This window comes from Zingiber officinale, chromosome 7B, assembly GCF_018446385.1.
Source record: "Zingiber officinale cultivar Zhangliang chromosome 7B, Zo_v1.1, whole genome shotgun sequence".
Lineage (NCBI taxonomy): Eukaryota > Viridiplantae > Streptophyta > Magnoliopsida > Zingiberales > Zingiberaceae > Zingiber > Zingiber officinale.
This window is the reverse complement of record NC_055999.1, coordinates 84,240,340-84,311,561: the sequence shown is the minus strand read 5'-3', so window position 1 is coordinate 84,311,561 and position 71,222 is coordinate 84,240,340. Positions and strand designations below refer to the sequence as shown.

Here is a 71,222-nt window from a genome sequence, read left to right as displayed (position 1 = left end):
CCGACCGGCTATAAATATCCGCGCCGTCGAGCTCCGACGTTAAAGATCGAGAGACGAGCCGACGTATGTAAACGTCCGAGCGGAAAACCGACGAGCCCCGTCGTTAAAGATCGGGAGTCGTGCCGATCGGCTATAAATACCCGCGCCGACGAGCTCCGTCGTTAAAGATCGAGTGTCGAACCCGCGACAGTGAACTTCTTGGACGGAACTAAGGACTCCAAATAACGAGCGTTCGCAAGTACTAAATTGATTAAGGCCGATCGGCCGTCAGTTTGTCAATACTTCGCATTCGCTGAACGCAAACAGTATAACCAAGCACTAAACGATTTTGAGGAAAACGAGCCAATCGATTAACCTGATCGGTCGTCTAGTGAGAAACACGTGGGGCCTAACTGATTCTACGAATGAGCATCAAACAGAATAAAAAGGGGCAATGAAGGGCAAACAAAAATACAAGTAAAGGAACACAATTATGCCGAACGGCACGTACAAAAGTTTTACATTTGCAAAGCGGATGAAATACAGAAAGTACTTAGAAGAACTCTCCTCACTCCGGGTCCTCAAAATTAAAAAAGGCGTCCGGGATATCATCTATCATGGTCGCCAGGTCGGAGGCGGGAATGTGCATTCCCGCAGGAAGGTGGCCACCCTTCTTCAGGTACGCCATGGTGACCTTGACCGCCTCGGCGAAAGTTGAGGAGACTTTGCCGTCGAATTTTGCGCCGAACCGCTCCGAGCGGAGGTATTCTTGGCGTGCTGCTGCTAGGCGACTCGACTCTCCCTCCTTATATTGTCTGAGCGCCGCCCGGGAGGCAATCAGTGAATCTTGAAGAACTTTCTGGTCCACCTCCGCTTTAGTGCTTTCAGCAGAGCGCCCATCCCGTTCGGCAGCCAGTTGGGCCTCCAGCTTTTTAGATTGCTGATCTAGGGCTCGGACTTCAACTTTCATCTTATCCAGATCAGCAATCGCCCGCCTCTTCCAGCCACTGGCACGCTTCACGTCCCCGTCTTTGTAGCCAGGTCGGCGGCCTTCTTCTGTTCGGCCTCGAGGGTTTGTTTCTCCCGCTCGGCCGATGGACCTCCCGACACTTGGAGTTTTTCCAGGAGATCCTCCAGTTCGGCTAGCCGATGGCTAGTGGTGATTTGCTCAGCCCAACGCTATAAAGGAAATAATAAAATCAGGAACCAAATGGTAGCATGGCACAGGAAGAAAAATGAACGTACCTGAGTGGCCTGCTGCATGTTGTTTTGGGCGTCATGAGGGCCACCTGAATCTGGGCGTCCTCGAAGAGCTTGGCAAGCGGACCCGTCAGGGTTATTTCGTGAACGAGGCTCGATGGCCGATCGGCGGATAATAAATATTCCTCCGAAGGAAATCGGAGGGTTGTCTTAATGGTCGGGTGGCCGGCCAGCCATTTCTCGGCCGCAGTCGCCTGGCCCGAGGACTCCCCTATGGTTGAAGTCTCGCCCAACCGTCGTAAGCGACGACGAGTCCGCGGAGGAGAGCCAGAGTGCTGTGCGATGGGCGAGGCCACGGGGGTCCCGATCTGCGACTTCGTGCGATCGGGCGAGGCAATCTCGATCGGCGCCCGGGGTTCGCCTTCTTTGGTCGGCGGAAGGCTGGAGTCTCTTCGACGTTTCCGCCGAACTCCCGGTGGAGGATCTGCCTCGACCTCCGTTGAAGCGGCTTGGGCAACTTCTGTTTCAGGGGCAGACTGCGCCCCCCCCTCTCCTGCATCTGCCGGGCGGCTGGGGATGAGACCCCGCTCGGCGAGCTCTTTTTTGGTGGCCGCCTCAATTTCCATGGCCTTCAATTTCAGATGATCGGTAGCCTTGGAGCGCCACATGACTTCAGCTACAGCAGAAGAAATTAAAATCAGTTAGACAAAAAAGGTGAAAGAAGTAAAGAGTCCTTACCCATGCGGTAGGGGAGGTTGGCCCGAACGGGAGATAATCCAAAAATGTACAACACCCCCTTGAGAAGCAACTGGTCGATTTTGTATCGTTGATCGGACAACCAGTTTGCCGCATGAAGGTAGGTTGGACTGCTTCTGAATTTGTCGAGCTCTGGCTGGGTCGGCACAGCAGTCTGCCATTTGGTTCTAAATGCTGGCCGCTCGGGAAGTCGTATATAGAGGAAGAACTCCTTCCAGTGCTTGTTGGAGGTCGGCATATTATCAAAAAATCTGAAGCCTATTCTACTTTGGAAAATAAAAGTGCCCAACTCGGATTGTTTGGGGTAGAAGAAATAGTGGAATATCTTGGGGTCGAGTGGGATACTGTGCAGCTTAAAGAGGACGACTACCCCGCTCAGCAGCCTAAAGGAATTCGGCACAAGTTGGCCGAGCGGGATGCGGAAATAATTACAAACCTCTAAAATAAAGGGATGGGTAGGAAATCTAAGGCCGCCCTGGAATTGGTCTAGAAAAAAACAAACGGTGTCGATCGGAGGGTCATGGGGCCGGTCGGTCGGGTCGGCTATAACTATTTCATGGTCATCAGGAATCCCGTACGTCCGAACAAGGCGCCGAGCGCCCTCTTCATCAAATCGACTCTCCATGGTCAGATACCAAGGGTCGTGAACACCAACAGCGGGTTCGGAGGAGCTTGCCATCTCGGAGAAGCAAAAAGATAGCAAGAAACAGAAGGAATGGGAACGAAAGAGGCAAAACGAGTTGGGAAGACCTTGTAAACGAAGGGAGAAGACTCACTGAGAAGGGAACGGGTGGAAAGGATCACCGGTGGGATGGTAGCCGCCGAAAAACAGGAACTGGATCGTCGGAGGCCGCAGCAGAAGAAGAGGCAGAAGGACAACGCGCAAGCAAACATGCGGCGAAGGAAGGAGACGGAGGCTTTATACGGCCGAGGCCGGTCTGCCTCCGTCGTCGGATGCAGGTCACGAGAGACGAGGTCATCATCTAACCGTCCATTTCAAAGTAATCGGCGTCCCATCGTACGGATCATCACCGCCACGCAAGAAGAGCCACGTGGCGCTCTGTCACCAGGCGCAATTAATGCGCCCATACCACGCATGCTTCGGTTTAATGAAGAGGATTTGCCTGATTTTCGAGAAGATTTAGACAAGTAAACATCCACGTTGAGCGACAAGACAACCAAAACGAAGAGCCGAGCGGCTGAATTTGGCATAAGAGCCGAACGGATCAAGGGATATTATAAGCGACGGTAAGGCGACGACCGCCCGCGCGACGGTAAGGCGACGACCGCCCGCTCGGACACATAGTCCAGTCAGTCGGACTCACTGCCTCCTTCGACTAGACTTGAAGGGAAGGCAAGTGATCCGGCGGTAAGAATGGGGGATCCACTTCCTGAAGGATCTCAGCTTGAGGACAGATGGAGGGTTGACTAAGCGGTTAATGGCCGCGCCGAGCAGCTGAGTAGGTCCGAGCGGAACCAAAGATAACCCAGCCATGGGCTTGGGTTTCCGACGCCAAGGCGGGAAGACTGAAGGGCCGAGCGGGTGTCCGCCCGGCTGGGACCGAGGGCCGAGCGGGTGGTCCGCTCGTCCAGGATAAGGGCGAGGATATGGGATGTCAGCAGAGGCGTGTCTGATGATTAGGCCGTACACAAGTTTGCACGAGGGAGGATCTCGCCGTCACATCATGGAGAGGTTGACATAGTAGCGGTATGGCCTTATGGACGTCCTTCTGACAGACCCATACCTGGGTATGGTCGAAAGCAGGTGATTGCTTTGATTGGCGCGCCCAGGCTCCTTCGAGAGGTCTATATAAGGTCTCCATTTCTTCACCGGAGGTACGAAAGTCTTCATTCGACAGCCATCTTCTTCCTCTATTCCCTCGCCTAACTTGAGCGTCGGAGGGCCGTCGCCGGGACCCCCCCCCCCCCCCCGGCTCGGTTTTGTTGCAGGTTCACCGGAGCACTCGAGGATCCAGCAAGAAGCGCCACACCCCCAGCTTCCGTTGACTCCTGGTTCGGACAGGATCAAGGTACTTGCTCATCAATATGAGACAATACTTCAATTTTAGTGATAGGTTCCTCTAATTGCATTAGAGATGTCATGGAAATATCTTGGTTCACTACGTTTACTGGATGTGTGATACCCATAATGTGCGGTATGGTAACCATACCGCTACTGATCGCACCAGTAGTAACCACAGGAGAATTGCCAACGCATTCCTCAAAAGATATTTCCCTGATTTTATCACTCCCACTGTCCTCAATGAACTTGACATTTCTCATTTCGAAAAAGGATCTATTAGAGGGATCATAAAATTTATACCCTCTTGACTTCTCAGAGTATCCTACAAAATTACAACTAACCGTTCTTGAGTCCAATTTTTTTTCATTAGGCTTATAAGGCTAGCTTCAACTGGGCAACCTTAGACGTGTAAGTGCATAATGCTAGGCTTCTTACCCGCCCACATCTCGAATGGGGTTTTAGTTACTGTCTTACTAGGTACTCTATTGAGTAGGTAAACTGCAGTCTTGAGTGCTTCACCCCACAAGGACTCTGGTAGATAAGTGAAAGTCATCATATTTCTTACCATGTCTTTTAGGGTTCGATTGCGATGCTCAGCTACACCATTCTGACTAGGTGTATCAAGCATAGTATATTGAGGTATAATTCCACACTCAGCATGGTAATTTGTAAAAGGTCCTGGACATTGTTCACCTGATCCATCATATCAATCGTAGTATTCACCTCCACGGTTAGATCGGACAGCTTTAATTTTCTTACCTAGTTGAAGTTCAACTTCGGCTTTGAAAATTTTGAACATGTCCAAATATTGCGATTTCTCATGAATAAGGTACAGATAGCCAAATCTGGAATAGTCGTCTATAAAGCTAATAAAATATGTGTGTCCATTCCAAGATGCCTTAGGGAATGGTCCACAAATATCCATATGTATTAACTCCAAAACATCACTACAATAGCTAGCCCCCTTATTCCTTTTGTTAGTGGTCTTCCCCTTGAGACACTCTATGCAGACATCAAAGTCTGACATGTCAAGGGAATCGAGAATTCCATGTGACATTAACCTTTCTAGGAGTTATTTTGATATATGTCCTAAACGCCTATGCCACAACATGGAAGAATTCTCGTTAGTCAATTTATGTTTCGTACCTATACTATGCATTATCACGTTGTCAACTGTAGGAGTAAAAGTGTTCAATTTATAAAGCTTATCATCCAAGGAACCATTGCCGACCAACACTGAATTAAAAAAAATACTAAAAATTCCATTTCTAAATGAACAAGAATAACCTGATTTGTCCAAACAAGAAATTGAAATTAAATTCCGTCGATAAGACGATACAATAAATGTATTTTCTAAATCCAGAAAAGCATTGGTTCCTAAACAAAGCCTAAAAACACCAATCGACTCGACTTTAGCTTTCTTTCCATTTCCTGTATAGATGTATCTTTCACCATCAAGCGGAAGCCGGCTCCTGAGACAACCCTGTATCGTGACACTTATGTGAATAGTAGCACTGGTATCTATCCACCAAGTGTCAGTGGGTACAATAGCTAGATTGACTTCTGAGTTGAGAAGTTTACCTTTCTTTACACGCCAGTTGGCGTACTTGAGGCAGTCTTTCTTCATATGACCTTTCTTCTTGCAAAAGAAACAAATGAATTCCTTATTCTGCTTCTTGTGCTCCTTATGGTCATTGCCTCCAGAATCTGCAGTTTGTTTTTTTTTCCTTTGTTATTGATCCTTTTTCATTTCTTGCTCTACTTTGAGAACCAGATACTAAGTGAGCACTCTCAGATGTCTCAATCTTTAGTCTCCCCTCCTCTTGCACGCATTGGGCAATAAGCTCATTCAATGTCCACTTTTCCTTTTGAGTATTATATGATATCTTAAAAGGAGTGAACCGTGCAGGCAGAGACATTAAGATGAAATGCACTAACATACCCTCAAACATATCGAGTTTTAGTGCTTTCAGACTTGTCGCTATATTGTGCATCTCCATAATGGACTCCCTTATGTTTCCTTTACCATTGTACCATATAATTACCAACTTCGTAAGAAGTGTGGTGGTCTCGACCTTTTCATTTGAGGTGAATTGGTCTGCTAATTGGTCCAGGAAACTCCTAGTATCTTCTCCCTCAGTTATTGAGCCCTTTATTGGTGCTGATATGGAAAGATTCATGATACTCAGACACATGCAATTTGATTTCTCCCACAACTGAAATTCAGCTCTCTGTTCTATAGTCAGAGGTGCGGGGCGATCATTCCTTAATGCATAGTCTAAGTCCATGCAGCCTAAGACTACGGTTACGTATTCTTTCTATTCAGCAAAATTTGAACCAGTTAGTGTTGGGATGTTGTTAATGCTGGCAGTTACAAATTGCACTGAAATTAAAGAGAAAATTTATTTAAGCTCACGATTTAACTAAAGCCAAGAACATATAAGTAATTTAAAATTATGCAAATAAAATAAAATTTTAAATGCATATGAATGAGCTCTTTATGAGATACCAAGTACAACATAAAGTGTCTTCCTTTGGGCCGACACATTATTTGTTAGCGATACTCTCTAATATAACTCAAACTTTAATTGGCCACACAATGTGCCTTCCTTTGGGCCGACCCATTGTACGCATAATATGATACTTTATATAAGCTATATTTTGGTCCATAGCTTACAACAATCTTAATCGGCCACATAATATGTCTTCCTTTGGGCCTGCATATTTTGTGCATGATTTGAACAAAATAATATTTTGTTCTATAATTGTAAACTACCTTATGCATATATCTGGCATAAAAGTAATATTCCTTTGGGCTAATTACTTTTAGTATAGATATACGTCTACCAACGCAAAATGCACTAAACTTACCTAAGGTGTATTCCTTTGGGCTGACACATTAGTTCAACTTAATAGCACATTGTGTAGATAGACCCAAGAAAATACTAGGAACTTAATTCGAATAGAAATTACTTAATTAGCCTTAACAACTCTAAATTAAACTTATCAATCGATTGATACCATATAATAGTTGATTGGTTTTATCCAATTAATTATCATCATCGATTTAAAAGTTTACTATATGCGACTATGTGACTATAATTTTATAATTAAATAGTATTATTTAATACTATTTAAACTAATTATTCATGAAATAAAAAATCTATACACCATTTTTTCCCCCCATGAAACAGTACATATGTTTACGTTTTTTTTTCTTAAAACACTCTTTCTAATGAAACACTGTTTCACAAAGGTGTATTTCAATTTCACGAAAATAGTTTTTTTTTAATTCGATAATGTTTCTCGTTGAAACAGCAACCTTAATCGAGAAAAAAAAAATTAATCGAAAAAGAAAAAAATAATAATCTCAATCGATTAAAAATAATTATAATTGATTGATAATTAATGTAGTCATAAGTTTATGACAAGAAATCAATTAAGAAAAATTCTTAATCAATTTCTATAGATTTAGTTCGATGTTTTAGGCTTAGGAATTGATTGGTTGACCAAATCAATCGATTAAATCATCAATAATAGAAGATCAAGCCTCCCCTAGATTTTCTATACAAAAGATTTCGACGATAAAAAATTTGTATTAACTAGAAAAAATTGATCTAACATACAAATAACAAATAGACGAAAAATCTAAACTTTATTGCTAATGAAAATGACGAAACATAAACTTGACTTTGATACAAATTGAAAGGTTCTCGTAAAAACCTAAGCCGCATGAATTCTAGATAATCAAAATAAGAATTCGTATGGGAAAAATAAGAACATATGAGCATGAATCTTCGTTTCATCGAGAATATGACATAAGAAAATAAATAATACATAAACATAACGACAAAGAACCTGATTGAAGAGTCATATCTTTGTCCTTTAGCGTCGTTAAGAAGATCCTGTGGAAGAAGAAACAGCGGAAGGAAAAGATAAGTCTTCCGGAGGAGTTAGGGTTGACGGCGCCAAATTCTCTTCGTTGATGAGGAACGAAGAGACGTCTCAAGATTACCCTAATCTTCTGGGGACCAACCCATTATAGTGCACATTTATTATCAGCCCATCGATAATAATAGATACAAAACTATAGGTTCTACACATATGAGATCCACATGCAATTACCCGAAACCCACTAGACATAAGTTAGATCACTTTAAAGGGTTCAGATCGTATTCACGTTTACAACTTACAAATAAACTCATATAATAGGGATAATTATATCCAACATCTTCCTATTCTCACACATATATTCTTTCCGGATTACTTCCTCTCTCTCACATTCTATTTTTTTTTTCTCCCGCCGTAAATTCTAAATACAACTTCTCTCAATGTTGTCGGCCCCGAAGTATAATCCGAGTAGATTAACACTTGCCTTCGTCTGGGAAGAAGAATGTAACTTTCTTTTAAAATCCTAAATCTCTTTTAAAAAAAAAAAACAAATCCAGTGAAGTCTCTTCAATACTTGTTTATAACTTAAACCAATTATGTTTGAAATATGAAAATAGTTATTTTAAGAAAAAAAATTCTTGCTTTTTGTTCTTCGTATATGCAGAACCAAAAAAACCTAATATATATATTTCAAAAAATAAAGCTGATTCAAAGGGATATTGAGGTATTGTTAATATCCGATCAATAAATTTATATTTTAGGCGTTTCCAGGATTTAAAACAAAAAAAAAAAAGACGAAAAATTAAAATGATCTGGAAATTTTGGGGATAAATCAGCCCTAAAGGCAACTGTCAGTTGGGCCCAAACCGTAGGGTTTGTCCGATTCGGAATCTTTTCAACTGAATTAAATGGACCTTTCACGGGCACTGCCCTTTCTTTCACGTGCGCTGCGCGTGATCTGAGTCCTTAATAGAATCCTCTAGCCATGGTTTGCATCTCGGTGCGCCGCCGGTGCCCTCGATCTCGTCGAATTCATTTCGGGCCTTTCTTTTTCTCTATTTCTCGATTCGGGGTCCCGGAGTCTGGATACTGGAAGAGGTAGGGATTCTTGATATTGCTTCCCTTTTTTATTTACTGTTGTTTCTTGATTTGATCTGTAAGTTTTTTCCTTCCTCCGATCTATCGAGCGATCGATTTTTTTCTGATGGGTTTTCACTGATACCGATCGAATGATGCACGCAGAGTAGGACTAGTGCTTTTGGTCTCGCACCATGGACGAATCGTTCTCGGATGCTGCAGTAAGGCCTCGAGTTCCTTCATTGTTTCTGAAGCATCTTAAGATAAATATGATCGGATCTGTTTTGGTCTAGTTTGATTGCTGTAGATCCTATTGTCTTTATAGAAAGTAGCCATGATCTATTGATTGTGCACATGTTTGATCGCTCTCAGTACTCCTGTATCGATTGCCCATGACTATATGCATAATTATTCACAAAATTAACTTTGCCGAGAAGTATGTCCATGACATTATTTCGGAAGGTTTTTAAATTAGTGTAGTCTGGGACTGCTTGAATAAGTAAAATCCTCTTGAAATAAGTAATTTCAGAATCTAACCATATAGTATTTGTATGGCATTTCCAAATCTACCGACTTATTTTGTATCATCAATTGCCAAACTAGTTATTCACACAAGCAGGTTAGTTGTTTTTTTTATTATACTTATGTTTTGTAACCTTTTTCAAGTTTAGTTACTTAATTGTGATAGCTAAAATATTCTATTCCATAGTTTATAGTAATATAATAGTAAATTGTAGTCTACAAGTTCAAATTTGATAATCTATTTATACATTTTTTTCTTAAATGGTAGAATGCCTCGAGACCTTTACTTGCTGCAAATCCTTTTGTAGCCTAGTCCAGCATGCACTCAAGCTATGTGCCAAGCACACATCCCAGTTAATGAGCTTGTACTTGTGGTGGCTGTACTGGCAAAATACCTTTTTTCTAATATCAACATGTTTGTGTTGGTAGTCCTTGATGAGAGGTAGCATCAGCCTTCATACTTAGAGGCTCACTAGAAACAATTATCTTTAACGAGATGACAGTAGGTTGAGTACCTTTTTTTTGGGCATTACCCAAGAGTTAACCTAACCAAGTGATTGCTACCTAAATCCGAACTCATCTCTTATGATTTATTAGTATGTAAAGCTCTTAATATCTGACTTAAATGTGTATAAAATGCATGTACACATAAATACCCATGAATTTAGCCAAATCCAAACTTTACCTAAACTCCATTTGTTTATATGATCTTACTAGCTAAACTTGGCTAAAACCAAACTATTAGATCTTTGAACAACACTTAAGTGTCTTGAGTAGGTCTGGGTTTCTATGATTACTATGTATTGCTATCCCTAAAATTTTAGAAGTTGTCTCTTGATGATAGATAATCAACTCACTGTATGGTATGTGAATGCAGGGGCACATGCAATCAAAATTAGAAAAAAAAAATGTTGGGCATACTCATAGATGTAGCTCACGTATATCCAACAAAGTATATGGATTAATTCATCCAACTCACAATTCCACATAGAATATATAAAGAATAATCTTAATGTGCAATGCAATATAACATGTTGAATAGGATATGTTTATTTGTAATGTCCATATGATTAATATCTAAAGCGTTTATCACTTACAGAACAAATGTTTTACTTGACACTACAAATTATGTGCTACCACTTCAAAAACATGATTTAGTATGTTGCAATCATAAGGATCTTCTTCATTGGAGAAAAAACATTATATAAGTCTTCATTAAGTTCCAGATCATCAAATGAACCAAACTAAGTTTTTCCCTTTTCACTCGATAGATGGCCCTCTTAGCTTGCATATGCACTTGACCCAAGTTGGTTGTAGAGGTGCTTGTCTAGGTTCTTGAATTGTCTATTGGTACCTCATATTGCATATGTGATGTGATTCCCTGTCTAAAATGAGTAGGTGGTTACATATGTGCCCACTCAGAGCACTTTTTATCTCTAGTTTGGCAGATCCTCAATTTTGGCGAGGGTATACAAACAATATTCACAGATTACCTGACACAAGGGTCTGTCATGGTTTGAACTGGTGAGGCTGCAGGATTTGATGGATTAGTGGCCTATCATGCCTATAAAAAGGGTTTGCATTAAGAATTTATCTGCTCTGTTACTTGTGAGGGCATCATATCATAATGCAGGCAAAATGACTTCCTTAACTTAAGCAAGAGTGACAAATTTAATAAATGTAAAAAAGAAAAATATGAAATTCAGAAATGAAAAGAAAAAAGGTTTTAGTTGTAATGTGACTCCTATCTATTTTTAAGTTTTTGAAAAACTTTGTTGCTATCTAGGTATATAGGATATAGATGATGACAATATTCATTCATTTTGATCAATATGATGAAACAAGAAAGAAAAGGACATAGGACTATAATCTTCTCAAAAGATAGTGTTATTTTATATCTGTGAGATTTAAAAAAATAGCTAAATTTTCTTGTTCCTTATTAAATAGTTTTGTTGTATTTGAATGGATTGTGTTTTTTAGATACTTTTTCTAAATTAAGATAGAAAATAAGTTATCACAAAATATTTGAAGTTACTCGAATTAGTCAATAATTTGAAAGATCGAAAGATACGATAAAGGGGGATGAATATCGTACATTAAAAAATTTTCTTTTCAAGCGTTAAAACAAGAGTAGTGCAACGAAAAATAAAGACAAGTTTCGGTTACTTGGTTCGGAACTTAGGTCGACTCCTACTCTAAGGCCCGCGATCCTTGATCGCACCGTTGGGCAATCCACTAAAACTCTTCTTTCCAAAACTTTGGAAATAAGCAATTCGTACAATGAAGTATAAGATAGTAATAGACTACTATCTTATTTGAATTTAAGTACAATGCAAGCTAAAATAAAGTATATTGAAAAAGGGTATAGATGGAGATCGTTGGCGTCTTGTCAGAGTAATAGTTTACTTGAAGATGTGTTGCAGAGCAGTAGCACGAACTGAGCTTTTGCACAGAGGTGAACATAAGAATTGATGCCTGCCTCGGACCTCGAGCTCTCCTTTTATAAGCATGGTTCGATCGATTGATAAACTCATTGGTCGACTAATTCGTTCGATTGACCGAACCTCCTATCGGTAGACTGTGTTTTCCTTCTTTGCTAAGATTTGATCTTCGTGCATTTATGATCTTTAATGGTTCGGTTGACCGATTACCATATTCGGTCGATCAGACAGTGAACTTTTCTTGTTCGTCGAGATTCGCATTTCTTCATTAATGATGTGATCGTTCGGTCAACCAATCCCTGTGTTCGGTCGACTGATCAGCCTGGCTTCCTTTTTTACTTCGGCTTGAGCCTTTGAGCGAACTCTGTTCTACTCTGGTCTGAATTCTGGTCTGAGTCGATCTGGTTCGGTCGATCGATCCTTGTGTTCGGTCGATCGATCCCTGTGTTCGGTTGACTGATTAGGTCGATTCCTGTAAAACAGAGTTAAACACAATATAGCAAAATAAAGTTAGGACAATAATATATGAATAGTAAGATGTATGAGTAGTATTTGACAGTAACTGTCTTGATCTCAATTTGGAAGCCTTTCCGGTGTCTTCAGTTGGATCAACGACCTAGGGTTTGTTCCTTCCCGAAACACGACCTCACCTTTATTCCTCTCCAGTTTGTTTATCTCAACCTACCTGCTAAACATTGGTCCTCCAGACCTGTTTGGACTTTGTTGCTTAGCATCGGATCAGCTCACCAAGACTTCCTCTCGATCTTTGGTGCTCCAAACCTATTGAGCTACCTTGCCAAGTGTCCGGTCCTCTCGACCCACTTGGGTTTCCTGTCTGGCTTCCACGATCTGCTAAGACTTCCCCAGTTGAGCAAGCATTATGCACACTTAGTTAACTTGTTAGATCACAACATGACTTAACTTGAACTTTTGATAACATCAAAACTAAGGTTCGATTCTGGTCCATCCTACATCAACAATCTCTTCTTTTTGATGTTTGGCAATTAAGATTTACAGTTAAGTTGATAACATATGCAAAGATAAGTAAACAAGTAATTTTTTTACTTAATACTCCCCCTGAGTATTAAAGTTGAAATATACGATGACTCTAATACAACATGGGATAAGATGGTATTAAAATTGAAAATAGTAGCTAAGAGTGTACTCGGTGAGTCAAAGGGACATGCACCACTAAGTAAAGAATCTTGGTGGTGGAATGAGAAAGTATAAAAGAAAGTGAAAGAAAAACGAATAGCTTATAAGGAATTATATATTTGTAAGAACGAAGAAAACTTAAAAAATATACAATAGCTAAGAAAGAAGCTAAGAAAGTAGTGAGTGAAGCAAAAAAAGAAACTTTTGAACGGTTATATCAAAAATTGGATACAAAAGAAGGGGAAAGAGATATTTATAGAATAGCTAAAGTGAGAGAAAGGAAAACAAGAGATCTTAGCTAAATAAAATGTATTAAAGATGAATGTAATAGGGTATTAGTAAACGATGAAATAAAAGAGCGGTGGAAGAGGTATTTTTATCAACTTTTTAATGAATGTTTAGGTGACCAACTTAACTTAGGTAATTTAAATAGGTCAAATGAGCATAGAAATTTTAATTTTTATCACAGAATTCAAACTTCAGAAGTAAAACAAACTTTAAATGAGATGCACGATGGAAAAATCGTTGGACAAGATGATATTCCGATAGAGGTATGAAAGTGCTTAGGGAAACAAGATATTGAATGACTTACAAAATTATTTAACATGATATTGAAAACGAAAAAAATACCTGATCAATGGAGGATAAGTACTCTAGTTCCCTTATATAAGAACAAGGGAGACGTACAAAATTGTGCAAACTATAGGGGTATTAAACTAATGAGTCATACTATGAAATTTTGAAAAAAGTAATAGAAAAAAGATTAAGAAAGGATATCACAGTGACAGAAAATCAATTTGGGTTCATGCCTGGAAGATCGATAATAGAAGCTATACATCTTCTTAGACAATTAATTGAAAAATATCGGGAGCAAAAACAAGTTCTACACATGATATTCATTGACTTAGAAAAAGCTTATGATAGAGTTTCAAGAAAAATTATATGGAGAATTTTAGAAAAGAGAGGTGTTAGCGTAACATATATTGAACTAATTAAGGATATGTATGAGGATGTAACAACCAGAGTAAAGACTTCAGGTGGAGTAACTGAAGCATTTCCAATAAAGATAAGGTTAAATCAAGGATCAGCTCTAAGTCCCTATCTTTTTACACTAATTATGGACAATTCACTGCGCACATTCTAGACACAATATCGTGGTGCATGCTATTTGCAGATGATATTATTTTAATAGATGAGACACATGAAGGAGTAAATGCTAAACTAGAATCTTGGAGGGAAACACTAGAAGGAAAAAGTTTTAAGCTTAGTAGATTAAAGACATAATATATGTAATTTAAATTTAGCAATATTAGAAGTAATGAAACAATTGTTAAGATAGGAGAGGACGAGTTGTCCGGAACCGAGAGATTTAAATATTTAGGATCATTTTTGCAAAATGATGGAGGGATTGAGAGAGATATCTTATATAGAATACAAGCAGGATGAGTGAAATGGAGGGGAGCGTCGAGTGTTTTATGTGACCGTAAAGTATCTCTTAAACTTAAAGGTAAATTCTATAAAATCGCAGTTAGACCTGCTATGTTATATGAAGCTGAATGTTGGGCTATGACTCGAGCACATGAGCAGAAGATGAGAGTTGCAGAGATGAGGATGTTAAGGTGAATGTGTGGACATACGAGGATGGGAAAAATACGAAATGAGAGCATTAGAGAGAAAGTCGGAGTTGCATCTATTGAGGAAAAACTCCGAGAGACACGTTTAAGATGGTACGGACATGTACTTAGATGACCAATAAATGCTCCAGTTAGACGATGTGAAACTATGATAAACATACATATCAAACGAGGAAGAGGAAGACCAAAAAAGACTTGGTTAGCAACAATAAAACAAGATAAAATTTATTTAAATATAGATGATGATATAATAAGAGATAGAGCTCAATGACGTAAAAGGATTCATACAGCCGACCCCACCTAGTGGGAAAATGCTTGGTTGTTGTTGTTGTTGTGAATACTCCCTCTGAGTTTAATAATTCCCCCTGAATTCACTATCTCTTTCCCTTTGACACACATAAAAAATAGAGGAAACATAAATAATAAATTTGAATCCATGAAGATGTTAAAAATATGGTTTTGAAAATAAGGACGGGTTAAAAAAAAATTTAAGTAAGATTCTAAGATATTTAGATTTAAAAAGTAGACTTTTGAAAACTTATCCAAAGATTATAAAGATACATTCTGAAGATAAATTTTGAAAAGAAGTTTGAAGATTTTGCAAGTCAAATAAAAATTTGAAAGTAGGTTTGAACATTTGTTAAAGTTAAATTTTTAAAAATTTGCTAAGATAAATTTTTAAGCAGAGTAAGGCTTAAAAATAATTTTAAAAATTTGATAAAGAAAAAATTTGTTAGAAATAATTTTAAAAATTTGATAAAGAGAAATTTGAAAATGATTTTGAAGAAATTTTGTAAAGATAAGGGTTGAAAATAATTTTAAAAATATATTAAAGAAAAAATTTGAAAATAATTTTTTAAAAAAATGTAAAGATAAAGGTATGTTAGAAATAGTTTTGAAAATATGTTGAAAGAATTTTTTTTTTGAAAAATTAAGTTTGAATTTCCTTAGTGTTGAAAATTTTCAAAAAATGATATTGAAGTTTCTCCTAAAATTGAAAAGTACCTAAAAGTTTAAGCATGATTTTAAAAATAAAAAAATATCTTTATGATGAAATGTCCAACCTTCATACTTAGCTAACTACCACTAGATAGCAACTGCTAATTTAAGTTGGTCAGTTTGAGTGTTTAGGTCTAACTAGTTGGTTACTAGCCAGATAACTCAAATTGATCAATATATTTGTTTAAAGTTTAGATTTATAGTGACTGACATAAGTATCTGAAATCTTAGGCTAAGTCCTAAGCATCTCACAACAGTCTATGTTTCAAAATACACAAGCAAGGTATCCTATTGTGCTTGTGAGATGCTGGTTGCTAAAATTATAGGAGCATGCAATTTTACGGTAAGACTTAGGCTAGTCTGAAAAGATAAAATATTTTGAAAACAATTTTTGATAGGGGAATTTTGAAAAACTAATTAATAATTTTCAAAAATGTGTTAAGAAATAAGGAAACCTATTCTATAAAGCACATACTTAATTGTCTTCTTAAGTTACTAAATTCAGTTTTAGGTAAAGGCTTGGTGAATATATTGGCTAGGTTAGATTTTGAATCAATATAGTTAAGTTCGATATTTCTTTTAGTAACATGATCCCTAACGAAGTGATGTTTAACTTCTATGTGTTTAGTTCTAGAGTGATCGTTCGATTGACCAATCCCTGTGTTCGGTCGATCGATCAGCCTGACTTCCTTCTTTGCTTCGGCTCGATCTGATCTTTGCTATGTCATCATGGTTCGATCGACCAATCATCTAGTTCGGTCGATCGATTAGTCTTTGATCGAACTATGTTATGCTCTGGTTTGAATTTTGGTCGATCTAGTTCGGTTGACCAATCCCTGTGTTCGATCGACCGATCAGGCCGGTTCTTGCAAAACAGAGTTTAACACAATATATCTCTGCAAAACAAAGTTAGGACAAAATATATGAATAGTTAGATGCATGAGTAGTATTTGACAATAAAACTGTCTTGATCTCAACTTGGAAATTTTTCCGGTTTCTTCATTTGGATCAGCGACCTAGGGTTTGTTCCTTCTCGGAACACAACCTCACTGTCGCTTCTTTCCAGTTTGTTTACCTCAATCTACCTGTCAAACATTGGTCCTCCAGACCTGTTTGGACTTTGTTGCTTAGTATCAGATCGACTCATTAAGACTTCCTCTCGATCTACGGTCCTCCAAACCTATCGAGCTACCCTGCCAAGTGTCGGGTCCTCTCGACCCACTTGGGCTTCCTATCTGGCTTCCACAATCTGTTAAGACTTCCCCGGTTGATTAAACATCATGTACATTTAGTTAACTTGTTAGATTACAACATGATTTGAACCTTTGACAATATCAAAACTCAGATTCGATTCTGGTGTACCTGCATCAACATAGCTCATATTTCATAATAAATTTTATGTGACCATTCCTGCCTTCTTTATTGAAAAAATACAAAATTTACAAGATTGTTAACAACAAGAGATAGTGTCGCCTGAGCATTCGCGATCGTAGTATCATGTGACTTTATATGGCGAGTAACATGACCACTTCCATTGGAAGATTTGCAAGAAAATTCTTCCTTTCAATTCTTACATTCACTCTTCCCTTGCCATTTTTAGAAATGATGAGGGTCACCTAATGACAGTCTCATCCTTGTATCCTCTATGGAAGTGCTTTGAGGCTCATCTCCAATTTTGGTGCTTGCCACAACTTTTTTGACACAATGATGACGTGAAAGATGATGTTGAATCTATTGGTAATGGTAATTGTCATATAGCCTTACCCAAGCTCGTTCGCGTATGTTGATAAGAGACTAAAATGGTATGAAACTAAAATTGAGCAATTGACTAATGAAACAATATCTAGTAGAGTCGTGTATGTTGATTAACTAACATACACTAAATTAATCATCTTTATGCCTTGTGTATAATTTAGATACATATCTGGTAGAATAATAGATTAGCTCAGCCGTGTATGTTGTTGATTAGAGACCAAAATGATATGTAACTGGACATTTCTCTTTGGCCTCCTAAACCTCTTTCTAATGCAAATGTGTAGGATTAGTCAGTTGCCTGACTCAGGACCTGTCAAATATTGACCAGTAGTACTTACTTTGTACCTCTAAAATTAATTGATTTATCTGTTCTAACTCTCTCTCTCTATATATAATGCAAAATGCAGAAGTTATAAAAGAATTCTAGCGTCATGCTTATTGGATGACCCTTTAATTTTATTTGTTTATTTATTATTATTATTATTATTATTATTATTATTTTGCTTTATTCTTTTATACAAATGCTCACTTCAATATCTTGTTTGCTTTGATTCTTCTGAGTGCTATAGCTGATTTCCTTATAAAAATGCCTCATTTGAAGTATATATATTATCTTATCGACAGGGACACGTAATCAGGGAGAGAGCAACTAACGGACTGAACCCTGGACTGGTGGTCTTGCTTTTTATTGGTGGACTTGTATTGTTATTCCTTGTTGGCAATTATGCTCTCTATACTTACGCACAGAGAACCCTTCCGCCTAGGAAGAAGAAGCCCGTGTCAAAAAAGAAGATGAAGAAGGAAAGGCTCAGGCAGGGGGTCAGTGCCCCTGGAGAATAAACATGCCCTAATAAACGAAGTGGGAGAACCCTATCAACTGTTTCGAGGTTTGGTTCCATGCCGACATGCATTTGAAACTTTGTGTTGTAGTAGTGCGTGTGAACTTTGAATTTCCCTGTTCAGTTGGTGTCAGCCCAACTAGTACTGCTTGTCTGAAGAAGAATTGTTGTGATTTACTAGTCTTGAATTGGTATATTAGGGTCCGATCTCCTAGTACATTTGTTTAGTATCAATAGTTTGTGTTTTCCCTTTCAGTTAATAAATAGTTCATCAATTTCTAGTATAACTATCTTTTTTATGTTCACCAATTTCTGCTAAAGTGAAAGCGAAGAAAAAGAAGCCAAAAGGGAATGGATAGGAAACTAAAATGACGAGATTTTTTGCGTTCTTCTTTTGAGAGACTGAAGAAAATATGAAGGATTTTTGCTTACGTTTCAGAAAATCCTTTTTATCATATAAAAAATATTCTTATGTCAGAAAGCTATATAATAATCTATACAGTACTAACTTATTATTTTCCCTATCCTCATTGGTTGCATAGACACTGTTGATGTGGAGCCTCCCTTTGGTGTATCTACTACGCAAATGTTTAAGGGTAAATTACCCCTAATTCTATGCATACAAACTTAACTTCTTTCTTCTTTGATTCTTTCTAAATTTATTATATTTAAATTAAAATATAATATTATATATATATATATATATATATATTTTTACTGACCAATCTATTGGTATATTATATTCTAATTAAATAATAATAAATTTAAAAGAAATTATATAATCGATTGATATATTCTATTCTAATTAAATAATAATAAATTTTTTAAAAATTATATAATTATTTTTATAGAATAGAATTACTTATTATATTTTATAGATATAAAAAGTTTAAAATAATAAGATATAATCTCTTTTAAATTCAGCATCATTTAATTAGAATTGTGTATAATGAAAATAAGAATCATATTAAATTTAATAAAAAATATATTAAATTTTAATTTAAAAATCTTACATTTAAGAAAAATTATATCTTATCTTAATATGGTTGTACCTAAAAAAACAAATAAAGATACTTAGATAAATAGATGGAATTATAGGACAATTTACATAATTTTAAATCGGTTAGAAAAACAAAACAAAAAACAAATAAACAAACAGGATACGTCGGATCAACGAAAATTCAACCAATTGGGGTCTAAAATGAAATTTTCTGTTCGTATTTATATAGAGAGCTGCTTTTCCCCCCTCCCGATCTGACACACACCCTTCTTTTTCTCCCCTCTCTCCCTGCCAAATGACGCATGTAACCCCCTCTTCTGTTTTTTTCCTTTTTTTTTTAATTTCATTTAATTTTTATTTAATTTTAATTTTTTAATTAATTTTGTTTAAAAATAACTCTCAGTATATTTTAAATTTTCTTTTTTAATTAATTTAATTTATTATTTTTTATCAATACTTATTTTTTCAGTTTTATATAAATTTCATTTAGTTTTTATTTTTTAATTAATTTAATTTATTAATTTATTTAGTTTTATTTTTTAATTAATTTTGTTTATTATTTTTCATTAATACTTATATTTTTTAAATTTTATTTAAGTTTTATTTTTAATTAATTTTATTTATTATTTTTTAATATTTATTTCTTTAATCAATTTTATTTATTATTATTGTTATCAAATTTTTTTAATTTTTTAAATTTTATATAATTTTTAAATTACTCATTTCCTGTAAATTACCTTCCTAATTTGACACTTAAATTATCCTCATCCAACTATTGATACATGTCATAATCTTCTCTCCCTTTAAATCATCCCTCCCTTCAACCATTGACATGGTTGGAGGATGGGTAATTTAAAGAGGGTGAGAGATTCTGACATGTGTTATGTGCCAATGGTTGGAGAGAGGGATAATTTAAAGGGAGAGAAGATTATGACATGTGTCAATAGTTGGATGAGGGGTAATTTAAGTATCAAATTAGAAAGATAATTTACAGGAAGAGAGTAATTTAAAAACTATATAAAATAAAAAAAATTTAAAAAATTTGATAATAATAATAATAAACAAAATTAATTAAAGAAATAAAATTAAATAAATATTAAAAAATAATAAATAAAACTTAAATAAAATTTAAAAAATATAAGTATTAATGAAAAATAATAAACAAAATTAATTAAAAAATAAAACTAAATAAATTAATAAATATATATAAGTATTAATGAAAAATAATAAATAAAATTGATTAAAAAATTAAAATTAAATAGAAATTTAAAAATATATAAGTATGAATGAAAAAATTAATAAATTAAATTAAATTTAAAAATAAAACTAAAAAAAATCAAAAAAAAAATCAAAAAAGATAGAGGGGCAGAACAGACATTTAAAGAGGAGAGAGAGAGGGGGAGGGGAGGTGCGCGTGTCAGGGAGGGGGGAAAAGTAATTTACATTTATATAAGATTATATAGGTTACCTGTAGGGACGCTGGGTAGCCTGGGATCCCCGTCCGACTTCCTTCACCTTCCTTGATTTGCTTATCCAAAATCTCGCGCTCGAAGGTAATCTCAGTAGTGGAATTCTTAAATGATCACCTTCTAAGTGCCTCCTCTTTGTTTTCTTTTATGCATTTTTGAAAATGAAATTTGATTCGTGGCAACCGATCTAGGTTTCTCCCAGATACGACTTTGAAGATCTTCTACCCGTGAGTTTTGCCATCTGATCTGTTCTGTTACGCATTTTCGTGCTTTTTTAGGTCTAATCAGCGTCGTTCGTTGATCTTCGTGGAGTAAATCAGAGGTTTTGGGCAATGTGAGTGTTAAAGCTTGAAAAATTTTCTCGAGGGATTTGCTGAGTGAGTCCGAGTTGATATTTTCCTTAACAAAAATATTGTCTGATAAGATTTGTAATAGCTCGAAGGTTGGCCTTCGGTTAATGCAAACAAAAAATGCAGAAAAAAAAAGAAAGAAAAAAAAAACGTTTTGTTCAGTCAGAGAGAATAATCTGAAAATTATTGTGACTTTTCTACTTTTCCTGCATGTGGTATTGAATGCTATGGAAGCATTTGGTATTAGTTTTGCTTATTTCCAGTGATTTCTCAGGTTTATTGTAAATAAGTTCATTAAATTGGAAATAATATTTGATTGCTAATTTTGGAAAGGAATTGAAAATTTCTATTAATCAAGAGTGATGACCAAGGGGAAGTATGCTTTCTTTTTTAGTTATTATTTTTAATAACTATCTCTTATGTATATCTTTTTTGGTGAAATATCTCTTGTCTTTGTCATTGCTAATGTCTTTCTGATAGTTACGGCAAAAGTAATACACAAAAATATACGATAAATCAATTAATTGTCACCCGCTTCATAATAATACCTTCACCAGCATTTCGTTATTAATTGGATCATAATGATATATCAGGCTACGCCAGCACCATAATAATACCTTCACCCTGCATTTCGTTCCAATGGAATGATAACTCATGTTTTTCTTAATCTCTAGCCTTAGCCTTTAGTATTGTATAGGCTTTCTCTTGACCAATCCATCAAAAAGTGGAACTGAGAGAAATTCTGTCGCCCCTGAAATGAATGATTTTGATATTCTCCATGGTGGTGGTCTAATGGACATGTTACAGAATTGTCAAATAACCAATTATTTTTCTTTTGTATAACAGATTGCTATGGGCTCAAGATTAAGTTTTATGCTTCTGATGCTGGCAGTTAGCTTAGTCTCTGTAAATGCCAGAAATGGGGTTATCTTCAATGATTTAGGTAAGCTATTAATATGGTTTAGCTTAGACAAAAGTTAATAAGTTTTTTGTATTTTTTTGGGTATTTTACAAACCATAATTTGTAGTTTCGTGATTTCCATCAATGGCTCATGACTTTCTTTTTATCTCGTTTTATGGTTGACTATGTTTGTTCTAAAAGTTGCAGTTCTCCAAAAGGATAGTGGAGTAGAAAGTCAAAGTGATGTCAGAAGAAACCAAAAATTTTGCACACTTTGTGAAGATTATGCTTCCCAGGCTTTAAACTACATTGGCAACAATGAAACTCAAAGTGAGATTCTTAGTAGACTTAACAGAGTATGCTCTCGTTTTCATTTTTATGAGAAAGAGGTATGTTCGTCTTATGTTAGAAATTAACTCTTCTGGTTAATTATTTAGTATAACCAAGGAGTTCATGCCTTCTCGCAGTGCAATTCATTGGTAGATCAGTATGTGTCATTTGTTTTCCTGGAGGTTTCAACAATAACTCCTGAGCAATTATGTGAAAAAGTGAATCTCTGTGGGGAGGAGACTGGTCTTTTGAAACTGCCAAAGCAAGAGAATACCTGCAACCTTTGCCATATTGTTGTTGTACAGACTCTTATCAAGTTGAAAGATCCGGATACTCAGGTTAGCATTTAATAGGCTTACTAGGCGATTGTGATAGAACACTGCTCCTTATTCCACACTATCTTTAGCTGTTTTCCTTCATGGCCAGAATATATTTGCTGTGTGATTTCTGAAGTGGTATGGATTTTATTCCACTGTGTGAATGTTACTTGTTCCAGCTTTTATGTAGTAATGCATCACTCATCGTGTTTGCATTTTATGAAATATTATGATTGGAATTTCTCACCTAAATGTTGTACTACAATCAGCATAAATTACCATACACATTTTCAAGACATGCCAACTTATTTCAAGCTAGCATTTATACATAAATATATAATGATTTTATGCTTGAATATGCTATTCTCTCCTATTTTATTGCGGTGCCAAATATATTTGTTTCCATCAAGGTGAATTATTAATCTTCTTCCAACTGGTATTGTATTCCGAAGGAAATGAGGGAACTAACAAGCTTTAAGAAAACTCCTTTTATTTGTATAAAAAGCTTATCTGAACAGAAACCATTGGCTAAAGAATGAAAAAATATTGTGCAAGTGAAAAAGAGTTCATCTTGATTCCATGGAAACACATTCTCACTATTTACCAGGAAACATTCTACCCTGGATAATCCTTTGCATCCTATTAAGATTTGAGTTGAAATATCTTATCCATTAGTTGTTTTCTGAATAGAATTTTTGTAGTAGTATTGCTGAGATGTCATTCCATCTAACTGGAATTCTAACTTAAAACCACACTGTAACCCAAATTAATTGTTCTAGATTCTAGGACATCTGAAATTGCAAAATGCAAAATACAAAATGACTATTCATGGTCACCTATAAGAGCCTTTTTCTACAATTCAGCCCTATTCTAGAAACTCTAAAAAATGCTTAAATTTTATGTTCCCTACTCCTAACAGTGTGATCCTTCTATAATTAGTATTTTTATCACAATATCAATCACTTGTGTTTTACAAATTTGCACAAATATAGCTCTTTTAGGAGGCACTGAACTAGCTGTTAGGTTTTTTACAACTTTGATAGCATATCGTTGGGAAGTCCTCATTGTTTATGTACACTATCCCATTTTCGCTGGTGTGTTGAACCTTTAAATGGACTGTACATCTAGAGTTTCCTATTATACTCAAATCTCACAAACTACTGAATACAACTTGAAATTCTTCCAAAATTTCAGCTTGATGTGGCAGACATTCTTCTTAAGATATGCAGTTCATTGGGAAATTATGGTCCACAGGTGAGCATTTCATTGTTTTTATGCTTCAATATTTCGTCCGAGTTAAACTTGCATTAATTTATGAATTTTTATGGTGATTGGCCCGACTGTCCAGCCAAAACTAAGTTTTGAGATTGTTCATTAACTAAGCTTTTACTTGATAGCTATCTCCACCACTAAAGTTAGTTGCGACTCCAACCGTTCTAAAATGCAATTCCCTGCTTTGTGTTTTAATTACAGTGCCAGATGTTGGTCTTCAAATTTCTCCCGCAAATCCTGATCGATGTCCAGACATTTCTCGAGACAACAGACATCTGCACTGCCATACACGTTTGCGAAGACAATGAACATAGCACTGGATCAATGATTGCTGATGCTTGATCAATGCAATAAACCAACACTAGATCCATGATTGTTGATGTTTGATCAATGCAATAAGCCGTATAATCACGTATTTTATGACTGATTATGTTGGTGCCTAATAAATTTCATGCAACTCCTTTTCTGCCTGCGATTAAACTTGATGAATTAGATTCAGTTCGTAGTCATTTATTATTTTGCTTGTTCTTCATTTTGGGCGCCACTGAAAAACCAACAATATGTTATTCAACTGGCTCTGAGAATAAACGGTTATTGAAGTCCCCACGGATGTGATAGTAATAAAATACTTTGAAGTTAAAGTTATCAAGTTAATGTAGGAAACTCTCGTAATTTGAAAAGGCATGATGAATACATGATCATCATGATTGTGCTAAAATTGTTATTGTCAATGCATTTGTTCTTCTTCCGATGGTGAGTTCATTAAAGTCTCTATGTTATATGAGTGTATTGTTTGGTGTGTACCTTAATTATGAAAACATTGGACATCGTTTTTTTTTTTAAATAATCAATCAAGTACATTGATTATGCTCTATTCTAAAATTAAAGACTAAGAAGCCTCTACAAATGTATTTGTATTTGTTAGCACATCATTTTAATTATATCAAAGTAATCATTTGTGAATTTTATAAACATCATTAATTAAATATAGACCTATAAAGTAATATGCAGCTTGCATTTGAATTTGAGCAGGAAAAATGTAGTCCCCACGTTACTTGATGGAAACTCTCATATAACCCCCACATCTTACTTCATTTTTAAAAACACCATTCATGATTTCAGTTTATCAAAAATAACCTTATCGTCCTCAAAAAAACTATTAATATTTTTAACGCCACTGTTCAATTAAATATTACGACAATGTTGGCGATTGAGAGCGTACGCTAAGAATTTGAAATTACCAAAGAATTTTAGAACTTCGAGGAGTTTTATGAAAAATAAACTAAAGTACGAGGGATGGGAATGAAATTTTCCTAAATCCAAATTCAAATCGGGCGAGATCCAGGCCCCCATAAGCGCCTCCGTTCGAACTCAATAAAACCGCTCCCTCCATTCAAATTCTTTCTTCCTCCCCACCGAAACCCTAGCGATCTTTCCCTCTTTCCCGCCTCCTCTCTCCGATGGCCATTCTTGGCTCAGGAATAGCGTCGGATGCATCAGCCGCTACTCCCAGCTTTCTGCTCAAGGTACGAAATCGGATTACTTCAAGATTTGAAATTGGGGTTTTCCAACTCTGATATTGCCTCTGCGGCTCTTACCGGTTTGAAGGAGGACGGCTTCGATGAGTCGAAAGATGGGCCGAAAGAAGTCAAGCTGCGAGATCTGGAGTCGGTGCTTCAGGTCCAAGGTCTTGTTTTGTTTTTCTCTTTCCTTGTTTCTGGATCGGATCTGTCGACCTTGTTTTGCTCGAGTATTTTTTACCCCCTTCTTTCGTTTAGCAACAATTTATTTGTTTATTCTTGTATCATGCTCTCTGATCTTTGCAAAATGAAAAAACTTCTAACCCTGAAATAAAGATTGGCATATTCGCATGATACTTTCAAGTACAACACGTGCTCATTCGAGTACCTGAGAAAACATGAATAATTGCCGTAAGTTTCGAGTCCGATTAGAAAATGCATGCTTGATTTGTGTTTCTGCCTGCAGTCTGCAAACGACTTTGTGACGATGATTTATCATTTATTTACCTGACTGTATTAGCTTGCGATATCTACAACACGCCCAAACTTTTTTTATAACAAGTATCACTGTAAAAAATGGTTTATATTTGCTTATTAGTTATTGCAATGAACAATGGTTGTATTATTTTTGACAAGATATATACTAGTGCAATTGAACTACAGTTTCATTTATTAATTATTACGACGATCCTCATGATTTGAATTTTGTTTGTTTGCTCATACAATCATGGATGGCTGGTTTAAAATTCTCTAAAATCACAAAACAAATCTGTTTTTCATTCTGTCCAAGTTTTAAGATTCAGGATGACATAGGTGAAGGTTATGCGTCCATAGAATGATGCATGAAGGTCATGAGCCCATAGAAAGATGAAGGTTGAAAATGACCTTATTTTTATCTTTTGAAAGATATGCTTTATCATCCTGTTTTTTACATTTACTGATTGAAATCTTTAAAGATGATTGTTTTCTGTTCCAGACGTTGGGAACCAACCTTCAAATTCGTCAACCATAAATGAAGCCAAGGTACTTCGATGCCAACCAAAAGAAGGAAATTCGTTAATCTCAGTAGCTGCTGAATCATTAGTTTTGGATAAGCTTGTATCAAAGAGCACAAATGATAGTTCAGCTGAAAAAGTTGCTTCTCATCTAACACTGGGTCCTCCTGAGCCTAGTAAAGAGTGTGAGCAAACTAGAGTTAACATTGGCCTTGGAGTGGATCTCAATTATGATCATCCCTCACATATAGCAGAATACGATCCATTTAATCCCTTCAAGAAGTTGGTAGAAATCAAGTCTGCAGATGCTTCTGAGTGTGGAAGTACCACAGGTCCTATGGAGGAAAGCGAACCTTTGAGGAAGTGGAAACAGATGAAACAAAATGGCTTTCTTTCATATTCACACAGTGGCATAGCAGTGCCCAAACAGCAGAGCAGTCAGCCAAGAAAGAGAAAATCTGATAGAAGTCAAAGCAAGAGTGAGTTTTCAAAAAAAGAGCAGATTACTAGGTTCGCAAATCTTGCTGCACCAAGTGGATTACTTTCTGGATTAAATCCAGGAATAATCAACCATGTAAGAAATACAAAGCAAGTTCACTCCATTATAAAAGCTGTCGTGAAATCAGAGAAACATGATGGACAAATTCGGAATAGAATTAGTGACCAAATAGGTAGAGGGACTAAAGAAATTATTGGCAGAAGGAAGGATCATATTCACGACAATGTTTCAACATCTACACATAATCCATGTATTTCTCCAAGCATGGAGTATCTAAGTAAGGAGAATGAAACAGAGATGGCTAAACACAATTTTCATCAAGGAGCTTGTGCAACTTCACAGCTGACCTCTGGATGCGAGGATGATGCACTGACATTGAAACTCTCATCAACTGCTACTTTGGTTTCAGAAATTGCTAGCAGCGGAGCACATGATCATTTTTCTGACAATCAGCAAAATCTTGATTCTTTGTCTATAGAAGGTAACCATTTATTTTCATTTGAGTGTTGGAGTAATGTTTGATAATATTGTAGGTTTAAGAACCTTTAACCTGCAACAGGGAATAAAAACATTTATGAACTAGTAACAATTTGTAAAAGGTACAAATTACAGTAACTCAAAATGAGATAGAATGGTATAACACTATTTAATATATTGTATCAAACAAGCAAAAAATTATTCAACAATACAAAGCATATCAAATAATTAGTAACTTAAATACCTATAATCCTATAGCACCCTAAAGAGTGATTTTTGCCCCTTGTATGCAAGTTTGATGAAAACACAATTCTATAAAGATATGAATGTGATCTGCTTCTATAGATACAATCATGAGAAGAGTGACATGTATTTCAAGTACATATTTGAGCAACATGATTATAGAGTCAATTTTGATTGTGTTGAGCTTATCACACCTCTTTGTCACCGGCTTATTTTTAGCACTACTTACTTGTGTGGCACTTAGACAACTTGTCCCCATAAAGTTGCTAAGTGTAACTTGCTAGAGACTTGTATAAAAGAAGATGAGAGGGATTGAGAGAGCTTGCAACTTTAGTAAGTAAAGAGGGATTTTTATTTTTGATGATTATTACAAATGAAGGAAAGGAAGGTATGTATAGGCATCCTCCCTCTCAAATAAATGGTTAGGATATATTTGATCCTTTGGTATATATTATATGTCTAGAATGTTCCTTAAAATATTTAAATATGATTCTAGAGAAATGCCTAAAGTAATCCTAATCAAGGATCTAGAAGAAAGACCATGGGCCAAGATTATGGGTGAAGAGGGTGGGCCAAAGAGTAAATCAAGAATTTCTCTTGCACTTGACATACAATTCACTCTCGTAGCACTCAGAAGATTTTCTTTAGATGTTGCACATGATCTTTATGTGTCGTGCTATACAATACATAGTTTGTCATCCAAGCATATTACCATAAAGTGGTTGAGATTGGGGTGACTGAGTTTATTCGTAAGGGTGTAAAAAGTAACCAATGCATTTGTAAGACCAAAGGGCATAATTAAGAATTCAAAAGTGTCGTATGTTATTACACATATTGTCTTGGGCTCATCCCTTATTGCAATCTGCATTTGATGCTATCCTAACTGCAAACCTAGTTTGAAGAAGTACTGAGGTTTCCCCGACTGATTAAGAAGTTCAACTATTAAAGGATAAGGTACCTGTTGATTAAAGAAAATTTCTTTTCCCAAAACCTATTAACTATTTTTGTTGATGTTAGGAGTAGGCTATATAGATGTTTAATATATTTGTTTATATATATATATATATATATATATATATTAATATGATCTTAATTCTAATATGCTTTTGTTGAATGATGATAATTGAATGAAAAGAAGAAAAATTATTAGCATAAAAAATATCCGATCCTTTAATGGGTATGAGGATGGATATCCTATCCCCGATGGATATGGGGACAGAGGATATAGAATCCGACCCGAACTCGACCCATTGTCATCCCTACGTGGAGTGACCCATCCTTATTCTTTTGAAATAAAATTGGCGTGTTAAAGGGAAGGATGAATGTAGCATAAGTCTAGCAAATTTGTAGTTGTTTCCACAACTCAGCTAACTCGGAAGTTGCATGCAATAAGGTGCCCTAGCTGATGGATTAGTACCTAACTTTAGCTTGATCAGGTAATTACCTCATGCCTTAGTGGAAGCTTATTTGGAAATTCTTGAGGCATTACATCCTTGTATGCTTTAAACATAGCTTGGATGGCCACTTGTATGAACTGGAGTTGGTAAGATGTTTGCATCATTCAACTTTCACATAGTGGCAATGTAGCTTGGATTTGCCTTCAACTCTCACTTGAATTGTGATGTTGATAGCACCTTAAACTCTACCTTAGCGGCACACTCTGTCGAAACCACACATGCCTTATTTTCACAAATGTACTGAGGGAGTGACTATTAGTAGAGAGGAATTGTAAATGCTAGTCGAAGAACTCTAATACTAACACTACGTGGAAGTCATTCATGGGAACAATGTCTCGATTTCTATTCCATTGTCAGCTCTAGCAATCTTGAGGTTTAATCATTTGGTCCCACTTTCAACAATAAAATTGTCAGTTGCTCTTGTATTTGGCATGACTCATACTTCTTTGTCATTAATGGTTGCACATATGAACATGAAGCCTTTTCTTAGTTAAGGAATGAGTTATGACTTTGTCCTTGAGAGCACTAATTATTTGAAGTGATTCCATGTCAGCTTAGGAGCCTTCATCTTAGAGTTGGCTTCTTCATACCGGCTTATCATGACAATAAGGGTGTTATGTTCAGCAGATGTAATTGACCATGTGTTTCAGTGTTAGTTGAATTGAATTGCTCCTTGAGTTCCTTATTGAAACTCTCTTAAGTATCTATTGAGTGAAGACCTTTACTTGTATTGCCAACTTGCGACACAACCATAGTTGCACAATATCTTGTAAGTAAATGAATGTGCCATTGATACTTGAAGCATCATCTAGTATGCTCTTGAATTCGAAAAATCTTTCAAGGTTATTTAAGAAAGTATCGAGCTCCTTGGCATCGTGGGTACTTTTGTAGATAACTATTATTGTCAATAGGTTAGTGTTGCTTTTGCTAACACTTGAATACCTTGAGCTACCCTCACATGTGTGCTTATGACCTTTCTCATGTGTGCGTGCTTCCACTTCTACCCATAAGTCTTGCAACTCTTGCTCTACTAACATCCTAAGTCCAACGAGCTCCCGTGCAACAACTTTTAGATATACATGGTAAGCCTTTTTGCAATTGACGATGATCGTCTTGGCAACAACACCTTACTCACCACCCTCCATCTCTACGCCATCTACACTTTTAGTGAGATCTCTAATAATAAACTTAGGAAATATCTTCCTCAAGCTATCAAATACTAATCTCTCCTATAGTGGGTTGCACTTTAGAAATAGCTTGCTCCAAGTTAGAAATCCGAGCTTCAGTAGCATCCACCTCCACTACCTTAGCCTCATTGCCCCTACCTTGTGTGTGTTGCACCTTTAGTGCACGAAATTGATTTCCCAAGGTGTCAGTGTCAGATGCCTTTGCTCCTAGAAAAATGCTTAGATGCTTGATGGTGGCATACTAATTGTCACGGGCTTGCATTAAGCACCATCCACCCATGCAATACTTAGACAATTTGGCCCTACAAAGTTGCTAAGTAAGCTTAACTTGCTAAAAACCCAAACAAGAGAAGTAAAGAGAGATTGAGAGGCCTTGAGTCTTTAGTAAGTAAAGAGAGTTTTTTATTTCTAAGGATGATTACAAATGAAGAAAAGAGAGTTATTTGTAGACGTCCTTCTCCCAAATAAATAGTAAGCATCAATTTAATCTGACAATGCACATTATGTGTTCAAAAAGTTCCTTCTCCTAAAAAATATCTAAATGTTTTCATGATGAGTAATGTTAGAATAATCCTGAACAAGTTAGAAAAAAAAATCATGGGCCTCAATCTCTCTTGGCCAAGAGTGTGGGTCAAAGAGTAGATCAAGAATCTCTCTTGGGCTTGAAAATTGGTGGGCTGTGACACCTTGGTGTCTTCAAAACGTTGATCTTGGTGTAGATTGAGTTGAGAGTCACAATGTAATAATGAAAATCTCCATTGTTGGTGTGATCTCTTTTGTGTTGTCTTTGTTGTGATTGTTGTAATTTGAACATTGGTGCTTGACCTCATATTCCTTATATTGCTGAATAGTTTTTGCAGGTATAGTGTGATGGATTAAATCATATAATATTACTCTTATCTTATTTGGAATTATTATAATGAGTATTGTTAACAAATTATTAATGGTTTATGTGATAAAAATTTAGTTGTTACCAAATAGATGAAACTTGGATTGGTAGCTTGTACTTAGTGAGCTATCTCTGAATTGCTCCATCACATAGTTAGCAAGCCATGCAAAGTTGAATGATTTATTGAGTTAATCTATTAAAAGAAAACTTTGCCAAATTGTCTACATTTGAACAACCAATGTAGCTTTGAACTGTTTGGTATGCCCATCTTGTCAGAATGCATTTTTTTTTCTCCTTCATCATTGTCTACATTCTCAATAGTATAGCATTTTATTTATAATTTTAGCACTAGAATTACTATTACTATGGATCACTTGCACATCAATGTCCAATGAGATCAGAAATCAGAATCTCACCTAAGGAATCAGTCACCTTGCTCAGTTGTGCTAGGAGAATTCCTCCGTTTCTGGACGAGTAATAGTCAGTTTCTAGTTGGGTTTATCGACTTACAATAATTACTATATAATTTACCATGGTTTCAGTTTACTGGAAACACTTGTTATTTTGCTTGGTTTGAACAAATGCAGAACTTGAAATATCTGATTGGTTCTTTGGATTTTTTTCAACAAAAGCCCATTCACTGATATGAAAAATCTGGCCCTGCACCACCATTATCAGGACCATTGTCCCAAAGCTGTGGTGGTTGTTTTGATCACCATTTCTGCTGGCGAAGCTCATCTATATAGGATTACCATTAAAATGGAATAACGTTTACTGCATTGACTGCAATGAAAAATAAGTGTTTTTTTTTTTCAAGTATTGCTGATCAATGAAAAAAAGAAATAACAGTGTTAATTGTGGAACAGTTATAATACTATCATTACTAGTAACTAATAAGAAATGATTCATTATTCATTTATTTCGAAGTTCTCCAACAATTAGAATAGTGAGCTCTTTATATCCTGTATTTGCTGAATTTTTATTGATCAATAAATATTTTCCATTAAGTTTTTTTCTCTGGTTTGTGCTTCACAGCACTAAGTGTGAATGATACTTAAAATTATGTGCCAGAGCATTTGGTTTAATTTGATACCACCAAAACTAACTTGACAATGATTGCAGCTGCTAAAATTGCATCTCAGTGGTTAGACCTTCTTCAACAGGATATCAAAGGGCGCCTTGCTGGTAATAGCCTCTTTAATTTAAAGTATTATCAGTTGTTGATTACTATAACTTAGTTATATATCATGTTTTGATTTTGTATGAAGCACTAAGGCGTAGCAAGAAGAGGGTAAAGAATGTCATACTGACTGAACTACCATACTTGATTTCCAAAGAATTTGCACCCAATCAAGAAAATGAACCTCATTCTTCACAATCATCTGAGTTTGCTTGTTCAACCAAAGAGATGCATGTGTCACGTTGGAAGTCACTTTTCAGTCAGATGGATAGAGCACTGTCTGAAGAGGGAAAACAACTTGTGAGTGCCACCTTCTCTCTCAATTCTTATGCAATTTCTTTTTGTGAGATGTGTAGTGTTAAGTGTAGCATGTGAAATGATCAATTGCTTTAGTTTTACATTCCCATCTAAGGTTATCGTTTCTATTCCCCTTTATGTTTAAGATGTTAAGAGTTCTTTCATTTGCTACCATAGATTTTGATAAGTGGTTTTCAATATATATATATAGACCTAGAAAAATAAAATTTTACCCATTACTAGATAACTTTTCCACCTTTTTTTAAATCTGAACTCAATTTAGAAAATATGAAAGAATCGGGGTGCCCGGGCGAGTATCTGGGCGTCTGGACTTGTGAGGGTCATCCAGGAGTGTGCAGGGTAAGCGTGTGCAAGGTAAAAGTTATATATATATATATATATATATATATATATATATATATATCAAAAGTTGCGTATTTGTCACTCCTTTTGCAGTTTTAATACCAATCAATGATTTTAAACATGTAAAGGTTAGGGTTAACTAAGCTACCAAATTACACAGCCTTAGTGTGGCAAGTCTTTAAATAGATCGAGTATAATGCAACAATTTTTATAGTTGAGATAAAAACAACTTACAAATTAAAAGAGATTATCTTTCATTTAATTATTTTAACTCAGATTATGATTTCCCATCTCAACTATAGATAGGTCATTATCAAACTTTTCCACAATTTTTCATGGAGGAAAGGTCATGGTAGTTGTTTCCACTACGACGGCTTGTAGGTCAAAATCTCAGTTCAACTTAAATGGAGAGTTGGATTTCAGTTTAAACCATTGTGTAATTCATTCCTATTTTTTCTTAAACTTTTTTATTTGAACATTTGATTTCAAAAATTTATTCTTCACTCTCATGGATCTTTTGTCGATATTATTTGACTTGTCCTCCAGGAGAATTGGTTAAAACAAGTTCAAGAAATGCAACTACACTGTGAGAACGGTCTTAAGTTTGTCGGCTCATCCGTTTCTTCACATTTAATTTCAGCGGACAATCCAAGGTTTGCTTTTTACAAATATTTAGCAGCAAAACGTAGATTACTAATGCACGCATCGAAACTCCTATATGTACTTGCCAACCAAGTAAATAAAATGAAGTTTCCTTTGTAGAACTTGTAAAATTTTCATACTCATTAAAAAGACGGTAGTATATTGATACTAGTTTTTGTTTATATATTTTAATATTCCATAATCACATTCATCCTATTAGGGTAAGAGAAATTGTTCTTTAGCATTCTTCATCGAAGATAAGATGATCTATATGGTCTCGGTTGCATGTTGTAATACAGTTTATGGGATCTATATGGTATAAGTGGTTAAGTTTGTAGTCAAGATGGTCCAAATATATGATTTAGGCAGTCCATTATACAAAATATATGGCCAAATTGTAGTCAAATTAAAATGATCGAGTTAAAATAGTCAAGTAAAACTGATAAAATAGATAATAGTGAAATTTTCTTTTAAGGTTTAAAATTTTCTTTTTATAGAGATTGTTTATATCAAAATATTTAAAATACTGCATGGTTGACCCAAACTTTTCTCTTTGAAATGGATTGCTTTGATGATTACTTTGTTATAAAATATTGCCAATGAAAATATAAGTAATCATGTACTGTTGTGTATTTGTATAAATATAAGTGCTCTCGGATATTCTTCAACTTCTATGATACATCGCCTTCCTACGCTAAGGAAACACTAGTTTATGCTAGAGTTGAAAGATGCATTCAAAGGTTAAGTTGATGGGCCTTTTTTTTTTTCCCATTTGTTTGATGGGAAATTTTGTAATCTTGTCTATTAGCCCTTCTGATACCTACAGAATCTGATTCATTTGCCTTCTTTATTTATTCTTGTTTATGGTTTTTTGTTTCACAGTAAATTTAATGCACCTGAGGCTTTGGAGCTTAAGTATGCGGTGTGGGCCGCTGCAGCTTCCATATACTCTACCTGCAACTTAATCACGAAAACAGATAAGTCGTGAAGAACTACTTTCCTCGATCTTTTCTTTTTTCCACCACTAATTAACTATTTATATGGCGCACACATCTTGTGTGCGTCAATTTCTATAACATGTTGTGCACAATCAAATTACTAAAAATTAAGTTGCCAGTAATTGTGAGTTTTCCTCAGAAAGCTAACCATGTGATGATCCTATCTTCAAGTCGCAACCAGCGTTAACTTGTGATGTTATTTCCTTATAATCTGGATGCTTACAAGAAGCATTGTACTCTGCTCGAGTATCTCTTGGGAGACCAATTTTATGATTAGTTGCTTGCAAATCATCTGTTGTTAGTTACGTTGCTGTATTATTGTTTTGAGAGCTTAGACGATGACAATTGATTTTCAGGGAAAAAAAAAGGAAGAAAATCTTATAAGATAGTGTTCTTGGTGTTTGTTTTATTCCCGGTGAAAGAGTGAATGTTCTATAGTTTCTAATTATTCAAAAGGTACCCCATTTATAGAGGAAATACCTTACCAGGCTCATCTCTGCTTGAGTCGTTTAGGCGTGCTCGCCGCCACTCGCCCATTGCACTACCTGCTACATCCTCTGGTGCATAACTTAAATGATCCGATGAGAATAAAAGAGACTAAGGGCACTTTTGTTTTTTCCCGGAGAAACACTAGTCATTCGTCAGACAAAAAATACAGCCGTCCATCAGAGGTTACAATCTTAATAGTCGGGCAAAAATAAAAGTTCATAATGCTTCGGACTAACTTCTTATTTAGACATTTCTTCGATTAACTCCCAGACTCTGTTTTTTCGAAAAGTTGTTTCTTCAACCAATCAAAAGGCTGCAAAGACGGATTATAATTATGATCAAATGAAAAGATCTCATGCTTGAAGACAATAACAAGTATAAAAAGAGTCCAAATAATAATAACTACCAAGCAAACAAGTATTGCCCAATAAACAATACTCATATTGGGATCATTGTGAACACCAAATGTGCTATGATGAACCCTAGAGTCCACTGATCATCTTCTCATCCTTAGCTGGTTGTCCAATATAAATTGCAATACTACTGATGGTTGAAAACATGAGCACAACTTCAAAAAAATATACATGGACCTCCCAATCAACTTCCATAAACAATTTGTTAATTGGGCTTCCGTTTGAGGAATGAAAACAATGAAATCATGAAATTACTTGCCCACCACTTACATTGATTGTGCTCACAACTGTAAATGAACAAATGTTCATGACAAGCTCAATATTTGGTTCGAAAAGTGCTCATTCACATTCCTTCAATATGAAAATATACAAAATAAATAAACTTGAATATTAGTGAACTTGGTTCATTAATCTAAAAACAACAAACAATTCATACTTATGATAGTATTTATGTTTATTATTTCTTGATATCTTATAAATTTTCTAATTCCAAAGTATTTATAGTATGTTAAAAATGAGAAAGTTATATAAACTTCATTTATGGGATTGATGGGTTAATAAAATTGTAACATTAACCTTATCTCTAGTTAAACTTGGTAAAATATTGAGTTCCACTCACGCTTGATGAGATTTTTTTATAAACAAGCTTGAACTTGTTTCTAATCTTGGCGACATAAAGAGACAAGCAAGAAGATAGTTGAGCATGGTTTGGCTCAGATCACTTACAACTTTGTTTGCCCTTTCCCCATCTTCCTAATAGGAATGCATTACTTGGAGCTTGTGCTTGTTGTTGCATTCCAATCTCAACTATCTATATTCTATCATGCTCGCATTCATGAAATCGAGAATATACAACTCGTGTATAGAGCATATAGCATATTTCAATTGTTATTAAATCAACTCTATATATTCTTTCTTCTTCTTCTTCTTCTTCATCAGAAGAGGAAGAAGAAAGACAAAAAATACAATCAGCTCTCCAGAAATCCTTTTCAAAATCTTAGATTTCTAGCATTTCTCACTGCTTAATCACAATGTCAAGCATTGCAGGTAAATCCAAGCATAAAAAGGAAAAGTTTTTTTCAGCAATGAACCCTAATCTTAAGAAATGGGAATCCCAATTCCCCACCCCTATTCCCAAACAGAGAAACATATATCCACTACGGAGTTATGATTTTAATTCCCTGAAATCCTCTTATTCCAAGCAAGTATTAAGAGAACGACTAAATCCGAAAACACAACAGATCTGCTACGAGAGCAGAACATGAAGAAAACTTGCCAGCATGATAATTCCTCCAAGGACAACTCTGAACAAGTTCTAGGGTAAATGGATAGCAAAGAGAAAAATATTCGATCGAGGATCTTCTGAACCTGGATGAGCCAGAGGGCGGTGACAGTGGCAGCCACACCCCAGGTGGCTGCAGCGGCGACGTCCGTTGGTTGCGGTCGGAGGCGCGGCCGGAGGAAGTTGAACAGACCTGATCCGGCGGCGGCGGCGGATCCAATTGCCATATCTGGCCACAGCCAAAACGATCGATTAGGTGAGAAGAGGAGAGTCTGCATGGAGAAAGGTTGCTTTTTCTACAGTCATCCAGCGATCAAGAAAACAAATGGACGGCTCACGTAATTAACGAAAAAGCACACTATTCTTTTATTTATTTATATTTTTAGGAAATGATCACAAGAAAATAACAATTACGTATGTAATGTTTTTCGTATAATCAAAAGTAGCTAATTAATTGAAATAAGTAGTTTTATGAAAAAAAAAATTTAGAACACCGCTTCTCTGTAAATAATAATAATAATAATAGATCTATTATTTTAATATCCTCTAATATCAATACCACGAATACGAAAGAAAATAAATATAAATAATTAGATAAATCTTAAGTCATCGATTCTTAAGGATCGATCTTTAACTATCCTATCAAAATCACGTGTCTATCATCATGTACTATGCCCTGACTCGCCTCTCTCTGTAATGATCATATGACACTGCTCTTTCAAATTTTTTTTTTTATCATATGATATATCAATCCGTCGAGAAGACACCATTGATCTCAAGACATTATTCAACATTATTAATTTTTACCATACCCATTAAATCATGAATTGATCGCTAGTTGTATGAATATATAAGATAAGTTCGTGTGTATTTCTTGGGATAATGATATAGTTGTTAGGTCCTTTAAACAATTAATTAGATATTTAATGATTGAATCTCATTTAGTGATCGGTAAGTACTTTCTGATTTACTCTAGTAGTAGTTGGAAAATTTGTATAGGATTGTACTGGTCAACTATAGATAGTTAGCTTTAATAGTTGAATAGCTAGATTAATAAATTGTAGTAGCTATGATTTTATAATTGCTATCATAGTTGTAGCAGCTATAGTTTCATAGTTACTACAATATAAAATTATCTTGTTCAATAACGTGTAACATGAAATTGTAATGGTTATAATTACGATAGTAACTATGATTTCGTAAATGGTATATGATCCCGTCCGGAAGCTGAGTCGGATGAAGGCGGGCCTTGATATACTGAAAGTTGACGGAAGTCGCCGAAGCGCAGGATCTACCTGGCACCCCCCCTGAGAAGTTCATATGGACGGCTGACAAAGGAAGACGACCAGGACGATGACACTGCGGTCCTGCGCACACTCAGACGAGCCCATGAGTCGTTAGAGACCAGAAACTAGGAAAATAGTCCCCGGGTCAGGTCCTCCGACGCTCAAGTCAGGTACTTTTTCCCCAGAAAGCACAGAGAAAGGACGAAAAGTAAAGACTCGTCAGAAATGACGAGTGAGCGTAGGACCGCAGTGTCATCGTCCTGGTCATCTTCCTTCGTCAGCCGTCCGTGTGAACTTCTCGGGGGGTAGATCCCACGCTTTGGCGACTTTCCGTCAACTTTCAGTACATCAAGGCCCACCTCCATCCGACTCAGCTTCCGGACGGGATCAAATTTGGCGCCGTCTGTGGGAAGACAACAACCTGTTCCGGAACGTGAAGATGGAGGAGTCTGGCCGCATCAATGTTACCATGACCGCCGGAGAGTACGAACTCTTCAAGGAGGCCAAAAGGCGAGCAGCCTCCGAGAAGCAAGCGACTGTCTCTCGACCACGCCAAACTCCTGCTGAAGCTTCTAAGGATCCCATCCCTATCTCGGATCGGGGCTCTAAGAGAAAACAACCTGAGATATTTCCACAGGTTACTTATCATGAGCCCACCGTGGGGTATTATCAACCAGAGCCCCAGGGCCACAACCTCAAGAAAGAACAGCCGTAAGTCTCCATGGCTGAAAGTTCCTTGCCCAGAGATTCGAAGAAGGGGAAGGCTCTCATCATCCCGGAAGTGTTCCCGGAAGACCCGGATGAGAGAGTGTCATTCTCAGCCAGGATTTTAAATGAAAGATTGCCCAAGGGCTATAGGGCCCCGTCGATCGGAGAGTATGACGGGAGCAAAGACCCGGAAGAGCATTTACGCAAGTTTAAAAATGCAGTCCTATTGCACCAATACATTGCTGCTGTCAAATGTCGAGTTTTCTTGAACACTCTAGCTGGCTCGACATTAAAATGGTTTGATGGGCTATCTCAAGGATCCATCACTTGTTTCTTGGACTTCAAGACGACCTTCCTACATCGATTTGCTAGTAGTAAGAAATATCAGAAGACAAATCACTGTCTTTTCGCTCTAAAGCAAGGGTCGACCGAGCCCTTAAGAAGTTATATCAACCGCTTTAATCAAGTGGCTCAGGATGTCCCCACCGCCACTTCGGAGATTCTATTGAGCGCATTCTCTCACGGATTAGGGGAAGGAGAATTCTTCAGAGATCTCATCAAAAATCCCGCTCGGAATTTTGATGAGATGGTGGAAAAAACTGCCTGCTACATGATAAGGCACTAAAATCTATATTAAATGTGACAAATAGGCTTATCAAATTAACAATTTAATATTCACTGAACCCCTTAATTTCACAATAACGTTATAGTAACGAGCCCAGGATCGATCCCGAGGAACCAACGATAGAATGTAATTTAGGATTGTATTTTTATTCCTATTTTTGGGGTTTTCGATATAAAAATGGAGTTGGGGGTTTTAAAGCTTTGAATATAAATCTACAAAGGAAAACACAGCAGTAAAGAAATTAATCTAAAGCATAACTAAAACCTACCTATGTGCCAATAATCAAACCTTAACGCATTGTCACTCCTACATTGAGATTAAATCATTGACACTCTTAAACTAAGAATAAACAACAAGACTTAAATGAATACGTTCTAAAGCAAAATTTAAATCTTAACTACAAAAACTAAGCTACTCAACAGTGCTAAAATTTAAGCTAAAGCTAAATTAACAACAACTTCAAAAGCAATTAAAACTGAATTACTCAAACACTTGAATTAAAACAATTAAGCTAAGAAGAACTATGCTAATGAATCCAAACAACATTAACTGAAATCTAAATCTGTAAACAGTAAAATGAATACAAAAATTAAACCCTAAACCATCTCAACTCCAAATCTCTTCTCACGGCAATTTCTCCTTGCCGTCACACAAGGAAACAACAGAGAACACTCCAACTGTAATCAGAGAAGACAACCTCAGTAGCTACACTCAGCTCAGCCTTCACCAGCACCATCGGAGACCACTCCAAACGAAGCTAATGAAGATCGGTGCCGCCCAACTCGGAAAATCTGAAAATCTGTGAGCTGCAACCTCAGATCTGATGTGGAGAAGATGATGGATGGAAGGTCGTCAGGAATGGTCCAGTAGCAATGGAGGAACACCGCCAAAGCTCACTGATGGAAGCGGAACCACCGATTGGAGGAACACCTCACAATCGGCAGCGGCAGAAGCAGAGGTTTGCGGAGCAGAATTCTCGCCGTAGGAACACCTTGAAGCGAGGTCAGATCATCAGGAGATGGTAGCAAGCAGCTGAGAACGTCGTCGGCGATGAAATTGGCTGGAAAATTGATCTAGAGATCGAGATGGTGGTCGGAATCTCGGAGAACGCCGCGGGACGCGAAGAACGGCGCTGTGGAGAATCGACGAAGAAGCTGGCTACTGTAGCTTCTCATTTAAATCAGATCTGGATCTGGAATGGACGGTTGAGATGATTCTGGGCTAAATCAACGGTGAAAAGTCATCCAAAATCTGATCCGAAGGTACTGATGTTGATCTAGGGTCTGGATCTACCCTCCCGTAGGTTGGATTGATCATATCATCACTGGATGGCCCAGATCGGCCCAGTCTTCATTGAACGGTCCAGATTAAGTCGGACTGGATCAATAGCTAGATGAACTCAGATCTGCATCAAAACTTCTGGATCTTCGTCAATGGCTCAGATCTGCTCCCCATTAAGTTGGATCGGCCAGATCTTCAACGGATGGTCCAAATCTGTCCTATTCTTGATGAACGGCTCATAATGCTCAATGGCTAGATCTTCTCGTTTGAACTCCGATTTGAGCCCAATTTCGGTCCAAATATATCCAAATCCAAGATCCTTTGATGCCTACAAAATAAGAATCAAATATTAGCATCAAATAACACCAAAAATAATATAATTTGCAATTAAGTCCAAAAATACACACTATGCACAAAATGTGATGTAACCATGATTTAAACTATGAAATCAACATCAAACCATGCATATATGAATCAAAATAATGCAGTAAAATCATGGTTATCAAATCCCCCACACTTAGTTTTGAACGTCCCGTGCAAGTAAAGAAAACTAAAAATTATCTCCACAGAAAATTCCCTAGCAATACCTAGAAGATAGTAAAAGGAATTTAACTAAAACCATATACAAATCACTAACAATCATGAATACAATCCAAACAATAATCAGTATGTATGGTAGTTTCAATCCAATTGAAAAATTAAGCAAGTTGCAATCTCACAAGGGATTTACCTAATCTATCTCTCACACTCAAGCATGTGTATAAGTGGAGAACACTCAATGCAACTCACAACATTCACTACCATAAGCTTGCTTATTTTCTACTTCTCCACCACTATAAACATAGCATACATGAATCAAAAGGAATTTATCATGAAGAATTGAAATGGAAGCAAGAAGAACAATGAAAGTGGATGAAATGGCAAAAGAAAAGTATTAAATGAAGGAAATGAGAAGATGAGAGTTTTGGAGGAATATACTTGATGAGTTGACCAATTTGATGTGTAAAGAGATGAATATCATTTGTTGTTACCAATTCAAAATATCAAGTTAACCTCCCCTTCAATTTGATGGCAAACAAAGAATCTTGATACTCTATCTTCCACTTGATACTCTCTTGATGTGCCAATTTTCAATGTATTTTTTTTTTCTTCACTGTCTTTGCACTTAAATTTCAGCATTTTGGAAGCTCAAAAATAATCTCAACTCATGAAGAATAACTCCCTCCCCCACACTTAAAATTTGGCCGTCTCGGACAATGAAGAACATCATGCTTTCCACTTACTTGAAACTCTTCTAGCCACTGCTTCCCTTTACATTCTGCAGATTTCATTTTTTCTGTACTGTGTCAATCCGTAGTTTTCCATTGGGTGCTATCATCACAAATATAAGGCACTTCAACTAACATTTCAAGGCTCTATAAGTAATAATAATCTTTCAAGTTCAGTAACCCAGCTGTGCCATAACTGATTTTAAAATTGAAATGCAGCTTTTGCAATACAACACACAATTCACAACTGCAGTAACAACACACTCTGCATCTCTATTTATTTCTGATCATGTTAGCAAGAAAACAATTAATTTCACAATCACAATCAATTTCACATAAGCAATGAGATGATTTCAGTTCTTTGGGTCCGGATTTTCTGTAAATCAATTCAGCATCATTTGTTGCTTCTTATGTCAAATTTCTGTAAACATTCCAGAACTTTGAAAACCGAATCTGAACAATTCACTAATTTCTGCATTAAAGTGTAACTGGCTAATCTCAAATTCTGCATTCAGCTTTCACAGCAACAACAATTTCAGAAAATAGTGTTGCACATGCTGTTGTAACTTATTTGTGTCTTGGATATCTTGAAGATTTACATCACCTTGTATCACTTATGAATCTGAGCAAAGCGTTGGAACATAAACAACTCCTTTAATCCTTTGATAGTTTTACCACACAACACCATTCTGAATTCTTGAAGCTGTCATCAGTTAAAACTCACAATAGAATTAGGCACATAACAATTTTAATTTCGTCCACAGCTCAACTCACAACAGCTCTGCACTCTGAGTTGAGTTGAAGCATTATGTGCTCACTAATTAGGAAATCTAGAAGTTTTGAGTTAACTTCATATAAGCTGGACATTATCAGAATCAAGTCCACTAAAACTACATGCCTTGAACAGATATGCAAAAACAGAATTAGAAGAAAAGTGCAAACTACTGGTTGAGAAGAGCATGCATCTTTGAAAATTGGAAACAAGAATTAGAAGTGCAGTTCATAAACAGAATTGCAGTTTCAGTTCAAAATTGATTGGGAAACAGAATTGTTTCGGGCTAGAAATGGCTTGAAGGTTTGGCACAACAACATTAGTCACAGTTTTTTTTTTCCTTTTCTGCATTCTGTTTCTTAGTAATTCAATTCTGAACATTTCACTTTCATACATAAAGCTTCATGGCAGCTTCAAAAATAATGTTACTGAAATGCAACTGGTTACTGATTTGTTTCAGCTTCTGAATTTTGAGCTTGTCACTGAGCAAATTCAATCATGCTCAGATCCACTTCTGCAGCAATAGAAAACATCAACTTCAATTCAACAGTTCAACTTTTAACCATCAAGGACTTGACTTAACAACTTCTGAAATGATTCCATTGTTTTCCTCTTTACTTCATTGGAAAGAAACTATTACTAATGTTAGGCTTTCACACTATCATTTCAAAACTTTTTGATCTACAACATCAGTAATAAAATCTGGTTGCAAAAATCTGCTTCAAGTTTCAGCATTTATAATTCAAGGAAATTTTAGCCTGAATCATGAAGGAGTTAGCTTTGAATGAGATCCCATTAAGCAGTGAATTGATAGGTAGTGGAATTCTATTCGTATTCTGGACAAAAACAACAAGAGAATTAGGCACAAAGCACCATGTATCAGCTCTGGAAACTGTCATAGATTTCAAATTCTGGGTTACAACAACAATTAATTTTGCTTAAGCCTTCCATTGATTCAAGAATTGCAAGGAAAATATGGCACATAAACAAAACTGAATACTGGGTTCTGGAATTCAGCTACAATCAGCAATTCCAGCTCCTTAGTTTCAGCAATTAAATTCTAGTGTCTCTGCAAAATCTGCAAGGTTCTGCCAATTTCACCCTTCATTTACATTCAATTGAACTCATCACTTATAATTTCAGAACACCACTTAATTCAACTTCTTTGTTTTGAACTTGAATCCAAATTTCTGTAATTCGAAAACAACACAAAGTTTTGGCACAAATCAGCATTACATTTCTGATTTCTTTTCTGCACTTCCTGCCAAAGTTCCAAATCCGATTCTTTGAATTGCTGTCCAATCCTTGAAGTTTCAATCTCCCTACAACAACTTATTAAGCATCCAACAAACAACATCTCAAATTCATTCCAGCTCAACAAATCAATTTTCATATTAGCATAACCCTTCAACTCAGCCCTTTTACCATTTCAGATTCCATAATTCAAATTCAGCATTTGCAACTCCATTGTAAACTGGCTATACAACTTATAGAAGCCAATAAAGAACACGAAACCATTTCTTACCACAAATCCCAAAGCTTCCTTAACTTATCATTTGTTTAAATGTTGTACCTGATTCTTGATTTCCTTGGCACAAAATTCTGCATTTCCAAACAATTCCTGCATATTTCTGCCACTGCCATTTTCTGCCTTCCAATTTTCTGAATTTCAATTTTTGGACAGAAACATCTACCAGAATTTCAGAATCTAATTTCTGACTTTTTCCCAATCTTGATGCTTCAATGATAAGAGAGTTACACCAGAACTTGGCACAAAACATATTGAAGTTGGCACAGCTTCAATTCCGGAATTCATTGGCTGCTAGTACTCTTTTGATTTGTGATTAAATCTCAAAGCATAACCACTATTCAAACTCTATTCTCTTGGAAAATCCTCTGAATTGCTAAAGATCCGAAGCATAATCAAACTTTTATCTCAAAAGACTTCCCTTCTTTCAGCTTAAATTGCCCTCTCAATACATCCATTAGGAGCTGAACTTGATTTTTGTAACTCAGCAGTGTCACTCAAAATTGAATTCCTACATTTCCAGCTTTTGAATTTTTACTTCAGAGATGTCTTTTCTCGGGATCACATCAAATGAATTCCACTACACAGATTAGCTTGATCTGAAACTTCTTGTTTCTTTGAAACCTTTTACAGCAACACGATCCGAAAATGAATTGAAAGGTTGGCACAATTGCATTACTGCACTTTGTATCAAATGTTCTGTTTATTCTTGCTGTTCCATTACTAGAAAAACAATCCTTTTAAAGTAGCACAAAGACCACGGATGAACATTTGATTATTGAGAGCTTGAGAATTCTGATACTCAAAATCAATTCAGAACACAAAATCCAAAACTTGCAACTTATCAAATTTAGACCTCAATTCTGTAGATTTCCTGCAGATCCATATTTTGCAGATTTGAATTTCTCTATAAAAGACCACCAAGTATCCATTCTGGAATTCCAAACTGTTTTGACAGAATTTTCCAGCAACTGTCTCTGAAACTCTCTACAAGTCATCCTAAAATTGTCTACTTCCATACATTAATTCAGTATCATTTTGTTGCTTCTTTTGTCCATCTTATGATCTTCTTACAGGAAAAATTTTCTGATTGTAATTCAGCATCTTTAAGTCCCAGCAACAAAAATTGAGTAGCACTCAGCAGCAGATGACTTTCAGAATTCAAATTCTGATAAATGACACTTCATTTCTGCAACTATTAACTCAACTTAAGCACACCATAACAGAATTTTGGTAACTTTAAGATCTTCAATTCTACATTTCCAAGTTCTATTTTTTTTTTAAATTTGCATATCTTAACAATTTCCTTTTTCTGTTTCTGTCTTTGGTAGATTCAATAAGGGCATGCCATTAATCACCAGTAGCAGTATTGATCACAACACTCAGCATTAATTCAACACATCTCCAAAACTAGCAACTAACCTTCTCAACAATATCTTCATTCGAGTATCAGATTTCTCTTCATGAATTCTTGCTGTTCAGAAGCTTACTGCAGTAATAGCTTATTGCAGCCCAAAACTGACTTAAATTTCTCCTCTTCTCTTGATACAACTGCAGTAATATCTTCATTTGATACAACTCAAACTGCCTTCTATCTTTGCTTACTGCAGATTTTGTATAAAAACCAAATCTGCATAAACCAATTTTTCAGCTACAATCAGCTAGCACGTTCTCATTTCAACAAGGAATTCAGTTAATCTTGGTTAGCTAAGATAACACACTCATTTTGTGAGTTTTTTTCTTTCAAACCCATACAGAATCTATGCCCAGCAGCAACAGAATTGATCTTTGCGGGATATGTCCACATCTTGATCAAGCCAACTTATCAAGCAATTCAACCAAAATCTCAATGAAATAGAGCAAGCAAAGGCAAACATAGATTAAAATGCTAGAGGAGAATGTTTAAGAAAATTGTGAAGAAAGGAATTGGAATTAATGTGGGATCAAGAATGAAAACAATCCTTAATTTCCATGCACACATATGTTATTGTGACTTTGAAAAGAAATTAAGCAAATTCTAGAGTTCAATTGCTATGAGTGCATGTCACACAAGAGAAAATAATAGTGTATAGGCTTAAAGTGGTCCTCTCTAGGTAATTTTTATGCAATCAAGCTCAATTAATCAATATGGAATCCACCACCATTTTAACCAATATCATGTAAGTAGAGTATCCAATCATGTCAAATGACCTAAAGTTGATGATCAAATTTAAAACAACTTTTACCATCTTACAAGTATTACTAAACAATTCATGGAGAATTTATTCAAATGACATGCTATGTATACCAACTAAATGCAAAGTATGGAAGTAAAATGCAAAATGCATAAACAAAGTGCAAATGCAAAGTATGAAACTAAAATGCAAATGAAAAGTATTAAACTAAAGACACGTATAAAGCAAGAATTTATTAACAAAGCATGAATTAAAACGTAAAAGGAAGCGAAATTGGAACCAACTCCCCTTTCATTCCCGGTGGTTGAAGAAGGTTTAGAAGAAGAATCCATCCCGGAAGTGGAGTAATCATGGTTCCACTCGAATTCTTCTTATTAATCATTTTTCCTTCGAAAGCTTTTTCTGGAGGTCGAAGGCGGTTCAGTTTAAGCACCCACTCCGGGAGCTTGTGTTCTCCTACAACATCAATAAAAGAAAATACCTCCCACACACATGTGGGGTAAAAAGAAAATAGGAGAATATTAGTGTGGATAAAATATATATCAAGAATTGCATCACAACTAATAAAATCAACAATTGGTACCTCAATAAAATTCTTTGAAAAATTACACAAAATACTCACCTTGTCGTGTTGAAAGGTACTTATAGGTTCTAGAATGGTGTTTATTACCTCCTCTTCATCAAGAAAATGCTCAGACTCTAGTTCTGGTGAATGTTCATCTTCATGTAGTGATTCTTGGGTGCTTGGCTCCATAGCACAAGTCCCTACACTTACTACCTCCATTCTTGGTGATTCTTGAGGTAATGCTTCCAGTAAGCATTCTCCTACACATAAATTATCTTCAACAACAATTCCTGCATCATTTTCAACATCTAAAGCAACAACATTAGTAGTATCAGAAATTTGAATAACTACATCATCCTCACAAATAAAACTAGAAAATTCTTGTGAATAAATGGGAATAGGGTCAGGCCTGACAAAATCACTACTCTCCATCTCCTCACTGGCGTTCTGTGCTTGTAACTGATTAATTGATGATACAATCTGATCTAATTGACTCTGTATATTCTGTATCCTTGCAAATTGTTGCTCTTTATGCTCTCTCATTTGTTGCATAACTTCATTGCATTTCCACATTGATTCTTCAATTTATTCTTGTGCATCCTCATACCTATTCCATTGCTCCATAGGTAGGTAGGACTGATATTCAAGCTGATAAAACTGAGTCTGAGGCTGATAATAATAATTCTCCATCCCATCTCCAAAATACTGATGATATGGATCCATGGTCACATGAATTTCCTGTTCTTACACTGAAACACTAACAAATAAAATCAGAAGACTCAGGATCAAATAAAATCAAATACATGGATATATAATCATGAAAGCAATCAAAACAATCCTAAAATTACTAAACATTGCATATTACAATTTCCCCGGCAACGACGCCAAAATTTGGTAAAGCCGATCTGTCACATCCGTTAATCAAATTATACAAATGTATTTTCCACTGAACCCCTTAATTAAACAATAATGTTGTAGTAACGAGCCCAGGATCGCTCTCGAGGAACCAACAGTATGATGTAATTTAGGATTGTATTTTTATTCCTATTTTTGGGGTTTTCGATATAAAAATGGAGTTGGGGGTTTTAAAGCTTTGAATATAAATCTACAAAGGAAAACACAGCAGTAAACAAATTAATCTAAAGCATAACTAAAACCTACCTATGTGCCAATAATCAAACCTTAACGCATTGTCACTCCTACATTGAGATTAAATCATTGACACTCTTAAACTAAGAATAAACAACAAGACATAAATGAATACGTTCTAAAGCAAAATTTAAATCTTAACTACTAAAACTAAGCTACTCAACAGTGCTGAAATTTAAGCTAAAGCTAAATTAACAACAACTTCAAAAGCAATTAAAACTGAATTACTCAAACACTTGAATTAAAACAATTAAGTTAAGAAGAACTATGCTAATGAATCCAAACAACATTAACTGAAATCTAAATCTGTAAATAGTAAAATGAATGCAAAAATTAAACCCTAAACCATCTCAACTCCAAATCTCTTCTCACGACAATTTCTCCTTGCCGTCACACAAGGAAACAACGGAGAACACTCCAACTGTAATCAGAGAAGACAACCTCAGTAGCTACACTCAACTCAGCCTTCACCAGCACCATCGGAGACCACTCCAAACGAAGCTAATGAAGATCGGTGCCGCCCAACTCGGAAAATCTGAAAATCTGTGAGCTGCAACCTCAGATCTGATGTGGAGAAGATGATGGATGGAAGGTCGTCGGGAATGGTCCAGTAGCAGTGGAGGAACACCGCCAAAGCTCACTGATGGAAGCGGAACCACCGATTGGAGGAACACCTCACAATCGGCAGCGGCAGAAGCAGAGGTTTGCGGAGCAGAATTCGCGCCGCAGGAACACCTTGAAGCGAGGTCAGATCATCAGGAGATGGTAGCAAGCAGCTGAGAACGTCGTCGGCGATGAAATTGGCCGGAAAATTGATCTAGAGATCGAGATGGTGGTCGGAATCTCGGAGAACGCCACGGGACGCGAAGAACGGCACTGTGGAGAATCGACGAAGAAGCTGGCTACTGTAGCTTCTCATTTAAATCAGATCTGGATCTGGAATGGACGGTTGAGATGATTCCGGGCTAAATCAACGGTGAAAAGTCATCCAAAATCTGATCCGAAGGTACTGATGTTGATCTAGGGTCTGGATCTACCCTCCCGTAGGTCGGATTGATCATATCATCACTTGATGGCCCAGATCGGCCCAGTCTTCATTGAACGGTCCAGATTAAGTCGGACTGGATCAATAGCTAGATGAACTCAGATCTGCATCAAAACTTCTGGATCTTCATCAATGGCTCAGATCTGCTCCCCATTAAGTTGGATCGGCCAGATCTTCAACGGATGGTCCAAATCTGTCCTATTCTTGATGAACGGCTCATAATGCTCAATGGCTAGATCTTCTCGTTTGAACTCCGATTTGAGCCCAATTTCGGTCCAAATAGATCCAAATCCAAGATCCTTTGATGCCTACAAAATAATAATCAAATATTAGCATCAAATAACACCAAAAATAATATAATTTGTAATTAAGTCCAAAAATACACACTATGCACAAAATGTGATGTAACCATGATTTAAACTATGAAATCAACATCAAACCATGCATATATGAATCAAAATAATGCAGTAAAATCATGGTTATCACTACATCAAAGTAGAAGAAGCATAGGCGGCTCGGAGGAAAGCCGAAAGACCACCTCCCTCTACCAACAAGCCGGAGAGAAGAGTGCCTCAACCACCTCCTTAACCTCTGCCGCGCGCCCGAGAAGCCAGACCTATTTTCTATCCCGGGCTGGAGATCAGACCCGCTCCCCGAGTCGCAGCCGTACATGCTCCTCGACTTGGACCATGGAACACTCGGTATTGTACTTCTCATCGGTCTCGCACTCATGATACTAACCACTGTTTCTAGTTTGCGCGGGATTCCAAGCGGGCTGCCGAGTTAGGCTTACCACCGCCTAAGCTAGCCCCTCAAGTGCTCAAGCTGATGGAAGAGCAATGAACCGCCGCTGGACAGGCCGGGCAATCCCGCCCCGACCTAGCGGGGCCCAGTGCTCATCAACCTGGTAGGGGGAAAGAGCCAGAGGAATTGCGGGAAGCCGAGAACAGAGGCAATGCTGTCGTCAGGGAGATTGGCATGATCTCTGGTGGACCAACTGATGGAGATTCGGGAAGAGCGTGCAAGTCACATGTGCGCCGCTTGGAGGTTCACACTGTTGGATGCAGCCAAGAGCAGCCTGCTGGCCCTGTTATTAGCTTCGGGCCGGCAGACCTGGAAGGTCTAGAGCTGCCTCACGATGATGCACTTATCATCAAGGCTATTATTGCCAATAGCCGAGTAGCTCGGGTTTTCATGGACACCGGGAGTGTTAGAGTGTATACTAAAAGCCTAGCTTTTGGTATAAACATTTATCTAGAAATAAGAATCACATTGGTCAAATGTCTACATTTATGATAAATGTAGTTGTTCAATTAATTTATATTGTAGATAACATGGTGTGTGGTGTCACACACAGAGGATCATGTTATCAGTACCTTATAAATTATAAACAGTAGCTCACGACCATAATGGAAAGGAACAAACCATTGGAAAGTCGTAGTGTAATTAGGTATTAGTTTATCTTAACTATATAATTACACTAGTACACTTAGAGTGTATTGAGTAGGACCATTAGAGGCCATTTCTTTTATACTGACTTTATAAAGAAACAAAGACCTCAGTTATTATGGAAGTGTGTGCTCTTAATCCTAATATAATAACAAGCACATATATTTGATATTTATTTCTTTAATTTATCAATGGGTGAGATTTAGTTCGATGAATCAATAAGCCTGATAAGTTGGGAAATGATATCACTTATAGTGTGTGTTGTTGATTATAGAAGGAAACTGTGTCCTAGTGATCTAGGTTGAGAATGTCCCCAAGAGGAGCTCATAAGGATTGTCATGTTAAACCCTGCAGGTGGACTTAGTCCGACATGACGATGAAGTTGAGTGGTACTACTCTTGGAGCTAGATATTAATTAAGTGAGTTGTCAGTAACTTACTTAATTAGTGGATTTTTGTTATCTTAAACACAGGGAGACTAACACACTCATAATAAGAAGGAGCCCAAAATGTAATTTGGGATTGGTGCGGTAGTTCAATAATAGTTCTCTAGTGGAATGAATTATTATTGATAAAATTAAGTTGTGTGTGCTGGGCGATGCTTAATTTTATCGGGAGACCAAAATCAATTCCTCCTCTCGGTCCCTATCGTAGCCTCTAGTATATAGAGATTTATACCCACCGCATACCCACCTTCTTACCCATCCAATGGGGCCGGCCAAGCTAGCTTGGAACCCAAGCTAGGGCCGGCCAAGATCAAGTGGATGAGCCATGTAGGTGGCCGGCCAAAGCTTGGGTCCCAAGCTTAGGTGGCCGACCACTAGAATATTAAAAAGGATTTTTATTAAAATTATTTCTTATGTGGATATCATGATTTTAAGAGAGAGTTTAAAAATTAAAAATTTCCTTTTATAGTTTTCTACAAAAGATTAAGAGAAGAGATTAATCTCTTTCCTTATTTGTAGTTTAAAAGGATGGTTTTAATTTTTTGGTAAAAACTTTCCTTATTTGTAAATCATCTACATGTTTAAAAGAGAGTTTAAAATTTGAAATCTTTCCTTATTTGTTGATTAAAGGAGGATTTTAAATTTTAAGAAAACTTTCCTTTTTAATCATGTTCATGATTTAAAAGAGAGTTTAAAATTAAATATTCTCTTTTATAAGTTTCTACAAAAGATTAAGAAAAGATTTGATATCTTTCCTTATTTGTAGATTAAAGGAGATTTTAATTTATAGAGATAACTTTCTTTTTATCCACATGTTTAAAAAAAAGATTTTAATTTATTAAATTTCCTTCTTATAAACCAATCATAAAGGGATTAAAATTATTGGAGAAATTTTTATAAATTTCTAAGACAAATTAGGAAGTTTTAATTAATTAAAACTCTCCTTGTTTGTAGCTTTTATATGGCCGGCCAAATAAAATTGAGAAAGAAAATTATTTTTAATTAAATAAATTTTCCTTTTCAATGGCAAAAGAATTAAGGAAGTTTTTATTAAAATTTCCTTATTTGCCAAGATCAAGGATTATAAAAGAGGGGGTAGAGGAGGCTTCAAGGCTAACGAATCTATTCTATTTCTCTCCCTCTTTTCCTTGGTGGTGTGGCCGACCCTTCCTTCTTCTCTTCTTCTTCTCTTTGTGGCCGAACCTCTTCATGCTCATGGAGTTTTAATTGGTGGCCGGATCTAGCTTAAGGAAGAAGGAGAGAAAGCTTACATCCCTTGGAGCTTGGTTGGTGGAAAAGATCTTCATCTTTTGGAAGCTTTGTGCTTGGCCGAAATTTGAAAAAAGGAGAAGAAGGTGCTTTGGTGGTTTCTCATCTCGGAAGATCGTTGCCCACACAACGTCCGAGGTTAGAAGAGGAATACGGTAGAAGATCAAGAGGTCTTTCTAAAAGGTATAACTAGTAATTTTTCTTTCCGCATCATACTAGTTATTTTTGGAAATAATACTAAATACAAGAGGCATACGATTCTAGTGTTTCGAATTTGTTTTCGATATAGTGTTCTTTTGTTTTTATTTTCCTTGTGATTTGTTTGTTCTTTTCAGTTGACCTAAAGTTATTTTAGGAAATTAAATATTAGCTTTCCTTAAAAGATTTTGTCTAGTCGGTGGTGGTTGCTCCCATATCCAAGAAGGTCATGTGCCTCGCCACGTCAGTACTGGGAACCAATTTTGGAAATTAATATTTAATGGAATTAATAACTTAGATGATTTGGATCAAACGTGTTAAGTTTCGCAGGAGATCCAAGTCAAAACCTAAAAGAACAAATAGATTAAGTTTTGGATCAAACGTGTTAAGTTTCGCAGGCGATCCAAAATTTAATTTAAAAGAACACATGGTAGCTAGGAAAAGGTTCAGACCTTTGTACAAAATTTTTGTACAGTGGAACCATTAGGTTTTTCGAGTAGCAACCAATAGGGAGCTCGGTCAATATTCTGTTCAGAACTGCATTCGAGGAGATGCAGATTGATGCTACTGAACTACAGCCGATGGCTACATCTCTATATGGATTTACAGGCAATGAGGTGAAGCCAATGAGTCAGATTAAGCTGGCCATATCTTAGGGTACCGAGCCGTTGGTGCGCACAAGGAGGAGCACTTTTATAGTGGTGGACTCCCCTTCTTCTTATAATGTCATTTTGGGAAGGCCCGCCCTGCATGAATTTAGGGTTGCTGTTTCAACCTTCCATCAGAAAATCAAATTTCTCGTGGGCGAGCAGGTCGGGGAAGTTAAATGAGAACAGAGGGTTTCTCGCCGATGCTATATTGATACGGTCCGGGTGGAGGCTCGAAAAAAATCAAAGGATGCAAGATGGGGGTGCCCACGCTGCTCAAGAAGAGCCTCTGCCTGTGGCTGAGGAACCTATCCCCTGGGAGGAGGTACAACTATACGCTGAGTGTCCTGAGAGTGTAACTTGCTTGGCAAGCGACCTTCCTTCTCCCCTCAAGGAAGAGTTAGTTCAATGCTTGATTCGTAATCGGGACGTCTTTGCCTGGTCTACAAAAGAGTTACCTGGGGTCAGGCCGGAAGTAGCCGAGCATAAGTTACATTTACTACCAAATGCCCGACCTATCAAGCAAAAGAAAAGAAACTTCTCAGCCGACCAGAATAAAATAATCAGAGCTGAGGTGGATCAGCTCAGGAAGGCAGGCCACGTTCGAGAAGTACAGTTCCCGTCCTGACTCTCTAATGTGGTTTTAGTAAAAAAATCGAACAATAAGTGGAGGGTGTGTATAGACTTCAGAGACCTCAACCGAGCTAGTCCCAAGGACTGCTATCCTCTGTCCCGGATCTATCAGATGGTGGATTCCATAGCCGGCTGCGAGAGGATCTACATGCTGGATGCATACCAGGGGTATCATCAGATACCTCTAGCGAGGGAGGACCAAGAAAAGGTTAGTTTCATTACGGCTGACGGTACCTTCTGTTATACTGTCATGTCCTTTGGTCTCAGGAACGCTAGAGCCACATACCAAAGAATGATGGACAAAATCTTCCGGGAGCAGATCGGGCGCAATGTGGAGGTTTATGCGGATGATATACTCATCAAGTCCCTGTTAGCCGTGAACTTGATCAAGGATGTGGAAGAAACATGCAGGACTCTCCGGCAGTATGGGCTGAAGCTGAACCCCTTGAAATGCCTGTTTGGAGCTAAAGGAGGAAAATTCTTGGGCTACTTGATGACCGAGCGGGGAATAGAAGCTAATCCAGAAAAAGTTCGGGCATTACGTGATATGCAGCCTCCCCAGATTTGAAGGAAACTCAGAAGCTGGTCGGCAGAATAACAGCCCTGTCAAGATTCATTTCCAGATCTGCAGACCGAGCTGCTCCTTTCTTTAAAGTGCTCAGGAAGACCTCCAAATTCCAATGGGATGAAGGCTGTACTCGAGCTTTTGAGGAGCTGAAGAAGTATTTGGAGGCTTTGCCATCTTTGTTCAAGTCGGTTGTTGGGGAACCCTTATGGGTCTACTTATCTGCCACCCCTGAGGTCGTAGGGGCCGTGCTTGTTAAGGAACATGACAATGTACAACGACCAGTGTATTTCTTCAGTCATCTATTAAAAGGGGTCGAGGCTCGATACACGACCCTCGAGAAGTTGGTTTACGGATTGGTTCTTATGGCTCGGCGATTAAGACCTTACTTCTTAGCACATCCCATCACAGTTTTAACCAATAGCACCATGGGGAGAGCTCTAACTAATATAGAAGTGGTAGGTCGGCTTATCAAGTGGGCAACAGAGTTGGGGGAATACGATATACAATATCAGCCGCGCACAGCCATTAAGGCGCAGGCCTTAGCAGATTTCTTAACAGAAATTCATCAGACCAACTCTGAAGAAACTTGGAAGGTCTATGTGGATGAATCGACGAATCACCAAGGAAGCGGGGTCGGGGTCTTATTGATATCTCCCCAAGGGGATATACTCCAATTGGTTGTTCGATTGAATTTTCGAGTCACCAACAATGAGGCAGAATACGAGGCTTTGCTGGCTGGACTGCAAGCAACCCGTCACATAGGGGCAGCCCGGGTAATCATTTATTCAGATTCCCAGCTGGTAACTCAGCAGGTGACCGACAACTTTATGATAAATTGTGATAAATTACAAGTATACTGGGAAGCTTATGAGAAGATGAAAGGGGAATTTGCAGAGATCACAGTGGCCAAGATCCCCAGGTCGGAGAATGAGAAGGCAGATGAGCTAGCAAAGATGGCCAGTTCCTTAACTACTTGGGTGTTGGACCGGTCAACGGCACAAACTTTCCTTATAGCTCAGATAGATATGCAAAATAATAGGGAAGCAACTATCGATTGGCGGACACCCATGATCGACTATCTTAGGCAGGGTATCTTATCAACCGACCCAGAAGAATCACGGCTGATCAGGAAGCAAGCCCATGCTTATGTCATGATCGGGGATCAGCTCTACAAGAGGTCCTTCTCCAGACCCTTACTCAAATGCTTAGATATGGAGGAGGCCGACCAAGCCTTGCGAGAAATACATCTGGGATGCTGTGGCAATCATGTAGGTGGTCGGACCTTGTCTCGCAAGGTACTCCTGGCCGGGTATTTCTGGCATACTTTACAGAGGGATGCTCACAAGTTGGTAAACACCTGCCTGTCCTGCCAAAGGCACCAAAATTTAACACATCGACCAACAGCTCTGCTGAGAACCTCTATAGTCTCATGTCCTTTTGATCAGTGGGGCACGGGTATTGTGGGACCATTTCCGATAGTTCCGAGTCAAAGACATTTCTTGTTAGTGGCGATAGATTATTTCTCTAAGTGGGTGGAAGCAGAGGCCCTGGCCAGGATCACAGAAGATGTCGTCATCCAATTTCTATGGAAGAACATTCTTTGCAGATTCGGTATTCCTCACAAACTGGTGTCAGACAATGGAAGGCAATTTCAAGGGCAAAAAATACAGGCCTGGTGCAAGGGGTTTGACATAACGCAGGCCTTCACTTCAGTAGCATATCCACAAAGCAATGGTCAGACTGAGGTAGTCAACAGAGAAATAATACGAGGTCTGAAGGTTAAGCTGGATCATGTGGGAGGTAACTGGGTGGAGGAGTTATCAAGCATCTTATGGGCTTATCGCACAACACCTCGGGAAAGTACGGGTCTAACACCATTCCATCTGGTTTATGGCAATGAAGCGGTTGTACCCATAGAAATCGGAGTTCCATCAGTCAGGAGGACATTATACGACGAAGAAAACTCAGAGCGGTGGTTGGCTGAGCTGGACCTCATTAGTGAAACCCGTGATAGGACGGCAGCTCAGCTTGAGGCCTATCGACAAAGAATGAGACAAAATTATAACAGCAGAGTGATTCCTCGATTCTTTGGAGAAGGAGATCTGGTCTGGAAGCAAATTAAGCCCGTGGGGGACGTGGCCAAATTAGCACCCCAGTGGGATGGACCATACAAAATCATCAAAAAACTATTGTCCGGAGCTTATTACTTACAGGATGACCGGGGCAAGAAGCTGGACCGACCATGGAGCGCCAACTACTTGCGACCTTACAAAGTCTAAAGAAGCATATAAAGAAAAATATGTCGGGCTGTAGACCGAGCTGTCACCTACTTGACAGACCAGGGTAGCAGATTAGGGAAAAAAGCAGATCAGATAGGGCGGTGAGGGGATATGAAAGCGGAAATTGTATGTCCTAATATTTCTTTCGGCAAACTAAGCAATTTTAGCAAAAGATAAACCTTAGTACAAGCGGAAAAAATAGTGAAGTAATTAACAAGAAATTGTTAAGTCGTTATATATAAGCAGTCAAGAAGAATCATTTGAAAGGAGAAAAAATCTCATCCGGAATTTCCTTAAGGATTCGGTCGTGATCTAAAAATTCAGGAGGAGGAGCTGATTTCAGGTAGTCCTGTTCATAAAGTTGTCGCAGAGGCCCGACCGCCCCATATATAATAGAGGTGGAGAAACGCTGCCCTGCTTGTGTACAGAATTCTGGAGAACGTAGGTACAAAGTGCGGCTCTGTTGACAGCGGCCATTCTCTCCTTCTTTATAAATGGTCAGGGTTGTCGATACTCCTTCTGTAGTAGTCCAGGCCTGAGCTAGTTCGGTTCCGGCGGCCAACAGTTCAGCTGCTTGAGAAGTTAATTGGGCCGCCTGGGATTTTAGTTTCTTGTCTTACTCCTGCGCTAAAGTTTCGGCGGCACGCAGCTTCTGAGTCAATTGATCCATAGCTCGCTGATGCTCCAAAGTTTGTTGATCCATGCGTTGCTGGTGCACGACATCGACCTGACTTTTTTCTTCCTTGAGGCCCTTGAGCTCTTGGTTAGATATCGCCAAGGATACTTCCAGACTATTTTTCCTTCTGGTTAGATCCTTTACTTCAGCTCTCAGGGCGTGACTAGCCTACGTCGGGTTATTCAATTGAAGCTCCAGTTCAGTTACCTTACCCTGGAGCATCTTATTTTGACGATGAACAACATAGAAGGACTGGTTTATTATCAAAGACTCTGCACAGGCCTGGGACATAGGAGAAACATCTGATAAGAATGAGGAAGATAATAGTTGCAGTAAGCAATCATGGAAGCTGACCTTGATATATAGCTCAGAGAATTTATCCATCTGGGTAAGGGGCGGCAAAAGTTCCTTCTGCTGCATGCTTTCATCCCACAAAGTGGCCAAACGACCTTTCATGGTCAAGGAGCTGGTGGGAACATCACGCCGTGATTGTAGCCCAGCCTCAGAAGGAGTAGTGGTAAGATAATAAAGAGGAACAGGTGGTGGCGATTGGGAAGGCCCGACAGTGGAGCTAGAAGGCCCAGCAGCCGATCCAGAAGGAGCTGAGGGAGGTGCAGGAGATGGCTCTGGCGGCGAGGTAACTGGTGAACGACGATGTGATGGGCCGGCTTCACCGCTCTAATGCTGTTGCGAGGTGGAAGGTTGAACTGGCGGAGGCTCAACTGGCACTGTGGATGGAGCAGGGGGAACATCTGCTTGGCTCGGGACAAGAGTCTGAGCTGCAATAGGAGGCGAAGGAGAAGTGGTGGTTGCAGTAGGAGGCGGCGGAGGAACAGTGGAAGGACCCGAGTCTGGCACAGGTTGAGGGGCTCGGTGACGAAGTCTCTGAGCTAACGGTTGATCATCTGAATCAGAATCATCGGAAGGTAGCCGAGCCCTACGTCGAGAAGAAGGGGCATCCTGGCTCAGGCGGTCGTTCACAGAACGTGCTTGATGGGCCACTTATGAAGCTTCTCTGAAGGCAGGACTGGCGTATGGTACATTAGCTGATCTTCGACCGAGGCCATGACCAGGGATATAAGTAGCTCGGGGAGGATTAATCGATTGAATAGGAGTCGGGGTGAGGGGCCGAGCTGTATGTGGGGCCCGAGGATAAACAGGGGCGGTAGACCGAGATGGACGTGCAGTTCGGGGATGAGTGGGGCGAGCAAAGGAGGCAGGTCGGACATTAGGAGATCCTCTGCGAGGGGGACGGGGTCAAGGATTTGCAGAGAAAGCCCCTCCGACAGAGGTCGAAGATGAGTAGGGGAGCGATCTTCTTTGCAGAATAACTCGACCACACCTCATTATTTCCATGTCACTCAGAGGAAGAGGCTGAACCTCTGAGGCACGGGTTAAGACTTCAGCTGCACAAGATAAGGTAGGAGGTCGGCTACAGTAGGAGAAACAAAATGCTTATGAAGTGGTAACAGAACTGAAAAGGAAGCTTACCCAGGGAGTGAGGCGTATCAGGAGTAAGATAGCTCAGGCGGAAGTAGGAAAGCAACTCCTCAGACAATAAGTGGATTAAGTTTAATTGCCAGCCCGCTAAGCGAGAGGAAGCCTCTATATAGGATGTATCAAGATGAAACTCCTCTAGTGGCGGGCTTGGGGGAAGTGAAGATTTCCATCGCAAGGGCCACTCTACCTCGTGAGAAAATCGGATGAAGAAGAATTTGTTCCTCCAGCTCGGCTCAGAAGGTTGTAGGGGCGAGAAAAAAGTAGTCTGAAGACGAGGCTGGAAGCGGAAGGTGCCTTCTTTCTGTTGCCGGAGGGTAAAAAAGCAGTGGAATAAATGGGCGGACCAGGACAGCTCGCATACGTCGCAGAGTATCATGAAGCCACAAAGGATCCTTATGGAATTCGGTGTTAGTTGTCCTAGGGGAATCTTGAAATGGCGGCACACGTCAGAAAAGAAAGGGTGCAGAAGAAGACGAAGGCCAGCCACGAACTGTTCTTTAAAGAAGGCGCAATATCCCTCGGGAGGATCAAAAAATCGGTGTATTCCGGTGGGGATGATCACATGCGCGTTATCCCCGACTCCATAGGTATAGCGCAGGTCATCCCGATCCAGTTTGTCGAAAGTGGATGATCCAGGGTAGTACACCGCCGCCAGAGAAGAAAGAAAGGAGGGGGATTCCATGAGAAAAGAAACAGAAGGAAGAGAGATCAAATGAAGGGCTAGCGACGCAAAAGCAAAGATTCAGGAGTAATAGTGGATTCACTCTGAAGGAAGTAGGAGATGTGCAAAGTCTGAAAGCAAAAGCTAAAAGAGAGTATTTATAGACGCAGGGTAGAGGGGTAATTTCGTTAGACATCATCCACCGGTGCCCAATAATTGGCGGGAACAAAGAGAGTCGACGGATCTTATTTGAAAATAACGCCCGAGGGTATACATGGAAAAGTGTTGGTACGGAATATGAGGAGATGAGTTTCAGGAAAAGGCGCAACTATCTTAAAGCGTTCTTTGATTCCCGGTCTGGTATTAACTCTTGATTTCTCGCTCTAGAAATTATCCTGACCTGAATTACGGAGGAAAGAGCAGACCGAGGGGTATGGTGGAGCCATGATGGTCAGCCAAAAAAGGCAAGTTAAACAGGTCAGGATATAAACGCAGACTAGGGTAATTTGCTAAGCCAAATTGAGCGGTCAGCAGAAAAAGGGCAAGGAAAACAGGTCGGGGTAAAAAAAAAAATGGAATCTCGACCGGGACCAAAACATATGTTCATAGGGCCACGACTCATATCGGTCGGAAAATGTATGAGGCAACCGATAAGACGCGAATGAGATAAGGAAAAATCGAGAACCAGCAGTCATGTCATATTATACGAGGGTTAGCAGATCATAAAAAGGTTAAACAGTTCATAGTTCAAGGTAACGACAAATATTAAATTACAAAGTAGGTTGAGTAGCAAATGTTGGGGAGCTTCATTTTTACAATAAAAGTTTAGCCTACAGTACTACATCAAGGCTCTGCATCAGCAGGAGGCTCAGGGAGAAGAAATAAATCGTCATCATCTTTAAAAGAGGGAAGTGACCCGGGCGGAATCTCGTTCATCAAGCGAGTGGTATCCAAGAAGTCTTCAGAAGGAGCAGCGCCAAGCAGATCCTGCTCAAACATCTGACGAGCCCCGCCAGCCGCGCCACAACATAGCATGAGATTTATCAGACCTCCAATCTTCCTCAAGAAGAAGGGAGAGGCGACGTAGGCTCGCCTTTATGCTCTTAGACGGCCGATCTCCCCTGCCTGATAATCTGTCAACTCTGCTGGGTCTTCTCCGTGTTAGCTCGGGCCAAAGTCAAATCTTGTTGACCTTGGGAAACACTCTCCTGAGCTCTCAAAAGGTCAGCTTGCATTGATTGAAGGGTTGCTTGGCTAGCTTCCCAACTACTTTGGAGGATCTTCTCTCGGTCAGCACTAGAAGCCAATTGACCCTGAACGTCAGTTAAATTCTTCTGAAGGGACTCGTGGGTCAATTACAGATTCTTTAGATCGGAGGTCAGGGTAGTCAACCGAGCGTCCTTTGCATCCAGCTCAACTACCAGCGAGCGACGCCTCTCCGTCTCAGAAGCTAGTTTGGACTCGCTTGTCTGCAGAGCCGCTTCCAAGGTCTTTATTTTGTCAAAAGCCGCATGAGAAATGTTGCGGGTGGACTCTGCAAACTCCCCAATCAATCGGAGATAACTCGCTAAATCCCTTGGGGTCGGGTTGAAGGGATCGCGAGGAGTCAGTGGCAGCTCCAACTCCTGAAGATGAGTCTTTAATACTTCATTCTCCCTCTGCAAATGGGAGGCGTATTGGATGACACTCAGGTTGGCGGAACATGCCTGCATTATATATATGAAGAAGGATTATAAGAGATTCCAGTAGAGGAGCCTTGCTAAAAGAAAACTTACGGAAACTATTAGGCGAGAAGCTTGATCCAGCCCTTCCATCGGCGGATTGTTCCAAAATTTTTGATTGCCCGAGCGCTAGGATGCAGCCAAATCACCCTGTAGCTAAACCAGGGCAACAGGGGGACGAGCCTTTTCAGCAGTTCCTTCAGCGGCGTCGGATTCGGTGGAGGAAGGCAAGCGCCAAGAGTCGGTAAAGGCATACTTCTTGTGAATTTTCCCTCGAGATTGAGAAGTAGAGGCCGGAGCGGTCGCTGGAAGGGAAGAGGATAGAGTTGTAGAACTCCCGGGCTGATCCATTATGGGAAGGGGTCGATGCCCGGGAGAGGAGACCTGAGCGGGAAGAATAGCCTATTCGGGAAATAAATCCTTACCGGGTGTTAGGGCTGATGTTCGTGGCGACAGAATGGGAACTTCTGGCCCTAGGGCCATCTCCCGGTCGGGAGTAACAGTCTTGGCCTCCGAAGATTGAGAGGCGGCTGATGAGCGACGGCCAGAAGGAAGCGGTGGAGGTGACGCTTGAGTCGCTGGAGTAACCTTCTTCCTCTTGCGCTGGAGCCTTAGACGTTTGGTGGGTGGGGGAGATGTGGCCCGCTCTTCCTCGACCTGCTCTACAGTGGCTAGGTCTTCTACAAGAGCCACATCCAGGGGAAGAGCCGAGGAAGCTTCCTCTTGAGCTGGTACCAGGGGAGCAGATTGTGAGGCAGATGGGACAGACTGCGAGGCAGAAGGGGTAGACTGGGAGGAAGCCGCTATGCCCTGCTTAAGCTCCGCACTTATAGCTTGCAAAATGGCGAAAGACTAGCGTTTTGTATATGAGGAGTAAGACCGGAGCATGGCAGCTTCTGCAAAGTGAAAGAGAGATACCTTAGTTAGCGAAGAATAACAAAGAGGAAAATGGGAGCTTACCTAACCGAGACCCTATCTCCGCCTGAACTGGGCTGAGCCCGAAAGAATACAAAAATCCTTCCAACAGTAATATTGATAAGCGAACGCTCACTCCTTGAAGTTTTTCGGAAGTGGTGTCGCAAGAAGGCTGATGCTGATGTACAGGGAGGTTGGAAGGGAGGTCATAACACCATTGGGTCGGCTTGACCAGGGGTTCAGGTGATCTAACAAAAAAGAAGCAAGATTTCCACCTCTTGTTGGATGAGGACATGTCAGAAAAGAACTTGTAATCAGGCCTAGCCTGCACCATGAATACTCCCGGTTCAGAGTGTTTGAAAGAATAAAAATGGTGGAAGAGCTGAACGGTCAGGGGAATTTGGTATATGCGACATAGAATGACAGTGCCACAAACCGCTCGGAAGAAATTGGGAGCAAATTGAGAAGGGAAAATACCAAAGTAACGGCTCAAGGAAGAGATAAAGGGAGGTATAGGAAACCGAAGGCCTCCTAAAAGTTGGTCTCTAAAAACGGTCATAAAGCCTTCAGGAGGATTCACGGGGTGTTCATGGGGTGTAGGAACTCTGAGTTCATAAGCATCACTAAGTCGCAAGTCAGACCGAATCACAGACAGGTCATGATCATCTATGTCAGAAATGAAGCACGAATACCAAAGGGTGGCCTTACCGTCAGCCATTATCAAGGTGAGGGAGGTTGGAGGAGAGGTTAGTCAAGAAGAGGAAGAGCACCAGGCGTGAAGAAGCTAGAAGGGGAAGGGCCGATACACCAAAGACAACGAAGCGACAGGGAGACGAAGGCAGTCGAAGCGTTCAAGGCAACGATGGCGGACTACCTTTAGGGTTTATAAAGGGGGTTTTCCTAGGGAATATCAAAAAATGTGTCGAGTATATTTTTGGGTAAAGTGCCCAAAGCCGTCCGATCGCAGAGAGACATGCTCTAATGGGAAATCGTGTACAAAAAGGAGTGGAGTCGGCGGCGTCATACTACATAAGCAATAAAGGCGTGTGACAAGTGTTGATCCCCTAGGAAGCGTATTAATGATGGACGTGATAAGGAAATCATGAGATGAAGCGGGGTACGGAAATGCTTACCACGCGATTTTCTCGGGAAGTGGCGAAGAAAATAGGCGGGAAAGAAATTTGAACGTGGCGAGGCCACAAGGCATCCTTTCCACAGGCTGAGTAAGATTTTAATATTTTTATCTTCGTAATAAGTCTGATACTGTATATCTCTTGCCTGCATACAAAGTCAAAAGACTCTCCAAATAAATCCTGGTCGGGAAATCACCCCCAAGTCGGCAACATAAATCCTGGTCGGGAAATCACCCCCAGGTCGGCAACATCTACCCTGGTCGGGAAATCACCCCCAGGTTGGCAACATCTATCCAGGTCGGTTGTCCCAGACTCTCGCCCCAGTGCGAGTTATAAGTGAGCAAGGCTCTCACGCCCATCGACTGTTCAGGTCAGGTCCCGACCGTTCAGGTCGGGTCCCAGACTCTCGCCCCAGTGCGAGTTATAAGTGAGCAAGGCTCTCACGCCCAACGACCGTTCAGGTCGGATCCCAGACTCTCGCCCCAGTGCGAGTTATAAGTGAGCAAGGCTCTCACGCCCAACGACCGTTCAGGTCGGGTCCCAGACTCTCGCCCAGTGCGAGTTATAAGTGAGCAAGGCTCTCACGCCCAACGACCGTTTAGGTCAGGTCCCAGACTCTCGCCCCAGTGTGAGTTATAAGTGAGCAAGACTCTCACGCCTAACGACCGTTCAGGTCGGGTCCCAGACTTTCGGCCCAGTGCGAGTTATAAGCGAGCAAGGCTCTCACGCCCAACGACCGTCCAGGTCGGGTCCCAAACTCTCACCCCAGTGCGAGTTATAAGTGAGAAAGGCTCTCACGCCCAACGACCGTTCAGGTCGGGTCCCAGACTCTTGCCCCAGTGCGAGTTATAAGTGAGCAAGGCTCTCACGCCCAACGACCATTCAGGTCGGGTCCCAGACTCTGGCCCCAGTGAGAATTATAAGTGAGCAAGGCTCTCACGCTCAACGATTGTTTAGGTCGGGTCCCAGACTCTCGCCCTAGTGCGAGTTATAAGTGAGCAAGGCTCTCACGCCCAACGACCGTCCAGGTCGGGTCCCAGACACTCGCCCCAGTGCGAGTTATAAGTGAGCAAGACTCTCACACTCAACGACCGTCCATACTCTCGCCCCAGTGTGAGTTATAAGTGAGCAAGACTCTCACACCCAACGACCGTCCAGGTCGGGTCCCAGACTCTCGCCCCAGTACGAGTTATAAGTGAGCAAGGCTCTCACGCCCAACGACCGTCCAGGTCGGGTCCCAGACTCTCGCCTTAGTGCGAGTTATAAGTGAGCAAGGCTCTCACGCCCAACGATCTTTTCAGTCGGTACAATGATTTTCTCTGTCGGTACTCCTTATATTCGCCGACGCAAAATTCAGCAAGTCAAGTTATCGTTCAGGATTGGTTAGTCAGTCATATTTCAAGGTTTCTTGCCAAATATGACATTTTGCATGCGTATTCTTAAGTCACGGGCGCATTCTCCAGCGCCTCATTCGCTTCAGCCAAAGGCTCATGTGATAGGAGGTAAAAGGAAGAGGGGGTAAGCAAGTTATCTTTATTATTTTTGCTAGAAATACTAGTCAAACGCAGGTGTTCTATAAAAATATGATGATACCCGAGCAGTAGAGTGTGGGGCTACACCATGAATGGAACGCAGAAAATAGGTTTTATTCCGTTAAATCAGAGGTACATTTTTTAAGGGTTTACATGGCTACCAGAGCCAGAGGCTTGGTCCTTTCTAGCCAGATGAGCTTAGGCTTTAGTTAAATCTTCTTTAATAAGATCGATGACGTGCTTCAGTTGTCCAATAGTCTCATCTTTGATTCGTCCTTCCTCTCTCAGAAGAGCCACCTCGTCTTCATGCTTCATCTTCAGATAAATAATATAGTACACCTGGCTCTGGAAGTCCGATTGAGCTTTAAGTTTGAGGGCGATTTTAGCTCGGGTCCTGGATTTGGTGGCCAGCCATAGGCTTTCCATCTCATGAGTAAGGGACACTTGAAGATCTCTGCTCGCAGTCATCTCCAGTAGGATTTCTTCTTTTTGAGCCAGTAATTCCGTCAGAGCGGCAATTTGCAGCGAGGCTTCTTCTTTCTGAGCCGATAACTCCAGTAGATGGGAAGTTTGCCGAAGTAAAGAAGCAAGTTCGCTAGGTTCTATCGGGGGTTCCATGAAGGTAAGATACTGTGTTGGCAAGCGGATAGCTTGAGGTAGGAGATGCTCAGACCTTTAATAAGGAAGGAGAAGGTGAAGGGATTTCCTCGGAATTTGAGTTGTCGCTTGGATAACCGTGTGACATTTATGAAAAAGGGGTACGCTCGGAAGTTGAGGAGTCAGCATATGCGTAGGAGCCTGTTCGTCTCCCAGGGAGGGAAACTTCGTAAAATATAGATGGATGACAAGTCGGCGGAGAACGCGGTGTTGGTGCGGTTAGCACTAACGGTCTAACCCAGGTTTTGATGAATGACAAATTAGGTTGAGTTAGGTTTGTCGTGATCTAACACTCTGACCGAGTGTGCAGGATAAGTCCAGACAGGTCGACGGGCTGACCGGATGTCTGGCACGAAGTCCAAGCGAGTCGACGGGCTGACCGGACGCTTGGCGAGAAGTCCAGCTAGGTCGACGGGCTGACCGGATGTCTGGCAAGAAGTCCAAGCGGGTCGACGGGCTGACCGGATGCTTGGCGAGAAGTCCAGACGGGTCGAAGGACTGACCGGACGTCTGGCAGGTGAGTAAAGATAAGTCACTGGAAGGGAGTGACTGTGAGGACGCGTTCCCGGGAAGGGAACATTAGGCGTCGATCCGGCTTAGATCCATTTCGGATATCTAAGTCGAGATCGTGACTAGATTTCGGTCTCGGAAAGACGGAATCTAAGTCATACTCTTTTTGCTAAACTATAAACTAAACTAACACTCTGTTTTGCAGGTTATAATTTATATATCTGCCTCGGACTAACCTTGTTTTGCAGGAAATGTGCTCCCTGGAAAAAGGTGGTCCGGGCGCCCGGAGGGGATCTGGGCCCCCGGGAGACAAATTTCATCCAAACACGTCGTCGCCACGTGGAGCTCACTGGTTGGACCTGCCACACTCCTCCAGGGCGCCCGGAAGGGATCTGGGGCGACCCGAGCGTCATATAAAAGAAGGGGCATGAGTGGAGCTCCAACAACAACTCTGAATTGACGATCTGTTCTTCTGTGCTCCTGCGACGCTGCAAAGTTCTGACAAACGCGCTGCTTCCTTTTTCTAAGTCTCTTATTTTGTCGGTATTGCTTTAATTGTTTTTTCATTAGCATTCTCTATACTTAGTTTGTAATAACTTTCGAACTGCTAGTGAATTGCCCATCGAAAGCACCCTTGTGTGCGGGCCTTGGAGTAGGAGTCGCCAAAGGCTCCGAACCAAGTAAATCCTTGCGTTCTCTTTGGCTTGTTTTCTTTTCCGCTGCGCTTACTCTTGTCGAAATTTTTTATAATCGCTATTCACCCCCCCCTCTAGCGAAACTTCACGATCCAACAAGTGATATCAGAGCGGGTACCGTTCTGATTTGTTGCAACCACCAATCAGACAAGGGGGTGACTTGTTTTTAATTTCTTTTCGGATTTCAGTTTTTCGTAAAGATCCAAACTGGTATTATTACCTTTTTGGAAGTTTCTTTCCATCGTGATTTAATCTAAATTGGAGCAACACCAATTTAGTTATTTTTATTTTTCCCACACTACTAATCCAAGACCAAGTCTTGGAACCTCTCTATATTTTTGTGTGCAGATTTAAAATGTCGCATATCGAGGGCTTCAGCACAGTGCGACCTCCCTTCTTCAACGGGGATGATTTCCCATACTGGAAGAAGCAAATGGAAGTGTATCTCAAGACGGACTTCGACCAGTGGATGAGCGTCACCAGACCCTACAAAATACCAGTAGACAGTTCCGAGAATCTACTAGATCCAGAAGATTGGACAACAGACCTAAAGAAGAAGGCATCAACAGAGAACAAGGCAATCAACACCCTACAGTGCGGATTGACTAGAGAAGAACTAAACCGGGTCGGACAACATAAGAACGCCAAAGAGCTATGGGACAAACTGATCGAGCTGCACGAAGGAACGAGCGACGCTAAGGTAACAAAACGAGACTTTCTCTTAAATAGAATTTTTAACATAAAAATGCAGGAAGGAGAAACGGCGAGCCAACTCCACGCAAGAATTAAAGACATTCTCAACAGACTCCACGCAATAGGGCACCAAATGGAGAGCCGGTACTTAATAAGGTATGCCCTAAACGCCTTTCCACGCAACAGCTTGTGGGCATCTATCGTAGATGCCTACAAGATCTCTAAAAATTTATCTAAATTAAAATTAGATGAGCTTTTTTGTGAATTAGAACTGCATGAGCAAACTAACGCCGGGGTCGAGAAATGTGTAGCCTTGTTTGCAGGTTCCTCAAAAGAAAAGAAGAACAAGTCTGAACCGGAAGAAGACTCTGACCAGAACTCTGAAGATGAAGAACACCTGGTGAACCTGGTAAGGAAGATGTTCACCAGGAGGAAAAGAAGCTTCAGCAAGAAGGACCTTCAAAAGATCAATTCTCCAACCGAATCGAGGAGCGTGACGTGCTTCGGATGCAACAAGAAGGGCCACTACAAAAACGAGTGCCTGAGATTAAAGATCGACAAACCGAAGCCGACCAAAAAGAAGGCCCTCAAAGCGACATGGGACGACTCCTCGGAAGAGTCAGAAGCAGAAGATCAAAAACACCAGAGCCACCTCGCGCTGATGGCTCGCGAAGCAGAGTCGGAAGATGAATCGGAAGACGGGTCCGAACCCGAATCAAGCCACGAGTCCGTACTCGTTTCCGAAGGTTCCGAAGAGGTATTCCTAAACTTAAATCGGAAATTTTTAAAAATTATTTATTGCTTAAATAATAAATTAGTTAAGTTTGAAAATGAAAACAAATTGCTCCTCGAGGAAAATCAAATCCTCAAGGAACAAATTGTAAATAATAAACCAACTCAAGATCTAACACTTGAGGAGGAGAATTCATCTTTAAAATTAAAAATTAATTATTTAAAAATTATGTTAGAAAAATTTACTACTAGATCAAAAAATTTAGACTTAATACTAAATAATCAAAAAGTATGTTATAATAAAACCGGACTCGGATATAAGTCGAACTCAAATAAAACGTTTAAATCATTAATAACCCAATACAAACTAATGAATAAGGCCTGGGTTCCGAAAGCGTGTTTGACCACGCAAATAGGACCCAACCAATATTATATCCCTAAAGATAAAATATATTACATAAAATCAAATAAACCAAATCAAAAACCAGAATACAAACCTGAACAAAAAAATTTAAAATCTAAACATATTAAAACTCAACAAAATGTAAACTATCACCCAGTAAAATATAATTACAAAAGAAATAGACATAAACCGAGAACAAAATTAAATTAAATGACCATTACTTCAGGGGGAGGCTCCAGAATAGCTGACACCTCCAAAACTAACCTATCCGGTAGGGTAACCCTAACCAACCTACCCGATAGGGTAATTAGGATTAGTTAAAAAGGGTTCAAATTTAACTTGAAAAATGGTACTGGTAAAATTTTGGATGATAGTACGTTAGGGAAGCTTAGTCTATGCATGTCTAGGAAGATATGACTTCGACCTGGTGCATTTGGCTAAGTGGAACTGACCGAAGCTACCCTTTATGGATCCTAACCAGTTAGACCAAGGTTTTGTATTAAGTCTAATGGATAGGACTATTTGAAAAATCTCGAAGGCATGGTTACTTTAATGATGTTCGAGTGACTCACCATAGCCCAGAAGTTTATCCAGAGAATGCCTATTTGTTGAACCCAAAGCTAAACCTGAATCTAATACAAGTTAAAAACAAATTCTAAAATTGAATCTAATTCATCTCAAAAAATTATAGGATTCCCTGATTGAAAACATAGATCAAGTGAGATGACTAAGGAAATTAAAATTAAAATTAAATTAAAATTAAACTAAAATTAAATTAAACTAAAATTAAAATTAAATTAAAATTAAATTAAATTAAATTAAAATTAAAATTAAACTAAAATTAAATTAAACTAAAATTAAATTAAAATTAAAATTAAACTAAAATTAAATTAAACTAAAATTAAAATTAAATTAAAATTAAAATTAAATTAAAATTAAAATTAAATTAAAATTAAATTAACATTAACATTAAAATTAAAATTAAAATTAATCATAATTTTTTTTAATTCTTTTACTCTTAAAAATTATTTTAAAAATTAAACTTAATTTCTTAACTTAAAAAATTCATTTTTTAAAAAAAAATTATTAAAACTTAAACTTAAAAATTTATTTTAAGACTTTTTCTCTTAAAAATGATTTTAAAAATTAAACTTAATTTTTAACTTAAAAATTCATTTTTAAAAAATTTATTAAAACTTAAAACTTAAAAATTTATTTTAAAACTTTTTCTCTTAAAAATTATTTTAAAAATTAAACTTGATTTTTAACTTGAAAATTCATTTAAAAAAATTTCTTAAAACTTAAAAATTTATTTTAAAACTTTTTCTCTTAAAAATTATTTTAAAAATTAAACTTATTTTTTTAAAAAAATTCATTTTAAAAAATATATTAAAACTTAAACTTAAAAATTTTATTTTTTCTCTTAAAAATTATTTTAAAAATTAAACTTATTTTTTTAACTTAAAAAATTCATTTATTAAAACTTAATTTTTTAAAAACTTTTTCTCTTAAAAAAAATTAAACTTATTTTTTTTTAAAAAAAAATCATTTTAAAAAAAATATATTAAAACTTAAACTTAAAATTTTATTTTTAAAACTTTTTCTCTTAAAAATTATTTTAAAAATTCATTTCAAAAATTTATTAAAACCTAAAAAACTTAAAAATTATTTTAATTTTTTAGTTAGACTAACCCCAATTCCTACCTATTGTAGGAAACTAAGTGAATTTTGGATAGTGGTTGCTCCAAACATATGATTGGAGATCACACAAAATTCACTCAACTCACCTACAAAAGCCTAGGAACAGTTGCCTTTGGGAACAACGACAAACTCAAGGTAAATGGTATAGGTAATATCGAATTAAAAATTGACTTTATTATTACAAATGTTTTACTTGTTGAAAATTTCAAGTATAATCTTTTAAGTATCAGTTAACTGTGTGATACTATGTATAAAGTTAGGTTTTTATCTATAGAATGCTTAATTAAACACCTAGACAACCCTAACATAAGCCTAAAAGGGTTTAGGAAAGACAACATCTATGCGATTAACTTAACCACTTCTTCAATTAAGTGTTATTTAACACAAAAAGAAGAAACCTGGTTATGACATAGAAGAATGTCACATACAAATTTCAGAAATATAAGCAGACTAAATGGACTAGTTAGAGGACTACCAAAATTACCTAACCTTGATTCAACCATATGTAATGCTTGTCAACAAGGTAAGCAAACAAAATCTACCCACAAATCAACTAATGAATCACAAACCAACTCAATCTTAGAACTGTTACATTTAGACTTATTTGACTCCCATGGAGTCAAATCAATAAATGGAAGTCTATACTGTCTAGTAATAATAGATGACTATTCTAGGTTCACTTGGGTAAAGTTTTTAAAAAATAAGGATGAAACTTTTGAAATTTTTACAAACTTTTGTAAACAAGTCGAAAATGAAAAGGACCTTAAAATTAAAAGAATTAGAAGTGATAATGGGGGAGAATTCAAAAATCATAACTTTAACAAATTCTGTCTTGAAAATGGCTACCATCATGAATTTTCATGCCCTAAAACCCCCCAACAAAATGGGATTGTAGAAAGAAAAAATAGAACTTTACTTGAAGCCTCTAGAACAATGTTAAATGAATACAACTTACCTAAATAT

At 38.4% G+C, this 71,222-nt stretch overlaps 5 protein-coding genes across 12 annotated transcripts; 4 read left to right on the top strand and 1 right to left on the bottom strand.

Annotated features, from left to right (window-relative positions):
• The first annotated feature begins 8,792 nt into the window (after positions 1-8,792).
• LOC122006175 (DNA-binding protein S1FA-like) lies at positions 8,793-18,558 on the top strand. 2 transcript variants are annotated; one of them, XM_042561568.1, is made up of 3 exons: positions 8,793-8,947; positions 9,092-9,147; positions 18,057-18,558. In XM_042561568.1, exons 2-3 carry the CDS (start codon positions 9,121-9,123, stop codon positions 18,270-18,272), a joined length of 243 nt encoding a protein of 80 aa, XP_042417502.1. In that variant the 5' UTR covers positions 8,793-8,947; positions 9,092-9,120; the 3' UTR covers positions 18,273-18,558. The 2 variants fall into 2 exon arrangements, with proteins under 2 accessions (XP_042417502.1, XP_042417503.1); XM_042561569.1 differs by having other exon boundaries at positions 8,824-9,005.
• Positions 18,559-20,720: 2,162 nt separating this feature from the next.
• On the top strand, positions 20,721-24,516 carry LOC122006174 (prosaposin-like). Of its 7 annotated transcripts, none has more exons than XM_042561565.1 (7): positions 20,722-20,824; positions 20,932-20,967; positions 21,937-22,033; positions 22,199-22,380; positions 22,459-22,659; positions 23,833-23,892; positions 24,112-24,516. In XM_042561565.1, the coding sequence occupies exons 3-7, from the start codon at positions 21,943-21,945 to the stop codon at positions 24,250-24,252; spliced, it is 675 nt and encodes a 224-aa protein (XP_042417499.1). In that variant the 5' UTR covers positions 20,722-20,824; positions 20,932-20,967; positions 21,937-21,942; the 3' UTR covers positions 24,253-24,516. The 7 variants fall into 7 exon arrangements, with proteins under 7 accessions (XP_042417500.1, XP_042417499.1, XP_042417495.1 ...); XM_042561561.1 differs by having other exon boundaries at positions 22,193-22,380; XM_042561563.1 differs by lacking the exon at positions 20,932-20,967 and adding an exon at positions 21,019-21,074 and having other exon boundaries at positions 20,737-20,824; positions 22,193-22,380.
• Positions 24,517-25,307: 791 nt separating this feature from the next.
• On the top strand, positions 25,308-35,023 carry LOC122006173. The gene is made up of 7 exons (XM_042561560.1): positions 25,308-25,436; positions 25,519-25,597; positions 26,407-27,405; positions 32,300-32,362; positions 32,446-32,657; positions 33,564-33,670; positions 34,542-35,023. Exons 1-7 carry the CDS (start codon positions 25,371-25,373, stop codon positions 34,645-34,647), a joined length of 1,632 nt encoding a protein of 543 aa, XP_042417494.1. The 5' UTR covers positions 25,308-25,370; the 3' UTR covers positions 34,648-35,023.
• A 222-nt stretch (positions 35,024-35,245) lies between these two features.
• Positions 35,246-37,150, bottom strand: LOC122006172 (ubiquinol-cytochrome c reductase complex 6.7 kDa protein-like). Its single transcript, XM_042561558.1, has 2 exons — positions 36,928-37,150; positions 35,246-35,459 (listed from the first exon to the last, which is right to left on the bottom strand). Exons 1-2 carry the CDS (start codon positions 37,117-37,119, stop codon positions 35,406-35,408), a joined length of 246 nt encoding a protein of 81 aa, XP_042417492.1. The 5' UTR covers positions 37,120-37,150; the 3' UTR covers positions 35,246-35,405.
• A 16,357-nt stretch (positions 37,151-53,507) lies between these two features.
• Positions 53,508-56,730, top strand: LOC122004494. Its single transcript, XM_042559371.1, has 6 exons — positions 53,508-53,575; positions 54,151-54,368; positions 54,437-55,224; positions 55,327-55,800; positions 55,897-56,484; positions 56,665-56,730. Exons 1-6 carry the CDS (start codon positions 53,508-53,510, stop codon positions 56,728-56,730), a joined length of 2,202 nt encoding a protein of 733 aa, XP_042415305.1.
• The last annotated feature ends 14,492 nt before the right edge of the window (positions 56,731-71,222 follow it).

Excerpts from the sequence above, each read along its gene's own strand:
- LOC122006175 (XM_042561568.1), top strand. The coding sequence starts at position 9,121 with ATGGACGAATCGTTCTCGGATGCTGCA. Across the intron at positions 9,148-18,056 it reads AATCGTTCTCGGATGCTGCA|GGACACGTAATCAGGGAGAG; the intron begins GTAAGGCCTCGA and ends TCTTATCGACAG.
- LOC122006174 (XM_042561562.1), top strand. The coding sequence starts at position 21,943 with ATGGGCTCAAGATTAAGTTTTATGCTTCTGATGCTGGCAGTTAGCTTA. Across the intron at positions 22,034-22,192 it reads GGTTATCTTCAATGATTTAG|TTGCAGTTCTCCAAAAGGAT; the intron begins GTAAGCTATTAA and ends TTGTTCTAAAAG. Across the intron at positions 22,660-23,832 it reads TGAAAGATCCGGATACTCAG|CTTGATGTGGCAGACATTCT; the intron begins GTTAGCATTTAA and ends CCAAAATTTCAG.
- LOC122006173 (XM_042561560.1), top strand. The coding sequence starts at position 25,371 with ATGGCCATTCTTGGCTCAGGAATAGCGTCGGATGCATCAGCCGCTACT. Across the intron at positions 32,363-32,445 it reads TATCAAAGGGCGCCTTGCTG|CACTAAGGCGTAGCAAGAAG; the intron begins GTAATAGCCTCT and ends TTTTGTATGAAG. Across the intron at positions 32,658-33,563 it reads CTGAAGAGGGAAAACAACTT|GAGAATTGGTTAAAACAAGT; the intron begins GTGAGTGCCACC and ends CTTGTCCTCCAG.
- LOC122006172 (XM_042561558.1), bottom strand. The coding sequence starts at position 37,119 with ATGCAGACTCTCCTCTTCTCACCTAATCGATCGTTTTGGCTGTGGCCA. Across the intron at positions 35,460-36,927 it reads CCGCCCTCTGGCTCATCCAG|CCTTTTGATTGGTTGAAGAA; the intron begins GTTCAGAAGATC and ends CCGTCTTTGCAG.
- LOC122004494 (XM_042559371.1), top strand. The coding sequence starts at position 53,508 with ATGGGGGTGCCCACGCTGCTCAAGAAGAGCCTCTGCCTGTGGCTGAGG. Across the intron at positions 53,576-54,150 it reads AACCTATCCCCTGGGAGGAG|GAACGCTAGAGCCACATACC; the intron begins GTACAACTATAC and ends CTTTGGTCTCAG. Across the intron at positions 56,485-56,664 it reads GGACGGCAGCTCAGCTTGAG|GATGACCGGGGCAAGAAGCT; the intron begins GCCTATCGACAA and ends TATTACTTACAG.